The sequence below is a fragment of the Molothrus ater genome, chromosome 1 (assembly GCF_012460135.2).
Source record: "Molothrus ater isolate BHLD 08-10-18 breed brown headed cowbird chromosome 1, BPBGC_Mater_1.1, whole genome shotgun sequence".
Taxonomy (NCBI): domain Eukaryota; kingdom Metazoa; phylum Chordata; class Aves; order Passeriformes; family Icteridae; genus Molothrus; species Molothrus ater.
In genome coordinates this window covers 146,816,046-146,888,134 of record NC_050478.2, presented here as the reverse complement: position 1 = coordinate 146,888,134, position 72,089 = coordinate 146,816,046, and positions in this window count along the sequence as shown.

Here is a 72,089-nt window from a genome sequence, read left to right as displayed (position 1 = left end):
CAAGGTTGAAAGTGACCAGTGTAACAACGGAGTTTTAGTCCTCAAACAGCTCCATTGCTACTGAAAGTGTGTTCAAATTTCCCCTCTATGCATTCCAGATCCTGATTCACTTTAGCAATAACTACTTAATAATTTGTGTTGATTTTATATTTTTATACAAATGCCTTTTTTACTGTGAACATGAATTACTTGGGCGTATTAAATAAATCTCATCAAATTTCATTTCTGCTGTCAGTTCTCTTGTATCTGCCCAGTGGTACAAAACACCAGAGAGAGCTTGAGCTGGAAAGATGCTTCTTAGCCTGGAGTTGATACTGACATAAGTAGTTCTTTTATATCCCTTCATAAGTAGTTCCTTTATATTCCTTCATGTAAACCTAATCTAGCAACACAGTGTGCACAGTCATAAATTCTGCTGGATGTGTCATGGCACAGCTACCTCCCATCTAAGCCAATAACTTACCTCAGATGCAAAAAATTATTTGATGTTACTGCAAGATCTGCTCTGAGAAACAGTCACCAGTGACAAATATGAGACCACAGAGCTGACTAGGCCTACCTAGCATGGGGCTAAATTCAAGTGAAATAGCATCTGTTTCTTTCCATGGCCACAAAACATGTACCAAAAAAGTACCAAGCTCCTAGGAATGTCCCCCAGATTTGTCCCATGGTTGAGTTGTAGATGTATAATGTCCACAGGTAATTTGTAAAGCAGTGAGGCGGGAAAGCAGATTTCTGCAGCTGCTTGATTCCAGAACTCTTTTTCTATGGCTTGCTATCAAATTACTCTGGTTTTATAGCTTTGGAAGTATATCCCTTTGGTCCTTATCTCTGTGGGAAGTGATAGCTGTTCCAGCATCACAGCTAACACATCTCTGCTGATTGGAGGAGGCTGTGTGTGTAATGAGCATCTCCAACTCATCTTCAGAGCTCAAGTCTGCCAATGTGCATCAGGGATTTGCTGCAAATAAGGGAAACGGAAAGTGTAAATGATGAATCCACCATCATGCACATCATCAAGCTTTTTCTGCCAGGAATAGAGGAAACTAGAGGCACAGCTGCTCCAGCCTTTGATTTTTGTGGCATTTGTGGTGTCCCTACTTCTTTATTTCAGAAGGAACTCCCCAGTGACCAACAAGCTGCTGAGACTTCACTGGAGACAGGATTTGGTTTAATGAGGAGAGATTCAGCAAAGCATGAGCAACTAATGATGTAGATTGGAAGCCCCGTGTTGTTTAGTGCACTGCCAGGTGTCAACTGTGATTCCAGTTGTAAATTTATGTTATCTCAGAGTAAATGATCTGTTATATGAAAAAACTAAAACATCTGACTTCATTAGAAAAGGTTGATCTCATGGGAGTGCATTTTTTACCCAATGCAGGATTATTTTTTTAACTTGGCGTGCTGGAAGAGAAACAAATCCTGCCAGCTTGGAGTGAAAAAAACCAAAGAGAACAGATGTACAGTAGCATTAGAAGAGATCAACAGAGAGAGCAGGGCAAAATACTGGGAAAAAGACACTGATTGGGAAGTTACTACATCTGGACCTTTAAATGTTATAAAATTAAAGCCATTCTCATCTTCCTTGCCTCTTCAAAACCAAGCAACTGACCAATCAAAAAAAAAAAAAAGAGGAAAAAACAATAATTTAAAAAAGCTTTGCATTTTACAGTAGCTATTTAGAGTCTCTGAGTATAACAAAGTGAGGATCAAAGTTCTATCTGGTTTGACTCTTCTGTAATTCAGAGGTTACTAGCTGGGACTCAACATCTCTGCTCCGTCGATCATTCATGGATATGTTCCCTTCTGCATTCCTGACCCCACTGGACCTCAGCAACCTGCTCTGCAGACATTGCACTGAACTGGATGAAAGCATAAGATTAATTTCATTTTTTTGACAATAACTGGCTTTTTTTAAATTTTCTCACTGAAAGGAACAAGGAGTAGTAAAAAATCTTTAAACTATTCTTTGATTGCATGTATACATTTTCATGTGCACTCATAAAACCCATTATCAGTTTAGTCAACACCCCTTTCATTTCCATTAAAACCTAGTAACTGCTCAATAAAGCATCTTTCTTGACATTTTCAGTGTGTAAAGTCACTCTGGCAGAAACACTGGCTCTACAGTTGGTCTTTGTCCCATCTCTCCCCTGCACTGCAGGTGCAGTCAATTACTGAGCATGGAGCTGGCCCCAATGCTTGCCCAGAAGAACTCAGAATTTCTTCCTTTATGTAGAAGATAATTTAATTTTCCTCAGTTATTCCATAAAGAAGAATAATCAACACATTTCCAACCTTTCAAATGTACTTGGAGATTTGTGGATGAGAGCAGAGGTCATTCTCACCCTTAAAAGAATTAATTGCAAATGACTTGGAAAATGGCTACAGCAACAACAGTTAGGAACTTCTCAGGTTTTCTCTTTTTCTTAAATTTCTTTGTCTGTTGTGACAGATAGCAGAGGTGTGTTATAGAGTGTGTGTGTTACTGTGATAAACTAATTCAGTCATGTGTAAGGTTTTAGTCCGAGGCACATCAACTGAGACGGCGATGTATAATTGCTTTGCAAATCCCATTACAAGGGGGAAAGATAAAGCAGGTTCTCTGACTAATAGACTTGCAAAAATCATGAAGTCTGATTGAGGTTCATTACAAAGTAATGCTGCTCAGAGAGTGGGAAAATAACAAGGCAACTCCATTGCCCCGTGGTACACTGGGCATATGGAGCAGAGAAAGAAGGATTTGCTGTCCAGTGGGAGGTGAGAAGGATTCAGCTCCTCAGAGGGCACATTCTCAACCTCCCCTTGGACTTACTGCAGACAATTCCCATAGATCATTGCAGCAGCTGCTGCACAGATTCAGGCTGGATCATCAGCACTTCGTAGGATACCATGGAAAATACTTGAAATTGCATTCTTGGAGCTACAGTGAGCATTGCTGTTGGGTTCTTCCACTTTTCAAATGTAGGTCAGCCTCTGGCTACTCTTGCTTTGCTTCTGCTTAAGCTACATTTCCACTCTTTTTTATCTGTTTTGATTTTTTATTAAAACATCTGACAGGAAAGACACTTTTCTCTTTTTTGCTATGTCTTGCAGTAAAGATATTAGAAGCTTATTACTTCCTTAATGTGGCAAGAGCTGAATCATCTGAGTGTGTTATTTTCCTTGGTAATGTCTTGTTAGAGTTTGTGCTAATGTCAAACTTAATTGAGCCCTGTAGTTTTATGCTGTAAAGTGTGATTATCATTGAATTTTCATACCAAAAATTTTAAGTACATCATTTCATATTCAGTTTTAAGCACTTACTTTCAGTGGAAGATAGAATTTCAATCATTACAGCGTAATCCAGAAAGGCACATTTACAATAGCTAGAAGTCTTGTAGGAGCAACTGAAGGAAGAGCATATTTCATAAATCAAAATTTTAATCTCAGGCATCTGCAACAAATTACCCCGGCCTTACTACATGGCCCTTCTCATGCTGAGCTGTTAAATGGTCTGAATTGTGAGCAAAACTGCTGGTTACAAACCATTTATAAGTCTGTCCTTCAGGGTCTGGACTTCAAAGCTCAGTGTATCCCACACACTACCTTTAAGTCTTCAAATAAACTGTCATCTCCATAAAATAGGTTTTCTACAAACTACAGAAGTAGAAATTAAGTTTTGATATGTGCTTCATAAACAACTTATGTTAGACAGACAGCAATCCCCCTCAATACAGCTGCTGGTTTGGTGTAGAAAAGCAGAAAGAGGGAAAAATCAAAATGTGCTTAGTTCATATATGTGTGATGCAGTAACTGAAAATAAAAGAAAAAGAGGAATGAATAGGTTTGGGACATTTATGTCTTCTTAGAGTTTTAAGCCAACCATTAAGCAGTAAAATTTTTCCAGGTTTTCTATTTGGATTGAAAAATCTAAATTAAAAGTAGGGTCACCTTGGATATAAAGAGTCTTTGCAGAGTCATAATGGAACATGAAGGAAGTTTCAAATTAATCCAAAGGTGAATATCTATTCATGGATATTTTGTGTGGTTTCAGCTCAAAAACTAAGTGAAATCCCCATGGTGTCAACCAAGTCTTTCTTTAGGGCTTTAAACTTAAGTTATGCTTGCAGATTGAGGGTTTATGAAGTTCAGAACTCACTGCACAGGCTTCCACAAACACTTTGAAAAAGCTGTAGGGCAAAATCTGTTGCAGCTGAATAACTTTGTTCACTCCAGTTCAGTACAGACAATAACGGCAGAATGGATGCAGAAACTTAGAGTCATGGAATGGTTTGTGTGGGAAAGGATCTTAAAGGTCATCCAGTTCCAGCCCCTCTTCAACGGGCAAGGACAACCCTGCCTAGAACAGGTTGTTCAGAGGGACATAAAAGCTGGTATCTTGTCTGCACATTATGGCTTAAAAACTGTATTAGAGGAAAACCAACCAAATTTAACTCCACTATGTACAAATATGGACATACACACACACACACACACATTTATATAGATATGCATTGATTAGATGGAGCAATGCAACAACATTCAGTATCTCAGCTGAGTCAGATATTTAAAATTTTTGTAGTAAACTGTTTAATTAAAAATGAAGGGAACTCAGACTCTCAAATTTTATTCACTCTCCACCCCAACCCTCAGAACCAGACAGACAGATAGGAAGAATGAACAAATGAATGAAGGAATAATATGTATGCATGTGCAGTGCATATGCCTCTATGTTTACAATTTTCTTTTGATTGTAGATGTAATTATGTCAGACAGAGATTTTGAGATTCCATTCTTCAGGAACTAAACAGGTTCTGCTTGTGTATCTTTTTTTCACCCCGAAGGAAGCAGTCCCATTCCATGAAAGTGCCTTCAGTCAAAGAAAAAAACTTTCTATCAAAATAATTTCTGTGAAACAAATTTCAACTGTTTCTATTTATTAAAGGTAACACAATAATAAAACTCCTACACCAGCAGTGCTCATTAACAGTTATTGCTTAACTATTATTTTTGTCACTATAGCTGTCTAGGTGCCTTACAGTGAGTCATCCTTGCTGTGAGGTACTTCAATTTCTAACAGGCAAATCCCAGCAAGGGCAAGGAGATGGAAATAAGAGAAATTACTACAATGAAAGTAATGCCATCATCTTAGAAAGGATCAATTTTTATTATTTTCGATTGGCTCAAAGGCATATTCACCAGGTCCAGGATCAGTCAGGCAATGCCTGTCTCTGTGTGGGAGATATAATCCTTAAGCTTGTTTTGGAACAAGTGTATTTAAAAAAGGACTTGTTGGATTTGGAGAAGAAGAGAAATTGCATGTCAGACTGAATCAAGAAAGTGATTATCAGCGTAATTGTGCCCTTCCCTAGGGATAACAAACATGGTCAGGAGATGACTGGTCTGATAGCCTGGGAAGGAAAATAGACAAGAGTCATTGGCTCATTTTCACTGTAAATGAAGCTTGACAGAAGATCTAAGACCTCTCAATACATCAGTGTGAATCACTAGGCCATAACCAGGCTGTTATTAGCTGGTAGCAAAGCTTTCCACTAAGTATTCTGATGCTGCTTTTATCTGACAGGTTGAATAGGATTGCAGCAGGACTGGAAACAAATCCATGACTTCAGAGCTAGAAACAAACCTTTCACCAAGACTTAACCAGAGTTAGGTAAAACCCAAAGTTCTAGTTTATTTCAGAGAGGAATTTGTATTCTTATCTGTCAATATCAAGGTTTTTGTGGGAACAAGGTCCTTTTGTTGAGTTAAGGATATAGCTGAGATAAATGTGCTGGTCTTTGCCTGTAGAAATGTTGTATGTATACCTTTGTGACACACTGTAGGCAGAGACTTGGGGAACACAGGATTAATCATGTTTTATTCTCAAGAGTCTGCAGGTTGGTGAGAGATATTCAGCCTAGCAATACAAGAGCCAATCAGTTTTATATAAAGTCAGATCTCCACCTGCATAAACCCCCTTCACTGACCCTGTGCAGCATCTCGCCACACTTTGCCTGAAGTTCAGCCAAGCAAAGTGCTTAGCTCAGTTCCAAATATTGTGTAACTACTCTTCCTAGGCTTAAATCCTGCTTTCAGAATACATATCCTGGTCAATATATAAGGAAGAAATGAGGAGTAGTAAAGATTAATTACATGGAAATGCTTCATCTACGTTCCTTATTTTAGCAAGTAGTTAATCAGCACTGTAGCATTTCCTGGAAACATGATCAAGATTAATTTATTAATTTCTTAATAGCCTCCAACAAACACTGAAAGTAATTAACACCCTTGCTACTTCAGACTGATGATTTTTAGAGCCAAGTGAGTTTGATTGTCTTGAGAGTGAACAAATCTGGCTCCAGGAATGGAAGCATTCAGCTAGAAATCCAAGACTTGCTGGGTGGCTGGTTTATTTTCTGATTTGGAGTGAAAACAATTGCAAAGATGAAACAAGACTGGGAAGACTGGAGGCTGGACAAAAGAGTAGATGAGTGAAATATAGGGATAGAAAAGACTTTACGCAGAAAGAGTGGATGAGAAGAGAGGTCTCTTAAGCAGAGTTTCTAGGTCATATTGTTTTGGTAATGTGCATTTCCAAAACACACCTAAATAAAATGAGAGGTTAATTCCTATTTTTAAAAACTAAATGGATGGGGAGAAGTTTATTTCAAAAGATTTTGAGGTCCTTTGTTCCATAAAATTACTGAATGTTTAGAGGTCTCCACATGTTTAATTGTGATTTTTATAGCTTTTAATAAAGTTGTAACACAAGCTTGAAATTTTTTCCCCTGTCAACTGCAGAAACAAGTCTTTATTAACTTTAGACATACCAATTTATTCTTTAAGTCTACTTACAAAAAGTGGAAGAAATTATATCAAAAAGAAAATTGAAGTGAAATGAAACCTACAGAGTGAATCTTAAAAAACAAACAAACAAACAAAAAAACCCCACAAAAGCACCTTCAATTACATGCAAAAAAGGGGACCATTATTAAGCAAATCACCTTAAAAACAATCTTCAAGCCCACTGACATCTAACAAATCATAAATATTTGCTGAATCAGGGCCAGATATATCAGAAGATACAATGATACAGATTATTGATTCTCTGACTGAAATCCAAGTGGTGTTTGTGGTACATGGAGCCATGGTAAATGGTTCCCAGGTGGTTCATGGAATCTTTTAATTACAGAAAATTGTAGTGTTTTGAGAGCTGACAGTGTTCTCTAAGCCTTATGAGCTGCTGGTGACCATATTTAGGAGGTGGATGAATATGCATTCTTGGATTAGAGCAGAAAATTGAAAAAACCCACAGAATGCTAGAAAAAAAATGTGTTGGCAAGAGATAGCATTAGGGATTTAGACTGGGATACTCCACATTTACAGGTTAGCAGTACATGATGCCCACTTTCTGCAAAGATCTATCTTACTTCAGGAAATGCTAGCTTTCATTTTCTTTCTTTAATTTATTTCTGTGAGTTTTCTTTCTTCAGATCTTTAAACCTGTAGTCTCAGTTTTGAAAAATATCTCATAAATTATAAGTGATACTCTGCTAATATGGGTTTTCCTTCTTTCCTTCTTACCTGTCCCTCCCTCTTACCAGACACACAAAGTCCTTTGTGAATCATCAATTGAAAGTCAAAGTTCCTTGGTTGGAGGAAAAAGAGAAAATATCCTTTTTGTTTCCACATCAACTTAATCGCAGTGAAAGGTTCCTGTCTTGACAACACTGCAAACTAGTGGTCTCTCCTCATTCTTGCAATAGACCAAGCACAAAATGTGCCATTAGGAGCCTTCAGTTGCTGGCTCAACTTTGTACTCGAAGAATCAATTTTGACTGGAAATTACAGAGCAGTCTACAAGTATGATATTCATCTTCCTTGTCCTTAACCATCGAATATTTTGCCACCACTACTAAACTAAACCAAACCACCAGACTTTACAGTCTCTACTGCTCTCTGCAGTCCATGTAGAGAGAAGTCTTTAGCAGAGGTATCCAGTACAGGTGATCTGTTATTTGCCAGGTTACATCTTTCCCCAGTGAGCTAGAGGCCACCCAAACTTGAACTAGGCTAGGATCACCTTTTTGACTAACAAAGAACATGGAATCAGCCCACATTTTAGCCTGCATCTATAATGCTGTGTCTACTTTTGTCTTCCCTCAGACAGAAAAACATCCACAAACTGGGAGAAGTTCAATAGGGAGCACTGAGATGGTCAGGGTTAGAAGACTGGCCAGTGAGATGAGGCTGAGGGACTGGAGGTTGCTCATTCTGAAGAAGGCACAGCTGAAAAGGACCTGACAACCAGGAGGTTATGAGGAGGCCATCACGAGAATGGAGCTAGCCTTCTCACAGCCTTTCAGTGGAGTTAACTTAAAGGTAAGGATATGTATATATTTGTATCAGGGCCTCTCTCCTTTTCATTTTAAGAGACATTTAATAATTCCCAGCTACTTGTTCCCCATGACTTTCTGTTCTACCTTAGCAATCCAAGTCAGTTCTACTTAGGAACAAAAGTTGCTGTAGGAACCTGGTGCTTCATAAAAGAGAAAAATGAGGGTTTCTGTGACAGCAAGCTTGTGACAGGAATGGCCATACTGTGTCTCATAGTGAAATTGTGAATGAAAAAATGCTATTGATAGCAAATCAAATTTCTTTAGAGGGTTCAGGGCAATCACCCTGGATGACTCACCTAGGATGAGTTTCACTTAGGACATCTGAGATAAAATGGCAAAGGAATTTCCTCAAATCTCCATTAATTTGGACAAATTTTTGTGCTGAGATCCTGGCTCAAACCATGACCCAGAGTGTGTCATACCCTTAACTATCTAAAAAGCTGTAGGTTTCAAAGTTTGACATTTAGGTACATATGGAGTAGATGGAAATTAGATTAAGACAATTTCATCTTGACTGTGGCAGTCACAGGGAGAACACAGATGTTCAGCATTTACAGAAAAAATTTCTGTTTTAAGGCATTGGTTATTCCTTGCTAACTACCCCAAATCAACACATTTCCATTGCTTCCAGCATATCCATACCAGTTATCAAATTAGGATCTGCAACCATTCATTTCAAGTGCTGGCTTGGCATCAGTGCTTAGTGGGCAGCCTAATAGGAAGGCTGTTGGCTAACAGATGCAATTGGCTCTCTAATGTACACCATCCAGTTTTATTCAGCATTTACCTGCCTCAGTTATCTTTATGCAGCTAATTCACAGATGCAGCAAACCATGTATTATTTCATTTAACTGAAGGATCCATTTATCCCAGTTCCACTGCCAAATATGCACAGCATAGAAAATGCTGCCTTATTATTGTTAAAGGGGCATTTGTTTATTTCATTTTTACCGTTATGATTGCAATAATTTAGGTTTTTCTTTGAAGAATATAGTCTTTTACAAAAAATAGAGATAAAATTATTTAAAAAACTAAAGAGTTCAGTTACTGGTTATTTCTGAATAGTACTTTGGGTAGTTATCTGCACTTTGGTTCTGTTGTGGGCTAACCTTGGATGAACATCAGATATCCAAGAAGCTGCTCTATCATTCTCCTTCCATCAACAGAACAGGGGGAGAGAGCTCAATAAAGACCTCATGGGTTGAGACAAGGACAGGGAGATTATTAACAGTTACCATCACAGAAAAAAGGGACTTGCATTGGGGAAGATTAATTCAATTTACTGTAAATAGAAATCAGAGTAGGATAATGAGAAATAAGAACAAATTTAAGAACTCAGTCCTCAATCTCTCCTTTCTTCCCAGGTTCACCTTTATTCCCAATGCTCCTACCGCCTTTCCTTGAATGGCACAGTGCAAGTAGGAATGGGGTTGTGGTCAATCATAATTCTTCAGCTCTGCCTCCTTCTCCTTCACACTCCTGCCCAGCTTCAGCATGGAGTCTTTCCCATGGGATAGAGTCCCTCACAAACTGTTCCAACATGAGTCCTTCCATGGGCTGCTGCAGTTCTTTACTGCTCTGCTGTGGGTCCCTCCCGCAGGGTACAGTCCCTCAGGAGCACCCTGCCCTACTGTGGGTGTCCTGCCAGAAAATCTGGTCCTGTGTGGGATCCTCCCATGGGCCACAGGTCCTGCCAGGAGCCTGCTCCAGCACAGGCTTCCCACAGGGTCACAGCCTCCTTCAGGCATCCCCCTGCTCCTTCCCTGCTCCCCCATGGACTCCAGGGGCTGCAGGGGAACCTCAGCAGCTCCACACAGACCCCTGTTCCCTTTGTGGTGGTCATACCAATTATATTTATTATTATTTATATTATTTATTTTATATATTATTTATTTTATATATTTTATATTATTTATTATTATATGGTGGTCATACCAATTAAATTAGAAACATAACAAACATCAGCTTCTCAGACCAAACAGCCATCCTTGTGGAATCTTTCTCCCTAGAAGTCTCCCAGATTTGTCTAAGCAAGCCTTTGCAAACCCATGAAGAACAGCAGTCCCACATAAAGTAGGAAGTTGGATTAAAGGACGTCCAGAAATCCCACCAAACCATCTTTGCTTTTTCTTCACTATCATGATATTCTTCTCAGTGTTTTGTCCTTCCCTTCACTCTTTTTTTGTAGATCCAGGATGACTTAAGACAATTTTTATTTATTAGCCTGTGAATAGAGACTTTTTTTCCCTCAGTTTTTTAGATGAGATAAAATAAGAAAAAAAAAAAAAAAACCAAACCAAAACAAAAAACAAAAAAACAACCAAACAAAAAAAACCCAAACCAAAAAAAAAACCCCAAAAACCAAACCACAAAACCAAAATAAATGCTTTCCATGGCAAATTTAATACTAGATTATCTGATCTTTGAACTTTTAAAATGGTGGTGGAAGTAACAGAATTCTCCAGTTGCTCCTTCACTGTTTTTTCATGGTTTTCAAAATGCTTTTCTCAAATCATTGCTCTATACTGCTAGAACATTTCCCAACAGGAGGGTTGAGCAAGTGACAGTTTCCTTTGTACCCTCAGGGTGTGTGAGAGAGCTGCACGAGCAGACACAGGACATTTTCATGTGCCTGTTCTGATCCATTTTTTCACTTCCATTGCATCAGTAAGTCATGAACTGTCATTAACTGTCATGAAGATCAGCCCTTAGAGGGCATCTTGTCTCAAAAACTTATCACCTCACTAGGCAAAGCCACACCAGAACTTGTGGTCACCAGCCACAAGTTTTAAAGGTTTTTTTTGGTTTTTTTTTTTTGTTTTAAAGATCTGCTGTTATTTGTGTCTTAAGGTATAATTTCTCACTGTGGTCTGGAGGAGGGAGGAAATAATTAGCTGCTGGCAAGCATGTGGAAAGGGAATTCGTTGTCATCATTGACAAATGGAGGGAGACACTTTCAACCACAAATTGTTTTAAGTCCCACACGTTTTCTCCAAGTCTCAAAGGTCATTCTGGAGGACTGGGTGATGACCTGAGTGCTGGGGTGCCACTGACATTGCCCAGCCAGGGCTGAGCTGTACTGGCACTCCAAAAACAGCTGTACAAACACCAAAGCCCTAAAGTGCATTCACATCTATGAACCCTCAGGTGTTTTGGGATTTTTTTACACACAAGAAAGTCTGGATTTGCCATGGGTGGGAAATAACAAGGACCATGTGGTGATTATGCATCACTGAATGTAGTGTATTTTACCTCCTCAAGTTTCATGGTTGTGTCAGCTGCTGATTAAAAGGCTCCAATTTTCCATGTCCAGATGTCATTTTTATGACTGACAAATAAGAAATTCCAGGGAGTTATATTTGCAATGATCACATCCTTCATAAATAACACTGTCTTGTTATTGGGGGCAAGAAAAACAAAGGCCATGAAGTCAGGCAGTCCATGGATGATCAGCAGGATGGAAGGTGAACGCACAACCCTTCTTACTCTCACACCCAAAGGCTTTGCAAAATCATGAGATATGATAACATTCCAGAATTCCACCTGAAGTCTTCTTGTAATTCTTCCAGCCAATCTCCACCTCATTTCTTTTTTCTTTTCCTTTTCTGGTCTCTCTGAGGGTATCTATGAAACTCCTGGCAGCAGGTAGGCAGCTGTTGGGTCACGACTGCTGCTTATGACACGGGGAGGGATTGTCCTCTTGAAACCTTGTGTTCCCACCATCTCTCTGTCATATTTGCCTGCTGTGTTTTGTTTTATCTTTGCATTGCAAACTCTTCAGGGTTGGTTTTATTTTGACATGTATTTCTTAAGTGCAGAAAAAGGTAGGCTTTTACTTTAAGAGTCCTGGACATATAGAGAAAATAAATAATAATCAACTCTGGGTTTTTTTTAAATGGTAAGAAAACCACATCTGGGTTAGTCACACACTCAGAGACAGACAAGTCTGTTCCTAAACCTGATGGAATTTTTAGCTTGTAAGAAAAGTAATAACTGTGTAATTTTCCAAAGGAAAAACTCTTACAGCAGGAAATGAAACTTTAAGTGGAGTGGGCACAGAAGCTGAACTAGAGTGTTACTTATACCTGGTACCTAAGATTTTGCTTTTCTTTCACAACAATATGAAATGTAGGTAGGTGATATCTACTTCCCCTGTTACTCTTTAATAACTATTGCTATATAGCTTTTTCTCTGGACAGAAAGAATAATATTCCTGCCCATCACATAATATGTAACTTCATGCAAAGAAAATAAAAGTATTGGTATTACAGATGTATCTTTTGTTTCTTCACTGTCAATATCACTTTCAACATGTCTCTCAGCAGCAACTGCTAATATTAAAAAATCAATTAAATGTAAGATGGAAATTAAATATCTTTGATTTTGAAGTACTACAATGTGTATTTTGTGTGCCATAATTTGTCATTTCACTGGGGCATTCAAAGGAGAGTTTTTTAATGTGGGACTGCTCCACAAAGTAGCAGTTTCTCTTGTAGAAAATGAAATTGTTATCAAATCCAAAGCACTGCAATCCAACTGTCTTCTGGATCAGTGTGCTTATTACACTAAGAAGCTGTAGTGAAGAGCAAATCAGACAGGAACATGCACTACAAGAGCACAAAACAATGGTACCACCGTGCTGGAGTGCAAATCTAAGCAGTAATTGGATGGTTTCTAACCCAGAATATCTCTGGAATCTTACCCCTATTTACAAGTGCCAAAAAAAAGAAGAAAATCAAATGAAAATGAAATGGTTTTCTATTTGTGAAAAAAATAATTCACAACCGAAGCTAAATACAATACCTATGATGCCCCATACAGTTATTTACTCTAGAACTGCTCTCTGAAAATAAGTTCTTCAATATTTATAATCTATCCCACTGCTGACACCAATAAGTGGTAAATTATCTCCCTTGATAAAAGGACATCCTGCCAATACCCAGGTCTTGGTGGAGGTATCACATAGGGAGCATGGAGTAACTTCAGAGATCCAGTAAAGAATAAAAATATTCTTAGTTTAAAGAGATCTAAAAGTAAGGAAATATTTTTTTGGATAAAAAAATGCTTTGTTATTACCTGTATGTACATACAAGTTGTGTAACAGAATGAATTACATTTTGCTTGTTTGTTTGTTTTATTAATGGATGACTTGTGGGCAGCATATGCAAAAATCCATCAGCTCAGTGAAATGATCGAAGGATTTAAAACACCCATTAATCTCTGGGAAAAATCCAGAGAAAGAAATATTAAATTTCCATTTTACTGACAGTGCAGTAGAGAAATAGCCATGACTCATGGTGTTCTGGTTCCAGCATCAAAATACAACCTAAAATCTCAGGGTTTGCATTTTTCATCTCTTCCCTCTCTTTAGTGTGGTTTTGTTTGTTTGTTTGTTTGTTGCTTTTCTTTTGGTGATTGATTCTGGAAGTCACCTGACTTGGAGATTCTCCTCAGTGTCACAAGGTGGTGCTGGCACAGAGTAGAATTGTGATCAGTCAGAGTAAAGAGAGGCTTCTCTCCTCATGAGAGTGGTGTGTCAGTGATGGAGACTGTCACATTTCGTGCTAAATCCTGGATGGCACAGTAGCACCACTGTAAAGAAAATTCTGACATTTATGGTGAGATGATATTTATTTCAGCTTGAAGTTTGTAGAACTTTTTTTTGGTTCCAATTTCTGTGTTTTCCCCTCTGCAGGATTTCTCACCATCTCTCTCTACCGGTAAATACTGAGATCATTGCAAGCACATTTCCTATGCTACTATAAATAGCACCATTTAAATATTCATCTGCAAACATGTTGCAATAAATTATATAAAGAGTACTCATGATTCACTACAAATTATTGGATCCTAGAGTCCTATGAAAAGTATCTGATTTTGAAAAATCCATGAGTTTATTTTTTTCTAATGTGAGAAAAATAACCAAGTTTGAATGATTTTTTGGGATACATCTCTGCCAGCCAAGGTTTGGGCTAACGTTGTGGAAATCAATAAGAGCTCTCTTGTCAATTGCATTATGTACTGTATCAGACTTGCAGAATCTTATGCATCTATTTGCATTGATTACAGGCACTTTTTATTCCCACTCCTGGAACTGACTGCAGTATTATCACTGCTTTTTAGAAAGGGCAATGTAGCATGTCAGTTTGAAAGATTGCTACCTCTGGTCATATTAAAGTAGGAAAAAAAAAGATGTAATTTTCACATTTCTCGGGTTCAGCCTTATACTGAAACACCACTACAAAGCCCACTCCTTCTTCTTTAATGCCATTATTCCCACCACACAAGTGCCACGCTCCATGTCATTGACTTCCTTGTGTCTCTAAAACTGCTTTGTGCACACCTCGGTTTCTCACACAAGAAATCACACAGAATGTCCTGAACCTAAAAATTTTTACCTACTCTGGGACAGATTCATATTTTGATAACAATAATTACATTTCAGTACTGAGAAGCGTCAGTCTCTTCTCCCAGGTAAAAAATGAGAGGATGAGAGGAAACAGCCACAACCTGGACCGGGAGTTTAGACTGGATCTTCGGAAAAAAAATCTCCACTGAAAGAGTGGTGGCATTGAAACAGCCTGGACAGGGAAGTGGTGGAATCACCTTCCCTGGAAATGTTCAAAAAAACCTGTGGATTTGGCATCTGGGGACTTGGCTTAGTGGCGGTTGGTTGGACTCAATGGTCTCAGAGGTTCTATGATTCTGTGGTGTTTTAATCTTTGAGGTCTGAAAAGAACAGCTCACTAGGGGGTGTCAAAATACCATGACAATTAAGAGTTAGGAGGTTACTGTTACCTGGGGATCATGGAAAGGTGGGAATAACTGGAACAGGACAACGCTGGTTAGCAAAGAGAAATCTGGGCTGAGGCATGGAATCCACTTATTTCATTGGCTGTGTGATGAGATGTCCTAACAAACTGAGCTCCATGGCATACCTCATATAAGCACTGCTCCCACACAGTTACAAGAGCTTTCCAAGACAGCAGAACAAATTTTTTTGGTATTTAAGGATGAAAGCTAAATTGTTCTTAGTTGTGTCTAAAAGTCTTTCTCATATTTTAATCCATGAGTAATGACTTTTTAAAGCAACATGCCACAGAGCTAAAGTCGTTCTTCTCAACCAAGAAGAATGGGAAACCTTGTGTGTAATTAGAGTATAATAAAGAATAAAAACCAAATAAACATATAACAATAACAATAATAGCAGATACATACAAATATATTTTTTTAATTCCTCATCGTTAAATTATTAGAGTGTTATTTTACTGATAAGTGGTAAATAAAACCAAATTCACTGACATTTACTGTTGACATACCTACAGACCTGGGGATTCCCCAAAGGAACTCCACTGGAAAAGAGTGAAACAGGACTAAAACTGCAAAATCTCACTGGATTAGCACAAGAGTCAAAAACAATCATAAGACTTAGAGAAGAAGGAAGAAGAACTTACCCTCTTTTTAAAATTTATCAAAGGTCTTGTAACTAGCATCTCTTTGTGTGTTGCCAACCTCCTCTTTATTAACTTTTACTGACATATTTTGAAATATGACAGTTGTTCAGTGAAACTATAAATAAGCCTCCTCCCCCTACTCCCCTTGATACAGTCTATTAGATCCAAACCCTTCATTTCTGTTTTGCATAATTGACATCATTATCTGTCAGGTTGCTGGGCTCAGGTTTGCAGTCATTATGAGATCATTAGAAAAAGGGTTGTAATAAGTTCAGAAGGCCAATCAGCTCTGTTCTAATCACTGGAGAAGAGAGTGCTGATAGGGGCCTCAGGGAGAAAGTATTGAAGCAGCTAGAGGATTTTTAATGCCCAAATCACGTTAGGAAAATCACCACCTGTGCCTCAGTGAACAGGATAATTTCAGCTTGGGTGAGGGTGAGTGTAAAATGGATTTGTAATCACTTCTATTTTTCTCACATTCTTTTTTTATTTTTTCTTCCCTCTTTTTATATTTCCTTAGGAGTGGGGTTGGTGACTGGAAATCTACAGAGCAGAGCAGCAGAAAATAAGGAAAAAATCCAGAAAATAAGGTTATTGAAGGAGAATGAAAACAGTGTCCTGTATCAGCTGAAGGCAGTTTCAGGTCAGAACAGAGATTTAGCCAATTCAAGGTAAAATTAAGCATTTCAAAATCAAGGGGAAACAGTTCTTTAATGTAAAAATGAAAGTGCAGTCTTTTGATCAGTATTCAGGAGGGGAGAGGAAAGCCACACCCACAGCCGACTCAGTCCATTGTAATTTAAGTGTCTGAGGTGAGTGGACAGGTAACTTCTCTAGGAGTGTCTGCCTTTGTTCATTCTCTCCAGAGGGAATATAAATGAGTACCTGAGTTAATAAAGCTAATTATTAGACAGTTAAATGATCACTCCAAGAGTTAAATGACTCTCAGTCAAAACTAACTCTAGCAGACACAGGCACACTGATTCTGCCTTGGACTGGTTTTGTATTTGAATGTGAAGTTATTCAGTCCTTCCCCAAGAAACTGCCACTCCTGTCCTTTGTCTTACCCATCCAGATATCTCCAGAAATCATATTGCTCTCTTCCACATTGCCATTTTGTATTCTTCAGAGTTATCTATACAATAACGTTCAGAAGACCAGAGGTCCCTCTACCTATGCTCGAGAGAGCATGTCCTGGGAAACCCTAAACTCAAGTTAAGATATAACATCTTTCATCAGCACTCAGTAGCTGGGGCTCAACACCATGTTATTTGCATTCACAAGGCTTCCAGCTAATGTGGAGCATAGGCAGACAAAATTTCCATCTGCTTTGGATGCAAATAGAATGAGCTCATGTCTGCTTAGAGGGCAAGAGCCCATGTAGGTGTATCCTACGTCTGGCTTATCTCTTAGATAATGAATTAATCAGAGCAAGAGCAATCTCCATTTTGTATGTTTGTACAGCCCTCAGCACAGGAAATTATGGGTCCTGCTGAGGTCTGAAAAGGCCACTCCATTATGAAAACTGAAATTTAGAATGAATGCACTGTCATTCATATCTTCATTAAATAAATATATGAAGCACATTAAAGCCGAGGTGAAAAATATTCAGCAGATATACTTCTAATGGAAAGATAATTTAATTGAAAAATAATCTGTTCACAATATTCTCATATACACTATTTTATTAGATCATATTACCAAGAACCCATTTACTCTGCATCCTTTGGAAGGTATTATAGTGAAGGGAAAATTTAGGCTAGATGAATGGATAGTATGTGGGATGAATGAATCTTCCTGCATTATTATATCTCATGTTAACAGAGGTAGGTAATTAAAATAATCTTTTTAAAACCAGATATAAGTAAGGAGACTAAGAAAAGGATTGTGTCAGGTCTTTTTATTTTTTTTCTCTTCTTTGTGACTGGTCTTAGTCAAGGGAGGTTTCTTCCTTGAAAGCTTTTTTTTTCCCCTTTTTTTTTCCACACAGAAACCTTTGACTTTATTATGAAACACTACCATCCACATAAAGGGCTATTTAAAGAAAAGAAACATATGGTAGTTCCCTACCTCTATTTATACTATCAGATTTGTGGTTTGTTTTGCTCAAAAATAGGGGTTTAGGCCACCAAAGAGCACTTTATGCTGGGTAAAATTGCTATATAAGATTACTTAGTAAATGAATCAATAATGGTCCTGCCAGCTCTCAGGGATATCAGATTTTACTTGTTGACAAAATGAAAATATGAAACAGATCTCCCTTTTTTTCCCCCTAAAGCTGGAGGAATCAGACTCTCTGCCCCTTGTTTATTGCCTCACAATCACTCCTAGAGATGCTGAATTGTTGGGAAAAGCTTCAGTTATCGCAGTCATCAAAAAGTGTAGAGTTTTTTTGACTGTCACAGTTTTGAGATATGTTCTGCACACATTTTTTTAAAAGGTTTTACTATTTACTATTAATTATTTCTTCATTTGGAGGTCCTTGCCCGGAGAGTGGTGATGAATGGTGCTACATCCAATGGGTGGCTGGTCACCACTGGGGTTCCCAAGGGCTCAGTACTGGGTATTGTTGTTTAATGTCTTTATTCTTGTTTAATGTCTTCATGTTTAATGTCTTTGTGGATGAACTGTACCAAGGGATCGAATGCACTCTCAATCAGTTCATGGATGATGCTAAATTCAGCAGGAGTGTTGGTCTGCTGGAGGGTAGGAGGGCTCTGCAGAGGGGTCTAGACAGGCTGAATCAATGGTCCAAGGCCAGCTGCGTGAGGTTCAACAAGGCAAAATGCCAGGTCATGTCCTTGAGTCACAACAACCCCCTGCAGTGCTCCAGGCTGGGGGCAGAGGGGCTGGAAAGTGACCCAGTGAAAAAGGATTTGGTTCAGTTTTGGGCCTCTCACTACAGGGAAGATACTGAGTTGCTGGAGCATGTCCAGAGAAAGGAACAGAGCTGGGGAAGGGTCTGGAGCACAAGTCTGATGAGGAGCAGCTGAGAAGCTGGAGATGTTTAGTCTGGAGGAAGGGAGGCTCAGGGGAGACTTTGTTGCTCTCTACAACTCCCTGAAAGAAGATTATAGGCAGGTAGGGTTACAGGTAGGGGCTGGTTTCTTCTGGCAGGAAACTGGTACTGAGACAAGAGGACATAACCTCAAGGGGAGGTTCCAGGGGAGGTTCAGGCTGGGCATCAGGAAGAATTCCTTCACTGAAAGGGTGGTTGAGCATTGGAACAGGCTGCCTGGCACAGGGATGGAATCACCATCCCTGGAACTGTTCAAGAAATGATTGGAAGTGGTAGTCAGTGCTAGGGCTTAGCTGACAAGGTGTTTTTGATCAAAGGTGGGAGTCGATGATCTCAGACGGTCTTTCCCAACTTTAATGGTTCTAAGATTATTTTAGATCATATTAAGGATAATTATATCTTTGAATATGTTAGCACATCTCCTGCCTGTGAGCCCTGGATGATCAACAGCACCTTCAGCACCAATGTAAGATTCACCTCTCTGACTCAAACTGTTAAACCACTCCTCTGCTCTACCAATTCATTAAAGAGAAACAGACACTTCTAGAAAATTAATACCTCTACTACTGCTACTACTGCAACACTACTACTACTACTACTAAAAACAGCAACAATTTTTATGCACCTAAGATAATTTAATTTAATCATCTGAAGGAATTTATTTTTCTCTGGTAACTACAAAACATCAGTTGATATTTTACTGTCTGTAACTTTACATCACCTGAATATTTATGTAGCATAGCATGAATATTTTTTTCCCCAATCTGTCTTCCATGGTCTTATGCCATTTTTATGAAGAATGAAAGCTTGAACCCTCTATATGTGAAAGCAGTAGTATTTCTATACACTGCATTTACTCAGTATTAACCAAAGACAGTGGGAGAATTCCACTGAACATGTGGCAGGCAACTATGCTTAAAATGTGACTCCTTTCACAGCTGAATTCAATAAGTAAATTATTCTGTAATTGTAAAATCATCCATCTAAAATACTTAGCTATGTCTGCAGCAATATATATATATGTGTAATATAGACTAAAATGACCAAAGTTTGTCCTATTGGAGAAATCCTGCCTCACTATCTGTGACAGATATAGCTCTTGGCAACACAGATATGAGAACAGTTTGACTCACACACATGGTGAATTGTCCCTACAAAGCCCAAATTCGTATTTCAATTCCTTGTCTAATTTGTGAATCATCTTGGTTTGAAGATTCATGTCAACAATTCAGTATAAGACACTTTCTGCACTCATGCAGACTATGTGCATGCTGAGATTTGTTCATTGCCAGAAGCTCTTTAAGGACTTTAGATGAGAACAATTAATCAAGAGAAAATTTATTTCAGTGTGTGATTTGATTTAGTTACTGTCTCAGTCTCCAGGCTCAAGCCATAAAGCTGTTCTCCTTTTTACCTTCTACTGCCTAATTGCAAAACCCCTCCTGAGTTGTGATGTGTGTCATTGTATGAAGCTTCAGTTGATAGCTCTGCTTGAACTGAAGTTTTTGACCTCATTCCTTTATTAATCCAGCTGGTAAATTCTGCTTCCCTTTAAAAGAACTATGCTATTCTGGAAATCAATCCACTGGACAAAATACATCACCCTCATTCAGACAGAAGTGTCTTGTAATGTAGTCTCACTGAATTTAATGACTGAGCTGAATAAGAAAATATTAATAAAAGTCAAATGAGTAACAGAACACCGCCATAATTGGCATAAATAGAAATTAAGGATTTGAATTCTTCATTTTCCTTCCTTTGTTTTGAATGAGGAGTTTGTACAACTTAATTAAGAACACAGAAAAAAATCTTTTTTTGCCCTACAGAGATACATTTTTCCTTTAATGGGGGCTATGGTTTCCAGTGATGATTTTGAAAACCCGCAGTATCCTGTTATTGATGAGCACCTTTCCCTAGACTTTGACCTGATCAAAGACAGTATAAATCATAGTATCATAGAATTGTTTAGGTTGGGAAAACTTCTAGGATAACTGAGTTCAACCAATAACTTAACACTGCCAAGTCCACAACTACACCATGTCCCTAAGTGCCACATCTACCTATCTTTAAAATATATCCAGGGATGGTGACTGTACAACTCTCCTGGGCAGCCTGTTCTGGTCCTTGACAACACTTTCAGTGAAAATTTGTTTTGAATGTCCAATCTAAACCTTGCCTGGTGTAACATGAGACCATTTCTGTTTGAGCACTGCCTGTCAGGGAGTTGTAGGTAGTGAAAAGGTCTCCCCTGAGTATCCAGGCTAAAAACTCCCAGCTCCTTCATCTGCTCTTCATCAGACTTGTGCTATAAACCCTTGAGCAGCCTCATTGCTCTTCTTTGGATACACTCCAGCACCTCGACCTAGTAACTGCAGACTGAAAGTAATTTTTCTTTTAAAAATTCTCTTCCTATAGAACTGGATGAACATTCACCTCTCTGTTGCCAAGTGTGGGCTTGTTAGATGGCTTTTCCTGACACAGGAATATTCTACTGCTAATTGGATCTTCTTCAATAATTGTCAGTAAGAGTAAGAACATACCAAAGGAAACATGGAAAAGCTATCAGAGCCAGAAAGTTTACTTCTTTAGATATCTTCACTCTTTTTCAATATTTGTCAATAAGAGTAAGAACATACCAAAGGAACCATGGAAAAGATATCAAAGCTAGAACAATTACTTCTTCAGCTATCTTCACCCTTTTATACCCTCCTGTTATAAAAATGGAAGCTTATGTACATATTTTATAATTATTTTTTTATCTTAGAGTCAATTCTGTGATATTAAATATTTCTTTTTGACATAATTCTTCTGCACGAGAGCTGATGGGGTCTTAGTGATATTTATTGATGAAAAAGATGGAAGTAGTTTTGTCTTGATTTGAGAAGCCATTTTGGATCATTTTATGCCTAGTAAATTCATTCTGCAGTGATGAACAGATTGCCCTGTTTGCTTCCAAAAAGAAATCATAGTAGCAGCATTTTAAAATACACTGAATTCTGGAGCAAATACAAATATATGCTGTTGCTGTTATTTTTGCTATTACGTAGCTTGATCTCTGCTTCCAAGGTGCACAAACTTTCAGCTAACAGGCAGATATTTTCATCTGAGCACACTTATTAAAGAGTTGCACAAAACTTAGTGTTGGCAAAAATGTGCCAAGAACTTATTTCAGCTTTTTCTCTTAAAGGAAAAGTTTTTCACCCTATGCCTTCACAAGGAGCCTACCTGTCGCTATAGGACACAAAGGAACACACGCTCACACTGTTCTCAAGGTGAAAGAGAGAAAAAGGTTGTTTATTTTCTGACTTTAACATTTATAGTTTTCTAAAAGTGACAGTGGATTGGAGGGTGACAGTGGCACCTCTCCAATGCCACTGGTTAAACTAACAGTCTATTAACTCTCTCTTCTTCTATAAAGGAATGCAAAACAATAAGTTATTTACAGAAAGTGTGTGAGAAAATTCACTACAAGAATGTCAACATCAGAAGGCTTAGAGAATCTTAAAAACTCAGGGTGACACCTACCTGTGGCTCAGAAGAGGCCAGAGGCTTTCAAACAGGAGTCTTTCTGTTACAGCTTTCTGCACACAGCCCAGAAGCATCAAATAGAGAAGAAAAAAAAAAAAAAAAAAACCAAGAAAAAACACATACAAGACCACAAATGGTGCAGAAGCAGGAAACAAGGGAAATCCCTTGCTGGTTCACAGAAAGAAAAATGTTTAGGAAATTTTGCTGGATAAATGGCCAAGTGAAAGGAGCAATACCAACTTTACATTTCCTGCCAAAGGCTCTGAGATTGCTGCAAAGCAAATCTTGTACAGAAGTAGACTGAAAGGATATGGATAAATCCTTCATTTAGTGGTCTACATGACAGAGGAAACACATACAGCAGCATAAGGATTAGATCTGAGCCTCCTGGGATTCACCTAATTAGTATTTAGCCTCCAACACTGTGCTCCTATTTTTGATGTATGGTTCTGAGAGTGCTCCCTACAGAAAAAACAAGTGTAAAAAGAGTTTGTTGATCACAGCTGACCATTCTGTAATATCAAAGAATGGTCAAGCCATGCAATATTTATCTTAACTAGGTATGCCATTCAAGTACCTTAACAAGATATCTAACCCTTCCTTTGTGATACCTTATACCTGAAATACCTGATAATCAATGATTTTGTCAGATTTATACCTAAGTAATTTTCCCCTCCCATCATACAGAGCACATCTGCATTACATGTCTTATTTCTGAAAACTAACTTGAAGAAAGAACAGCCAATCAGCAGTGTTCCCCACCGTGAGATTTTACTGTTTTCTTTTAACTGAAACCAGGACAAGATCCTATTTCTTCCATAAGTGTTGAATCTTTCAAGTGTTTTTAATATTGTAGCAACTAAATGTATGGAACACAGCACAGTGCTCTGCTATCTGATATTTCAAATAATAAATTTCATTTTCCCGTTTTTCTAGGGAAAACTTTCTGGTGACAGATGGCAATTGCTAGAAGATAAAGAGATCCCTATATTACCCAAACAAGCTGGAGAGTGATACAAGTTTCCTAATGACTTTTGCATGGAAAGATATCTTAGTAAATGAATTAAACAAACATTTTCTATGAAGATTTGAATTATAATTTAAACTTTTATTACAAGTGCCAAGGCTAAAGCTTTTTTCATATTCTGCATTGCTTTGATGGACTCCAACATCAAGAAAATGGCAGGGGGCAGGGTTTTTATCATATTTATCATTTTTATCATCACAAATTTTATGTGAAATTGTTATTTTAGGAGTCATAAACTTTATTATACTAAATTCTGTAGTCATAATTAATACAGGGCAGTCTAGATGCACCTTTTGAGCAGACAAGATGATCAAAACACAGGAGGGGAAATAAGGACATAGAATTATTCAAGCATCAGTGACAGAACTGGAACTGCTTAAGGTCATAATAACTCATGGAATCTAACACTTGTTATTGAAGAAAATATAATTTCTGCTCCATCAGAAATCAAATGGTCTCTCAATTTGATCATAGTGTCTCAAATGTCAACTCTCACCATTTTCCCTGCTTCTGGGATAAAAAGCTCTCCTGCCAAAAGGGTTATATGCCTAGCAATGTTTAGTTGTCATGTATTTTGTAAAGGGACAGAAATATTTAGTGTGAAGAGAAAAAGCATCTGTTTCTCTGACTTCTTACCTATTATCACTTGAAGGAAATATTATTCACTTCTACCATCCTTGCTTTCCACTTCTCTCTTTGCATAAGTGACAGAAATGCATGTAGATAAGGATGATTCAAAACCAGACATGCAGATGTATATGAAGTACAGAAATATCTACTGCCCTTCATCGGAGATCTTCTTTGGGTCTGGAAGTACAATTGCAAAACTATTACTGACAGATGGACACTGCTAACAAAGGAGTACTTTAAGATTACACATTGTTAGGAAAAGATTTCCTGTGAAGCAGAATCTAAATAACTTTTAAGATTCTGCATGTGGGGATTTTAAACCAAGGCAGCCATCAGTATTGTGTCAGTATTCTGCTACCTAAACAAAGAGAGAAGGAAGGGGGAAAAAAGTGTTGACTTTGCATTACCAGCTAAACACTCAGCACACATGACTGAGCATGACCTTTCTGTTCAAACACATGCTCTCATCAACCAGGACAATAGAGGATGTCAGGCTCTAATGTTTGATATATATTCCACACGCTTAGTGAGCTGGATATGGCCCATTTTACTTTCCAATGAAGTAAGCGGTCCTGAACACACAATCATTCCTGGTAATGGCTTTTTTTTCTTTTTTTCTCCCCTCTGAATTGCAGTGTTGGATGAAATATTTTGGGGTTATTTTCTTGTTTTTATCCCAAAGTTTGTACAGCTTTCTAACAAAGTCATTTGCTTTTGTGCTTGAGGTTTCAGTGATATTCAGGCTGGGGGTATTATGCAGGGAAAATGGTTTCCTGACCAAATGTCATCAAGCAAACATCCTGGGAGCTGATGGATTTTTAAGGCAATGTCCAGTTACATATGAAATGAACAGATTTGTTTCTTATAGAGATGAATCACTAATGAGTTGTACTATATAAAATGTTTTTACATTCTAAATAGAAGGCAGACAAAAGAAATAAGAAAAGATAGACCAAAGTGCTTTTCCATAGAGCCAACAACAACAGTGATAAGAAAACTAGGCAACCAATTCTCTGTGCTCTCCCTGGAATCAAAATAACATCTGGTAATTAGAAGGGTGATAAATTACCTATTTTTGATCTTCCTACCCATTAAATCCTAAGGCTTTGATGGTGCCTTTGATGTGCCACTGATGGAAAAACCGGAGAGAGATGAGGGTGGGAGACAAATTCTTGCATTGCACCACAAGTTGCATCCTGATGCCATTTCTTATATTGCATCCAGAACTCTAGTTACTTCTAGGTTTTGTTTTGTTTTGTTTTTTTCCAGGAGGACAGTATTCTACCTCTTCATTTTCACCTTTATGCACTCTGAGAGGGAATCAGTGCAGTGGAAACTGGACTCCCTCCACTATTTGTTTTCCCCATTGCCTTATTTCTACATTCAATCAGTGCCACTCTGGCCTCCATGGACAAGATAGAATCAAATCTGAGCACAACTTATCAAAGACGTTATCAATACCATACTCACCAAATGAAAAAAAACTCTGAAGGAATAGATCAAAGAAGTTGATTTCTTTGGAACAACTTTGCTACGTTACAGGGGTTCTTTTGGTTTTCAGCAAATCTTAATGAGAAAAGCTCTATTTTTCTTCTTTAATTACTTTCTTTTTCCTTATCCTTATAACTTCAATAAGTTCATTTAATGATCAAAATAATATTTTGTACCCATTATTTATTATAATCCATTTGAGGGTACCAAAACATAAGAGTCATTTCACCTGCTTCCACCTAATAATCCTCCGTAATGCTGCATAAATATCATGTAAGCAATGGAACCCAAAGAATAATTTTCATTGCCACAATGTATTAACAAAACCTGGACTCTGGCCATAATGTTGTAGTCCTGGCTGTATTTTTTTTGCTGGGAGTGCAAAGTTCTGTAGTGATAATTACAGATGTGCATCTTGGTTTGGCTTTGCATTTCATGCAAAATATGACATTTCAGCAGATGTTTCCAGTCAAATAAAGCAGGATTTCTAGTCAAATTCTGACATGGTATGATCTGGGACCTCTGTGAACTGCTTACCTGAAGGCAAATAAATATCTTACAAATTTATTGACTGAGAAATACCTCTAAAAAAGAGGTTATCAGACACTTTTTATACACTGTTTTTGATTTTCATCACTTCATGTTTGTTTCATAGTAGGTACTCAAACCAGTGTTCACAGGGGTCAAAATTGTTTCTGCTACTGCACTGATCTGTAACACTTTCTAGGTGCTTCATTAGAGCACAAAGATCATATCCTGAAATGAGTTCAGTGATAAAGAGAATGGCAAGTCCAACCAAAGCAATAGAAAGGTCTCTTGGAGAAAACAAAAAAGCTGGAATAGATTCTGATGCCTCATTCATTGTTGGTCTTTGACTGAATGACTGAGATCTAACTCTACAGATGCAAGTTGGATTGCTGTGGAAGAAATATAGTTGAAGTCAACCACAAAGCGAACAAAATTGCTGCAAAAGTGGAGAAGGCATTGTTACACATCAGTCATTGACACAATGAATGGAGCAGTGAAAATGAAAGCTGCCACAAAGAAAGGTGGACATAATTGTTGGATATGAAAAGCAGTAAGGTTGACGGAGGACAAACTTGTTCTTAGCATGATCGGGTAGGAGTAGACTTGGGTTTTCATGTGGCCTGTATTTCTTCAGAAAACTTTTTGAGGCGTGCATATTACACAACCTGCCTGAGAAAGGCTGCTATCCCCATTTTACACAGGGAACACAAAGCAAAGGTTTCTGATACCTCACAGCCTATCTAAGCTGTGACTTCAAGAGAATTTAGATACAGATTCCCATTCTGATTGTATCACTCTGTTTTACAAGTGTGTCCCCCAATCAGCCTGGTGATGTCTTAGGTGTGCTCTTCAACACACTCCCTGGAGAGATGATGAAGTAGTTCTTCTTGGAACTCTTCCTGCTTTGGAACTTAGGAATATCCTTGATTCCAAGTTTTGAAATTAAGTTGAGCAGATAATCTCCCTGCTATTTCCTCCAGTCATCTTTTAAGGAGAAACACTTTTATCCATTCAACCATCTGTTTTTAGGAGATGATGTGTCTGAATCCTAAGCTTGCAGAAATCCCCATTTGTGCAAACCTAATTTGGAACCTAAGCTCAACAAAACTAAGTATACTCCTCTCTCTTAGCTTTTTTTGCACAGCTTTAGATGCATCACCTCTCTGAAATCACATTCTTTCTTTGGTTATTTGGAGAAACTATTCACCTCAATGCCTTCTTTTGAGTGCTTTATCTGTTTTTGCCAAGTACCTGCCTGCATTTTCTTCCATGCTGCACAGTAACTAATGTTCATGGTCAGAAAGAAAATCTACAGTGAAGCAAGAAGTAGAACTTGTGTATTTCAAACCTCAGTTTATAATCCTAACACCTACAGCACACTTTGTCTTTGTGAAAGTATGCCAAACAAAATGCAAACAATCCAGAAGTGCCTCCCTTCTAGAATCCAGGAGGGATTTATTCTACCATTGATTTTCTGGAATTCATGTCTTCTGAGTGCCAAATAAGGCTCTGTCCTGCAACATAAACTTCACAGTGACAATAAAGGTACATATTTAAATGTCTGTATGATTGAGGCTTAAGAATTTAGGCTGTACTATTTTCATATCCCTGTTCTTCACTGTCCCAAATCTTTCTTCTCCATCATCTCTTCCTACTCTAGTGTTCTTAGATTTCTGGACTGAAAGTTTCATGGGATATTAGTTTACTTTTCAACTGATTAATTTTTTCCTATGTAATGTCAGTTAGTAAAATTTTGTGCATTATATCAAAATGGATAAAAATTATAACAAAAACTCCATAGGCCTCTGGAGACACAATAGACAGAGACCAAAATAAATCTCTAAAGAGATGCAGTTATTAGTAAATTAAACATTTCCAGGATGATCTTCTGATACTGAAACCATCTGTCACAGAGTCAGATGCATCTATGTCATTAAACTCTGAAATTGTATGGCTAAATCCAAACATATTAGGAATCTTTTCAGATCCATGAAAGCTATTAAACCATGCTAAAAAATTAATTCAGATGGTCCCAGTTGTCCAAAGCTAAAATCATAGTAAGGACCACTCTAACAGTTGAGTGACTGAACAGAAACTTTTCCTGATACTGTTCAACTTATTCTTCACATAGCTTAGAGAAGCAAAGGCAGCCAAAAAGCAGTGATGAGAAGATTCTTAGAGGTAAGAAGCAACAGTCAGTGTCTGACACATGGGAAATACAAGCTGAGGTGTTCAGACCCTTCTCTTCACAACTCAAATTGGCAAAACAGTTCAATGTTTCTTTGCTCAGGACAGCATTAAACTGAATGCTTCTCTCTTTTTTTTCATAGCATTTTTTTTCCTTTTCTTGAGAATGGCACCCTAAGACTACCTTGTGGAGATAACAAAACATAAAATTGTTCCTAAGCCATGGCAGGAAAAAATTAAGCTCTTGAATAAAAAGACTTTCTAAAGGACCAGACTTTTGTGAAGAGAGTCACAAAACAAAACTACAAGAAAATACACTTATTAAAAAAAAAAAAAACAAAAAAACCAACAGTTATGAGCACTATGTCTCTCAGAAGAATGATGGAGTGATGTTCTGTCTCAAAAGACAAGCTGAGATCATAAGAATTTGATCATGGTTGCTAATAAGCCTGAGACTTTAATTGAAGTTTAATGACATGGAACTTGCACTGATGGTCATAGAAAAAGAGTGAACTTTCACTTCTCAGTCCTGCTCTCAGCTGCTGGCACTCGAGAGTGACCAGCCCGAACTATGTGTCTGGGCTATACTTGGAAGCAATGAGAGCTCTGAGACAAGAAACTCATGCTATTAATTTAGCCTCACTTATTAAAATGCTAATGAAACTTCAGCCACAGTGCAGAGCCATGACAAAAGGAGAAGGAATGAGAAAATAAACCCACTGAGTGAGAAAAATTGTTGGTAGGCTCAAATGAGGCTCTGCTATGCAGATACCAGGGGGTCTCTTGCTTTAGAGGAGGCAACATATATACATGTATGGGATAGCCTGGAGAGAGTTGATGGCTGAACTATTACATATTTCCTATTCCATGTTCTGTGAATTAAGGCTCCCAGAATATGTTTCTCATAAGTGTTCATAATTTTAGATTCTTACCTGAAAAATCAGGAGTAATATTTATTTCCCTTTGAAAAAAAATTGGAAGATTGGTTGGAAGATTTCTTACCTTAGAAATGTGAGTAACTATTTTAATCTTTATTTTCCCAGAGGCATTACCTTAGTGCTTGAGGACTTTACCCTACTTATATGCAGGATTGTAGTTTTCTGCCACATTACAGCCATGTCAGCATATTTTGCATTCGAATACGACTTAGAAAGCCTCGTCTGGAAAGAAAGACATGGCTATTTTAAACTTGTTGGATGAGAGGTGTTAGACAAAATGAGCTCCAGAGGTCCCTTCTAAGCTCAACTATTCTCTGTTATTTTGCTCCAATCTCACAAACACATCTGTAATGAAAAGAATGCCTCTCTGAGTCTTGGTTTTCAGGCATCACTTTCACTTCAGTCACCTTATCCTGGGAGAGCAGTTCTGTGGAGTGATTTGTAAGCACAGCAGATTCACAGCCTCACAGAGGAAGAGAGTGAGGGAAGACAGACAAACAAAGCCCTTGAGAGCAGGACAAAATGAAAGAGATTTGGTAGCAACAAATCCAGCTTTGCCTTAATTCAGTTTATTCTGCCATCCAAAGAAATCCCTGACCAACACGGGACAAAATTTCTGAACAGAGAATGAGCCTTTGGTGACACAGGACTGTAATGAAGCATCTGCTGTGTTGAATGCACACAGAAAGAGCAGGGGCTGAGAAAAAAGGTGTTTAAGGAGACAAAAAAACTACCCAGCAACGAGCACACTGCTGAAAATTAACTGCTGCCTCACAGACGAAGACAGGAACACCCAAGCTTTCCAGAGCCACTGAATAAGACTCCTGAGATTATTGATTTTTTTATATTTGGCAGTGATGTTTTGGAATATATTACAGATGTTATTTGCTTTATCAGAACATGTGCCAATTGACAAATTTCTTAATATGCTACAGGACCATGTAATGTCTTTACTAAGCCCCCCAGGGACCCATTACACTAATACTAAAGACATTAGTGATGTCTACAGTGGTATAAAGATACCTGCAGAAGACATTAAAGTGTCATAAGGGAATCCTTCAGCTATTTCTGGCCGGATTGGTGTGTCCCTGAAGCATGATGCTCTACCACCCACTGATTGTAATGAGGATCTCAAGGGCAAGAGGTAAAAATTGGAGCATAAAGAATTATCACATGGCTTCTGTCTCCACCAGTTCAGCACAGTGAGCTGTATATTCCTAATATGACTTGCCTCCTTTGTATTGACAAAGTCTCGTGCCTCATGTTAGCCTTCCCTTTGCCCAGTTGAAAAAAGATTAATACATTTCTAAGAACTGGAAACCTTAAAAATAGAGGCCAGTGAGTAGGCCCATGTTTGTACAGCACCTAATATAATGAACAATGGATGTATGCCCAGAAATCCTACATTTTGTCACAAGAGAAATCATAACTTTTATTACAGTTAATTTGTGCTTTGTTTTACAGTCATTATCTACTTTGCTCATAGCATCAGTCAAGTAGCCTTTTCCACAGTAGAGAAGCATCAACAGAGTAAAATAACAACAGCTGCCAATTTAAGGTTATTTCCACCCATGAACTTCTGTTCACACTATACATTTCACACATTCTTTTTCTAGGGTGGAAAGCAAAAACTAAAATAAATTATACCTCCTCTGTTTCCATATATTGAGATATATATTTGCCACCACTAAGATAGTGATTTAATCAGCCCAGAGGGTTTTCAAGAAGCTTGGGTAGCAAGAAAGGAAAGCAGCCCAGAACAAGTGAAACAACTGCTACCAAATTGACAACTCCCAATTGGAGCTAGGAAGAAAGTCTCAGACTTGGAATTCCACTCAGACTGGTGAGAAACTGTCAGAAAAACAGATACTTACTGTTCTTGACCACTATTCACTTTTTTGAAATATGTTGGTGTCCTGGTTTTGAGACAAATTTGGAAAGGAACTTCAAAGGGATGTATTCCTAAAGGGCAAAATTCAGCAGTCCTTTCCCCTACCTGTTTGGGAGATAAACTTCCTTTGAGAAAAGTGGAAAAAACTGTTTATTTAACAAGCAAAGTACTCACAAACAAGGAAAAATGAGTAATAGTAAACAATGGAACCTCTCACTGTTCTGAAGAGATGGCAAATTCAGAGAGAGTCCTTTTTGTGAGGTGCAGCTCATCTCACTAATTCTCTTATCTCTTATCTCTTATCAGTCTCTCCTTGTGCTGGAAAATGCCACAGCCCAGACCCTGGTGAGCCACGGGTGTGAGCTCCTGGTATTTTTCTAGGTTTTTGGTCCAAACCAAGGCTGATCAGTTCCAAAGAAAAAGAAAAGCCACAGTCTGGGGAACTTCTCTGCCTCAGCTAGCAAAAAAAAAACCAAACTAACTAAAAGCAAAGGAGACCTCTCTCCTGCTGTCCATGCTGCAAACAGCACAGTCCAGGAGCAGGATGTGGGGAGCGAGTGCAGCTTTTACAAACTGCGCCCTTCTCCTCCCCTTCGCTCTCAGAACCAGTCTTAAAGGTGCAGAACTTATTTCTGGGCTAAACAGAGAAATGGGGATGCATTCAGCATCATAAAGTCATTCCAGGACAGTTGGTAATATTGCAGAGAAAAACTTTTGAAAATCTGAAAATCCCTTTGCATACAGTAATTCCAATAATCCAAAAACATATTTCACATTTCTGGGGCTCCCTATTGTGGTAGATCATATAAAAGTAGTCTTTGCTCCACCACAACACAGAAAATATCCCCTTACCACATGTACCCAAAGGATTAGAGTAAACAAACAAAAAAAAATCCTGAAGAAGTAAAGTAACACAGGAGAATTATCCCATTTCTCAAAGACAGTCACTAGCTCCTTGCTGTTCCCAGTTTACCAAAGATGTATAACTGGTTCCAATCTTCACAGCATTTGGGAGCATAATAACTCCGTAATATCCACCTTAATCCCAAGTATGCAAGATGTAAAAAAGTGGGGTTTTTTCTAAAGCGTAATTTCTGTTTTAATATTAAAAATGGGTCTAGTTGATGATTTTACCATTGTTGAAGAATATTTGATATTCAAAGAAATGACTATTTTTCTCTTTTCTTTCCCTCTCTATTTTTAAAATTATTTAGTTAGTTATTGCTGTATTCCCTGAAACACATACATTTCACTAAAATTATTGGTGGGAAGGTATCTGAAATCCAGGGAGAAATCTCTGCATGCTGTAGCTACATCTACATCAATAACCTATGTGTACCCTGAAGCATTCCCAGACACTGAGGTAAGCTGTCAAGGAGTCCTGCATCCATGTTAATGACCTACCTGTCACCCAAAAGAGCTCAACATTTGAAACCTGCCTGCTGGGATCCCTGGGATAGTCTAGTTGCTAAATCTCATCCAGGAACCCTTTGGGATGGTGCTGCTGCATGGGTCGAAATCACAGCATGAAACACTTCTGAAATATTACTAGTACAGGTATATGACTCTGAATTAAACCTGAATTAAAACTCTTGACATTTTGGGAGTAATCCAATTTCACTTTCTCTCTCCCCACCACACACACAGAGAAGGGTCTGAAGGATTTCTCATGCTTCCCAATTAGCAGAGGAAGAAGGAGCAAGTAAGAAGGGACACAGAGTTGCCCTCAGTAATAGAGACTGACTTGTTACACCCCTAAGAGCAGAGAGATCTCAGAGCAGTGTGTAAGAAAGAACCAGCTTGCATGCAGACCCTCTTGTTACGGCAGTGGTGTGACCATAACCCCACACCATCATGGTAAAGCTCTGGATTTGAACTTGTTTACACAAAACCACCTTCAGTTTCCCCCATAATTTTGCTGTTTGCTGAATGTGTATAATTATAGACCAAAAGATTGCTTGCAATAATATCAAATGATCAACATGAATCACATCAAAATCCATGGATTTATCTTCTTATTTCCAGGTGGCAACCTGTTTGGCAGAAACAAGATGCTCCTGGTATGGTTTGTATTTTGAATTGAAACCCTCATTGCCAAAAGTTTCAGACTTGGAAGACTAAACCTTAAGTTTCTAAATATGAATATAAATACCTAAATTTATAAATGTAAGAACTTAAACATTTATAAATATAACTACAGGCAACTAGATCTTTCTCATTGTTAAAGATGAGAAGAAATTAAGTATAAATTCTAGCCTAAACCGAGATATTTTGAGTAACAATTCCAAGGCTGTCCTCTAGGAAGACAGATGTGTTCTCAACAGAAATAGATACTAGCACTGTATTGAGAATGGAATTTAATTAGACAATTACTCTAGCTTATTTATCATAATATACAGCATTAAAAAAAAGTTGGTTAAAAAAATCTATACCAATCACCTCATAGAAATAGAAATTACTCTCCCTTCTTCTTCTACAGTCTTCTAGATCATTATGGCACCAACCAAAAGTCATTCAGTTATTGCAAAACATCCTTTGTGTTCTCTTTCTTTGTTCGTTTGTTTGTTTGACAACAAGTTCTAGTATAGGATGAAAAAGTTTGGGTTTAAAAAAAAACAAACTTATAATTGGCAATGATTTTTATCAGAGATAACTTGAAACCTTTTAAAAATTATTACCTATTTAATTTACAATGTAATTAAAGACACATCATATTTACTGTAGTAGGTGCCTTAGACTCATTTTTTGTTTGTTTTTCAGTGTGAATTTGACTCATATAATGTCAATGTCTGTGCTCTGTAAAGGGAGATGTTGCATCCTGCATGTTTCACTCTCTGAGAGCATCCTAGGAACAGTCTTTGTGCCCTTGCAGGGAGTCACACCAGTACGAGAGAACTGAAGTAAAGCTGCTGCAAGATTCTGACACCAGCTTCTATGTCTGGGATTTGTATCAGAAAATTAAAATGTTCTGTACAAGACAATTTTTACTAAAAATCTGTTTAAAACTCTCTCAGAAAAGATTTGTTGCAGACTTTTTGATCTGATTTAACTGAAGGATTCCTATTATTGGAATATCAGATTTGACATTTCACATGATAATCCCTCAAACTGACTTTGCATTATGTTGCTTGATCTGATATTGGAGTTGTTTGGGTTTTTTTTTGCTAGCAATCCCACAAATATTTTCCCTTTTAATATCTATTCCTCCATTGCTGTCTTCCACCACACACCACACAAATCTGCAGATCAAAGTAAAACAATTGCTATATACAGTGTGACTCCTACCTTCTTTTATTGTTGTTGCTGTCAACAGCAGAATTTTTCTTCAAAAACGATAGAGAATATAAAATATATACAAAGCAGCTTAATCTACAGCTGTTTACCATAACATTTAACTGAGAAGCTAGGATTAGTTATGAAAAGAATCATTATAGCTCTAATAGATTAGTCCAAATGAAATAAACTCTATTATTTCTACTGATTGAGATGACATTAGTGTGGGATATTTAAAAACTATAAAAATGATGCAAAAAGGTTATTTTTTTTTTAATCTTGAACCCATGCTAAAATCTGTCTGTGCCTTCCTCTGAAGAAAGCCCATATATCTTCTTTCAAGGTAATGCCTGGCAAAAACCAATAGCAGTTCATCCCTGGAGGAAGGAAGCTGAAACAGAACAGCTGAGAAGTGTCCAAGAGAACTCAGGAACGATTTCAGATGCCCAGTAAATAATTGTTTTATGGAGGTTTAGGTCTCACATAGAAGCTACAGTCCTTCCTTGACTGTTCTAAAAGGTCCATAACCTGAAATTAGGCAATAACATAGGTAAAAATCTTTACAAATGTGCATTTTAGAATCCTTTTAAAGCACAATCCTGGAAGAAGTGAGAGCTCAGAGTGAGGTAATTTAGAGTGCATGTGATGGAAGAAGTGCAGAAGAACTGGCCAGAATTTTTTTTTTGACTGTATAGAAATACAAAGACATTAAAAAATTCATAAGCGCCAACACACTAATTTTAGAGTACAGAAAACTGGGAGCCATGATTGGTTTGATCATTGCTGTAAACAGTTGAAAGGGAGGAAGCTTTTACTGAATTTAAGCCCTCAAGGCAAGAAAGAGAAGGTTGAGATAATTGTCTGAACAAAAAATCAAAGAAAAAAGAGTATGAGATTCACAGTTCTTAGAGCTGAAGCAAGCTCATGGTCATTGAGGAAGAAGAAACAAGGACAGAGAAAGGGATTTTTGTGAACAAATCAAGATTTTTATGGTCAGACAGTCATAATTAAATGAAAGCCATGTCTGGAGCATAACAGATTCTTCTGAAGAGATGACACAATGTCTCAGGATAGATAAAACCATATAGAAACAGGCCAGCATAGATAGATAAAACAATATAGAAACAGGCCAGCATAGCTGCAGCCTCTGAGTATTGTTAGCTGACAAGTAAGCACAAAGAAAAGCAATCTGAACACATATTTTTTTCTCTGCACCAAGAATTCCTGTGTACCAGACCCGGGGATCATTCAGCCAGTCCTTGCATATGACCAACAATCCTGACATTAGGCACTTGACTGACAAAAATCCATTTCTTTGATGCATTTGTGTGCCATCATGTAATATAATAGACCAAAGTTCATGTTTACTGTAGATAAATGTATAATGCTGAAATGGAAGATAAGCATCTATTACTCACATACCATTTTAAAAAGAACATCAGGTTTCTCCTGCACAGAAAGACAAAACACATTTTTTTCACTGTGGACTGTAGGTTCTAGTTACACATACTACAGTAAAGTCTTCACGTTTTCAAAAAAATCTGTTTAATTAATACTAGAGCAAAGCCTAAAGGTCACATACACCTTTACAAGTACTTAAAAATCAACAAAGGATGAAGGATTTCCCCAGAAATACTGAAAATCCTTGTGATGTTTTAAGAGTTATAAGGAAACTATTATTTGGTAGAGGAAGGAATGAGAGATATCTTTGAATGTTGTTTACTATGGGGTAGAATGGGGCAGTTGCAATGACTTCCCATTTCAGTTCTAATACATAAACTACTACAGAGAATTTATTTGTATAACTTGGTTCAGAATTATTTAACTTAATTTCTACCCAAAACTTGACTGTTTTCTTTTTTTTCTGCTTTTTATAACAAGAAAGGAATTGTGTATCTCCTATGAAATGAAAAATGCAGTCCTTGCTCTCCTCTATTTCTAACATCATTTCTTTGAAGAGCTTGTGCAGGGAAATCTGTTAATTGAAAATACTGACAGGATCCCCAGAAGGCAAAAAATCCAACTGAAAATTAGTCCAAAGTTTTACTGAAATATCAGAAGTTCTCAAAACTAATTAACTTCTCTTTGTTGAATGCATGCTAATGGAATAAAACTGTTCCATTCACCACATCAACATAGCTGAATAGTTTTCTAATAGATTTTTTCCTCAGTAAGTGTTATCTTATGAATATCTTGCCAGCCTCACTCTGCCTGAATAGAGGTTCAGACCTGTAGCAGTAGTTAGGAATTTAATAATTGAAAAATATAAATAAATAAAAGATTCCCATCAAGATGTGCATGGTCTTCTGTCTACCTTCCCTTGGTTTCCTTTTTTCTCCCTGTTTTTTCTTTTTTTTCTTTTTTTTCTTTTTTTTTTTTTTCCCACTCTGAGCAGGAGACAGGTGTTTGTGCTTTTGAAGGACTGGAGGTCGTTGGCAGCAAACAGCTCAGTTTGAAAAGCAGCTGCTTAGGAGGTGCTGACAGCACGAGTCCTCTTGTACTCGGGCAGTGAGGAGCTTAGGGCTGCACAAAATCTGAGCTGCAGGGCTCTCGCTGGGCACAGTGCTGAGCTCAGGCCCAGAGCATCAATTAGCATCTGTAATATACTCAAGTCACCACAAATTAAACCAATTGTCAGATCAATTGGTAATTCTGAAGTCAACATAAGGAATTTTTTGCATTTATTCTCTTATGTCAGCAGTTTTGGTACTATTTCAGGATTTTTTTTTTTTTTAGGTTTTCTAGGAGTTTGTTTTTTTTAAACCTTACACCTTCTTGCTGTTCATACTGCTGAGTAGCTCAAGCATAGCTCTGAGATGATCCCAAACACCCTGCAGACCTGCTGCTGATGGTCCCAAATTCCCCAAACTCGGATCAGACTCAGCCAAAGCCCTACACAAAGCCTGGGCCATGTGCAGGCATACAATTACCTGGGCTGACCCTCTCTGGAAAGCTCTCAGATGTAGCTCCCAGGAGTGATTTTTGGCACAAGTTTCAGCATTCCTGATGTATCCTAAGCATCAGGCTCAGTGTGGGGAGCACAAAGACCCATTTTTTACCTGACAGAGCAGTGCTGAGTAACAGGTAGTGGCCATGTCAAATATTCTGAGCCACACTGCTTCATTCCCTGAAGAGAATTTGGAGGAATATTTTGTGTCTGGTTCCAATAGAGCCCTAGGCCATTTAATCATATCCATCATTGTCTGGAAAAGATTGTGTTACTGATACACAAAGTAAACATCCATCAGTTTAACCCAGGGATCCAGTGAATTCAAACCATTTATGAAAGGTATTGTATTTGCAGCTGAAATCAAATAATTGATCTCTGTCTAGGTTTACATCTGTTTCACCTTTCATGAAGTTCATCCCATAATAAAACCAGTTCATTCACCAAGTGAGGATTATTGAAATATTGCTTTGAGTATTACATAAAACATTTGCATTTCATAAGTACAATCCTTTTGTCCTTCCAGTGCAATTTTCCCTTTTATATGTTTATCATGTTGCAGAACAGTCCATGGCAAAAGTATTTCATTAGCCTGACTTCACTGAACTTCAATCTTTCTTCCCATCTAATATGAGCTAACATTACAAATGTGATTATTTTCAGCTGGGGGTGCAGGGGAAAGGAGTGCAAACCACACAAAAAAAAACAACAAAAAAAAAAACAAAAACAAACCAAACCAAACAAAGGAAAAACAAACAAACAAACAAAAACAAAACCACAAAACACAAACCCCACACCTAACAGTAAAAAATACAGCCCAAATTGCCCAAACTAAAATTCCTTAAACCTTTGAGCAATGTTTTGTTTGCAATCCTCCCACTGAAAATCATTTAGGATTAGTTGTTGGCTAACAATAATTCTTAAAATACGTTGAGATGACCTGCATGTTGTTTAGGTCTATAGTGTAATTTGAGTGTCTGCCTGTCTGCAGGTGCCTTCTGATGATGACTTGGAGCTGGAATGGACCCAGCCTGGGCAAGCTCCTGGTTTTAGCTGTAGTAAGTCCAGGTCCAGCCACAGCCTGTGTGCCAAGCATGCAGAGCAGCTCAGGAAATCCTCCATCAGACAAAAGACTGAACAATCCAAAGATGGGAGTGACTCATCTGAGGTTATATGGTAAAGATGAAAAGTAAAGGTCTTTTTAATCCCCTTTCTCAGGTCACCAAGCCCCACTGCCCTTCTCATTGGAGATGTATTCTGGTCTTTGGATTTTATAATGTCCTTTCAGAACAAAGGATGATGTCAGCTGATTAATGGTGCAGACAGAAGATTGCAAGATCACCCAAGGTTAATATGATAAACAATTAGGGAACTTAGGATGCAGCAGAAATCATATTGTCTGACAACTCTTTCATCGTTACAGTGGAGAAACCCTGAAACAAGCTTCCCACAAATGCATGGTCTGCCTTAGCATCAATAATAATACACATCTCAATGCTGTCAGAGATAAATTTTGCTGATCTCAAGGCCACTGAAATCATCCTGAACCAATAGTTACAGCCATCAGTAAGAGAGACAGAGTGATAGAGGAGGAAACACTGAGAGAGAAGCTCTTAGCTTGTGTTTGTCACCAAAGCCCTCTGCAACTTTTAGTTAAGTCAGTCATGAAAAAAAACTTCTGATCACAATGCCCACAAAAAATGGACACAGTGATTCCAATCACTGCATATTGGGCACCCTAAAAGAGTTTTGTGTGTTAGAGGCACTGGGAGTCCACCAATGTTAATTAATTTAATATGACTGAAAGTCAATCCAGCCAAAAAAAAAGGGATGTGAGCATTTAATCAATTCAAGCTGTTTCTTCCTCTGGAGGCAGATTTTGAAGGAGGCAAGAATAGCCCAAAGGACTGTCAATACACATATGAAAGGAAGACTGGAGAATGGGAACAGTCAGAAAAAGGCTTAAGGGGTGCAACATGGAGCAAATTGGCAAAGGGCAAAAGGAACTGAATGGACTTTACAGAAATGGGTACAAAGATATTCACAGAAAACAGCTGTAGATTGGGGCAGTGGCGCAGGGAATGCACAGCATCAGCACTCTGTGCTCCATCCACTTTAAATCCAGTAAGTCAGTGGCATTAATTGTCCACTTTTAGGGGAGTGCTGTCTTACAGAATCTCTGGTGACCTCTGAATTTAGGTTAACAGTGTTGGGCAAATCTTCATTAAAAATAAGATGATGTGAGTAAAAGAGAATGAGAAACAGCTTTCTCAGGAAACCGACAGAAGAAAATGCTGACCAGGTTTAGTTTGCTTAACTAAAATCTTTTCTTTTAGGTATTTAATATTAAACAATTTGTTAAGTTCAAGATCCAAAAAGTAAAAGTGTCTTCAAATGATGAAGTTAAAAGATTTATTTGGTATTTGTGGAAAATTATTTTTTTTAAAGCTGGAAAAAGGTTTTTATCAGGAGTGGTTTGATGGGCCCAGCCTCATTTATTAATAAATTATTCAATTATTCACAAGATTCACCATGTCAAAATCCATTGAAGACAACATCCAGGCAAAAGGAGGCAGTGGTATCATGGCAGACCTACAAAGAACAGAATACATTCAGAAAAAGTCCACATTTTAAAAGCCTGAATTTCTGTGAACGTCCTGACATGAATCTGAAGTAAATATGAACGACAAAGTCTGCTAATTTCAGAAAATATTATTTAAATCGACTTACTGGGGAAAAAAAAAAAACCTACTAAAATAAAATGAAATCTTACATATCTTAATAAATGAAAATTGATTTTATATTTATTTCTTTCTATCAGTTTCCTATTAGATCCAAACAGATGTTCAGCCAGCTGATAGGGCCTCAAAGCATCATTCTCATTGCTAGAATAGTGAATGTTGCAAAGGGCTGCCTGACAATAGCTCCAGGTTTATTTATTATTATTATTATTGATATTTAACCAGAAAGTGATGAGAAAAGTTTTTAGCAAGATGGCAAAATTTCATTCTAGAAAAGTGTTGATTATCTGTTAAATTTAGAATAAAAATGTGCACATTGGATTCACGCATATAAAGTGTCAGCAGGATTTTTTCCACAGGAAAATACTAAAGTCTAGAAAAATAATTTTTAAACATGCTACTACTAAATGGAAGTGTAAATCTAGCAGAAGTTAGTCAAAATTTTGGTGCCTGTTTCACAGAGTGAATAATATAATTGCAATCATCATCATCATCATTATGGTGCCATTTACTTTAAAGAAAATGGATGGGTTGCTGTCAGGCTCTACTCAAACTCCTCTATGATAATGGTAAAAAGTTATGACAGGAGAGATCCTTTGGTTTAAAAAATTAATTGTTTCAGACAAGCTGTCAAGTTGTTAACACTAACATGTCTTAAATGTAAAAATTTATATACCCAGAGACCAAGATTCACACTTGATTGTACCTGACTAAGAGGTTTTCAATTCTGTAATGATTTTTGGCACTAGAAATATGCCTGCAAGGTTCAAACACTTTACAGGAAAATTGCCTGGCAGATTCTCTGCAGCCTTGTTTGATTACAAGATCAGAGTGAATTGACTGGAGGTGTTAGCAGCAGTTTTAGGTCTTTGTTTTAGAAATTTCAAGAAAATACTGTGAAAGACCATGAAAACTAATGAGCAAGTGGTAAAATGTCACTGACATCTTTCTTTATCCTAGATGTTGTCTGGGTCCTAAAGGCCACTGTGTTTGAGACCTTATTGAGCTTTGGGAGTAGGAGTTTCACAAGAAAAAAAAAAAAGAAAAACAAAATCTGCACCCAAAAAACTGAAGCAGCTTTACTTTTTTTCAAATATGAAAAAACAGAAAGAGTTTATCAAGAGACGGTGTAATATTTAAAGTTGAGGATATAAATAGATGACGATCTGTTCTAGGCTTCTCTTCATCTATTCTAGAACTGAAACAAAACGATTTTAGCTACAGAAGTTTTGCTTTTGAAATCTGTCCTCCTTTCTCTGCTTTTTCTGATGCCAGCTGAGATTTGAAGAAGTAGCTCCAAATTACTCTGGGAAACACCGCTGTTGTAGCATACTGAGGCTACACAGAAATAATGGAAAGGAATCCTGATCATCACCTTGCTACACCCTCCTCTCATGGAGCTGTAGAGAGCGATAAGTTTTCCCCTGAGCATCCCTTTCCCCATGCTAAGCCCACTCAGTTCTCTCAGCAGCTCCTCCTCAGACTTGTGCTCCAGACCCTTCCCCAGCTCTGTTCCCTTCCCTGGACATGCTCCAGTCCCTCAATGTCTTCTTTGTAGTGAGGGTGTAGGGGCAGTGTAGGGACAGAATGAATGAACACTTGCTTTGAGTAGGAATTGTCTCCTTTGCCTCAGAGCCAGTGGTGTACCCACCCACCCAGGTGTGCTGGGGAGAGAGACAAGCAGCCCAAACCAACCCTGCAAAACTTGCTACCAAGGCTGAAGATAGAGAACCCCTTTAATGCAATCTCTCTCTCTCTTTAGCCCAATAAAATAGATTTCACCAAAAGATTGGATTTGATTTTCATATAACCTAAGTCTGAAGAACAAATCCTATTTCTTTTTAATATGAGGCTTAAAGAAAATGTTTATATGAAGGCTATTAAAACAAAAATAAAAACAACTTTACAGGAAAATTCCTCCAAACATCAGCAACATATGCTTTTTCTAATCCCCTTTATTTTAAAACACTTGTGGCCTCAAATTTTAACAAAGCACAATTACTTTTACAGAAGACTAAAGATAAATATTGTTAGAAGTATTTAATTAAAAAAGCAAAGTAATATCCTGACTTCTTATATAATGCAAGTTTCCAGTACTGTATCAGGGCTTAAAATAGTACACCATAATTTATATGGTGTAGTCTAGGACCATGATCCACTTGAGAAAAGGAGCATGCAGAAGAGCTACAAGTAATCACCTGAAGCTCTGCATCAGTACTAACAAAGGGAACTGGTAGCAAACCAAAACAAAGCATCTGGTATAAATTCTGCAGGTGGAAACTTTCAGTAGCATCCATCATACAATGTATTTTATATAGAAGTAGACAGAAAAATGTTGGGGTTTGACTGAGCTTGTAAGGAATCAAGGGCATGTTAGATGCGCTCTGCTTTGAACAAACCCCAGGCTACCTGGACAGAATCTGTCCCTGAGCCCACAGAGGTCACCCAAAGTGGCACAGGAGCTGGGAAAGGCCCTGGCTGTGAATATAAAATTACAGCTTTTCCTTTCTTCTCCTTTATGAGAATTCCCTGTGACCACAAGGAAGCTAAATTGATAAGGATAAAAGATTGCTGTCACCTCAGCAGTGCCTGCCATGCCAAGGTCAGCTCCCAGGCCACCTTCTCTGTGGAGCTGCCTGATCCCAGACAGGGAGGCAGAGCTGAACTCTGGGTCAGGGGGATGTTGAGCTACATTTAATGCATCACATTATTTAGGTATTTAGGAGCTGTGGAGAGCTGCACCACTTTAGCAGTGCTGCTGCAATGTGCCATTTGTTGGTAAATCAAGGTGAGATTGAAGGGTTTGGCACCCAAGAGATGGAAAAGGGAGCATTTTCAAATACAAGGGTGAACATTGTAGCAGATGACACAGACTATTTCAAATAACTAACTAAATAAATAAATAGTTGTGAGTGTCACTGAGGAATGTGTAACTGAAAACACTGGTAACTACAGACATGGTGATCCAGAGATCTGACCTATGAATTGGTAGATTTCATAAAGTATGTAGAAAACCTCTCCCAAATATTTAGAAGTGGTTTTTGTTGGTTGGGGTTTTATTTATTTATTTTTATTTTTGTTTGTTTTATTTTTTATTTTTTTAAATTTTAACACATGTGAGAAGAACTAACGGGAAGTAAAAAAATAAATGCATGTAAAAGGGAAAAAAACGTTAAGGCATGGAAGAAACTTTGCCTTAAAAAGCCTGCTCTTCTTTTATTGAGTATACGACAAGATGATAAGATGAAGACTGATTTTTAATTTTTTTTTTTTAATAACTGGAAATCTTTAAAAATCTCTAAAACAAAGAGGAGGCAATATGAGATTGATGGAATCATACCACAGAAGCCAGAGAGGAAAGCAGACAAATGGGATTAAAATTTGGGACGGGAAGTGCTTGGAACTCCCAATATATGCTGGCAGAAAGAGAAAGGAAGGTAAAAAAACAAAACAAACAAACAAAAAAAAAGCAATCTAGAAAAAATCTAGGATGAAATTAAATTTCCATGACTTCTGTAGTGGAACTACTCCTCCTGTGGGCTAATTGTTTTCCAGCTCTATGAGAATGTACAAATTCCTCAGGACCATAAGAAAGCCTTTAAAGGAGCCATGAAAAGCTCATGTGGGAAAAAAACACAATTCTTCTGTTGATTATACTCACTAAATAGGGGGTTGAACTTGTCTGGAAAATCAAAGAATATAGAAAATGACTGCTCCAGTTATCTTCAGCTATGTCTTAGCATTCTTACTAACCACCCTAAGAACCCAAATACTGATCTAATCCATTTAGGTAATTTTTATGCATCTCTTCAGCTTTGAATGATGCAAAGCAACGGCAGCCAGAGGAAAACATTCCCCTGAGTCAGGATCAAGAGCCATCCCAACCACTAAGCCACTATTCTTGCACCATTTCACTCTGTCCATTTTCTCCCCAGCTTTCTCTCTGCAGAAGCAAGAACATAGGGAGAAGTTCTGCCCTTTTGCCAAAGTCCATGCAAATCACAATTATAATAAGAATAAATGGACAATAAAAAAGACAGGTAATAATATTTTGTTTCCATATTTGTAGATCATAAATTAATCCTAACTCAAGGCCTTAAATGCAGGACATAAATATGAATTATAATCTCATTTCAAAGTATATTCAACTTAACAGCTGTAATGAGGGAACCACAGTGGTGCTGCTAGTCCTTCCTTTCTCTACTATTTAATAACCGTAACTTAGACGGAAGAAATCGTTCTTGTCCTGTCTTTACTCTGGTGATTCTGTACAAAAGAAGTCTCATGTTTGTCTCTGCAATTAGTGCTCTGCAAACCCAGTGCATTGCTTCAGTAAAAGAAAAATAAAAAATCCATTAATGAAACAAAAAAGCAGTCTCCCTACTTCAAGAAAATATGTTTACTGAATTATATTTCTAGTCAGGCTCAATTTTTGCTGGCATTATTGAGAGAGACATTGAAGAGTAAGGAAAAAGCATTAATAATCCAGGCAGTACTAGGAAATAGTGTTCAAATGTTTTGTGATCATTCAATTTACAAGCCATAACTAGTGAATATATGCCCATTTCTTTAATAAAAGGTGCACAGTTTTCTGATTATGATTTCTTCTTTTTATTGCAGTTCTTCTACCTAAATATGTTTGAATTTCAAGAGGTATTTTTGGAAAGTAAGGGTGGAATTGGCTTTTAGTCATACTAGATCCCATTTCACCTTTTTCACATTTTTGCCCTAAGCTGAAATAGCTGTGTTTATCAGTTAAAAAAGAAATTATTATAAATAAATAAATAATAATTTCATTTAACTTCACAGGAATACAGAGCTGAAAAAAGAGCCCTCAACTTTCCAAAGAAATTATGGACACCATTTTTTTCCAGACTATCAATTGGCATAACTGCTCATGCAAATTTTTTGTGGCTTTAAGCATGCCTTAGAAAATGTGGAATGGAGAATACTGGAGTGATTTGAATCAGCTCATCACAGTGCAAAATTCTAATGGTGTTCATGTAACAGGACCTTAACCTGAGACCTTCAAGACACTTAATTCAGGCAGGAAGATATAAGTAGTCCTGCTTGACTGCACGGAAATGAAAATGTGAAAAATGAAATAATTTCCTGATAGAAGAGGGTACTGTAATCAAGGATTTTAGTCACAGCTTTGAAAGTGAGGTTTTAGGAGTATAATTTCAATACTGGCTCACAGGAATGCAAAGAAATTACTTCCTAAGCTTCTTTTTGCCCTAACATGAATCTGTTTCCTTAGTTGGATCTATTCTCCTTTTTTTCCTACAAAATAAATAAATAGTTTATCATATTGTTATTATTGAGAAGGAGGCAAAGATTAGAAGAAAAAGTTGTTTATATAATCTCTTGAAAGAAGATAGGTTTGTTATCTGTATAAGTATACTAATTAAGGTGTGTTGGTTTTGGTTTTGTTTTGTTTTGTTTTGTTTTAAATCAGCCTACAGAAAAATGGAGGTAAAAAATACTAATATAACTTTCATCCTGAGTTTGTTTTGCTGTATTTATAACTATGAAGGGAAATGGTTTGTCTTTGTCCTTCTGGAAAGAAAAAATCATTTATTAGTTGAGGTGTAAATAGATAATTAGATCAAAGTCATACAGTTTTCTCTTTTTCCTCTAGTTAATTAGCCTGAAGTTTGACTTATTCAGTGTATGTGGTGTTAGAACAAGAATAAAATGTTAACATCAGTTAACATCCTAGAAAATTTGAAACTTTCCATTTAGCTGAAAGATGACTTTTTCAGAAGTCACACATTTCTACATAATCTCACCAATCTATGTGCAGTAATTTTACAGTAATTAAAGGACAGATGCTCCCAAATGAAATCAGAATCATACTCTCAAAGGCATCCTCAGTGGTTGCTGCCAATGAAGATATTATATTTCAAGATTTGTAAACACTTTGGTGCCTTATTCCAGCTGAATTTTGCAGTGTACAGAAAAGATCAAGCACTTCAAAGCAGGTACCAACTCCTTCCATTAATTCAAAAGTCTGCAACCTTTTCAAGTACAAATACAGTTCCACTCAATTAAAAAAAACCCAATATAACAAACCTGTGACTGTCTTGTTTTTAAAATGATTGTAGAGTTTAAATAATTATTTTGAATTACAGTATTATGCAATTCATTGAACTTTTCAGATATTCGTGTCACTAGCCATAGGACAGAGGGAGAAACTACTTGCCCTTACTGCAGCAGGTTATGATCACATTTCACAAGAGAGAAGCTAATTTTCCATTTATATTCTTCAATTTGTGAGGAATATATTTAAGATCCAAAATTACCATGAGCTTCTCCTGGAACACTTCCCTACTTCTTTAGTCATTCTGAATTTTCAGGGTTTATTGCCTTAACACTTGAATAATGTGACATAACATTTTCCCACTTACTCCTGCACTTGGTGCTTGCTATACTGGTCTTGCTTTATTTAGACAATAGGAACCTCTCTTGTTTAAGGTCTTATTTTCTATCCTATTTTTATTTCTCCAAGAGTTCAAGACTTTTGACACTGTTCACCCTTCCTGGTTTCTTTATTAAACCAGTTGCATTATAAGACCTAGCAATGGATATAGTTTACTGCTTTCAGCTGAAAAAACAGCTGTTATACACATTTCTATCTCCAGTCAAAATATTTATAACCAGTTTTGGATTTTTTTTTAATATTAAAAAAAAAGCAGCATTGCAAAACCACAGAGAAAAGACAAGAAACCTCTTGAAAACTTGGAAGATCTTAATTCATTCTGAAGGCAGTTCCCACAACCAGGAATGGAGAAATGGCATAGCTTATAGTGATGCCATTTGGGTTCTGACTTTTTTTCTTCTCTGTATTCTTCACACATATATTTATAATTCTGTCTCCTGTTGTATTAGTAGCTAGTTTTTCCCAGTACTTTTCCATGATCTTTCCCTAAGCAGAAATACAAATTCCAGAGCTCCAAGCCCCAGGAAGTACAAGACCCTCCACTATCTTGGTTCTTCCTGAGAACCAAAACCAGGAACAACTCTGTGGATTTCAAGATCCATTCTCATGGACAAAGTACAGCTAGTGCTGAAGGGGGGACTCCAGAGAAGGGGCTTGACCTGGGGGGAATTGCATCACCACTTGTCCTCCTAACTGGTGCTTTTATCATGCTAATTTATGCTAATTTCCTAAAACCTGTAAAAATGTACCCACCCCTGGGGGTATGGGTTTTTGTTGGCATCTTTCCATAACTGATCCTGAAGGCTTTCATTAAAGACCCCCTTTTATATTAGCTCCTTACTAAAATTATCTTGAGTTTCATTTCCAGGTTGGGCAAAAGGCAACAGTTATTCTGGCACCCCAGATGTGGCAAGAGAATCTGGTACCCTTCCTCCAGATCGAAAACATCCTCCAAGGAATTCTTTGCTACTGGCAATCAAAAGAATTCCCTGCTTTAGGGAATGAGGTTGAGACAACATGGTTCCAAGATCCCGCTGGAGCTAATATAAAGGTACCTCTTTTTGTTGAGTAGCATGTAGTTCGTATCTGTGTATGTATTGCGTATCTGTTTAAGGTCAGTAATTGCTGCTCTTGGAGTGGCTTCTCAAAGTTTTTTTTATTGTTTTTTTTTTTTTTCTGTGGCTTTTCCAACCTGCCCCAGATGGGGGGAGAAGCAGGGCATGTGTCTGTGTGTGTTTGCCATCAGCTGAGATTGTTCACTGGTGGAGAAAAAGCAAATTACAATGTGAAAGTTTATTTTGTGTTTATTGCACAAGGGTTTTTAATAGAAAGTTAGCCTGAGGACGCCTGGGCATAGAGCAGCTGGAGTAGGCCTGGCCTGGGGAGGCCTGGCCTGGGGAGGCCTGGCCTGCTCCTTGGTGAGAGGTGGGAAAAGGCCCCCACTTCCCACAGGCTGGCAGGGTAAAGGGCAGAGATCCCCACTTCCCACAGGTTGGCAGGAGGAGAGGGAGAGATCCCCACTTCCCACAGGTTGGCAGGAGGAGAGGGAGAGATCCCCACTTCCCACAGGTTGGCAGGAGGAGAGGGAGAGATCCCCACTTCCCACAGGTTGGCAGGAGGAGAGGGAGAGATCTCTACTTTCCACAGGCTGGCGGAAGGCGGGGAAGGAGCCCCCACTTCCCAGAGGTTTCACAGAGCAGCCAAGAAAAGCTGGACTTGCACCATTGCAGGGGAGGGAGTAAGCGCCCCCACTTCCTATCTTCCATCTGTGTGTGAGAAACAACTGCTCACTTTGAAAATTTAAAAAGGTTTATTAAACCTTAATAAAACTACAACAAAGGACCACATAAGGAAAAATTCGCAGCGCTGGGATCTGCCCCTCGTGGATACCACACGGCCGGTTCCTCTTCAAGATGGATGCTCAGTCTTTTACAGTCCTGGGGCTTGCATCAGCCAACACTGGCCCCTCCCAAAGTCTGTCAGTCAGCTCTTCTTTGCCATTTATCGGTGGAAACTCCCTTCCTGTAACTTGATTGGAGGTCAGGTGTTGCCATGCCTCACCCCCAAGCACCAAGCTTTTCCATTCCCATCTGCCCCATGCAAGGGACACCTGTGCAGCCTCGTTTGTACCTGTCCTAGACAACCCCGGCTGTCTGATGGCAACAATACAGGGGGGAAAGGAACCATGGGGAGAATAGAGGACATCAAAACTACAATAACATAACTATACATCACTAAAGCTTTTATTAATATTCCCACAATAGTTATCTTTTAACTGAGAGAGCAAGTCATCTCATTATCCATCTATAACATATGGCAGAATTTTTCCAAGATTTCAGGGCAGGAACGGTTCCCGGACTCCTGGGACTGCTCCGCGAGCGAGGAGATCACGTCCCCCCGTGACAGAAGATGGGACCGGCCGCTCTGACAGGAGCCGAGGCCACTCCTGTCATTCCCGGTAATGGCCGGGGCATGGGGCGGGGAGCGGTCCCGGCCCCGGAGCCGCCGCTGCGCCGCTTGCCCCGCTCCGGTGTGGGGCGGCCCCACTGCGCAGCCACGGCCCTGGCCCGGCCGCCGCCCCTGGGCTCCGGGAGTGTGAAATCTGCGGGCAGGAGCCTCAGAGCCTCACCCACCTTGGGTCGCAGCGATTTTGCTGCTGCGGGGGACGGGAGGACAGGCAGAGTTGAACCACTCTGAGGAAGCTGATGTCGCCTTTGTGTGCGGAGGCGACTCTACGGCAGTTTCCACAGTAACGAGTTTTGTTTTAGCGAGACCCCAGAGCCGCTGAGAGCAGCGGCACGGCCCGAGCGCGGGGGTGCCCGCATCGCGCCTCTGCCCCCGGGCCGTGCGGCGGGCAGGGAACGCTCTTGGTCTGCGCTGTTAGATAAACGAAAGGGAAACACCGGGTCCAAGGAACAGCGAGCCTTTTCCAAGCTTCCTTAAAACAGGCTTTAAGTAAGCAGAGTCCTGCGTTAACAAATACCTTAGAATGGAAACTGAGTCAAGATGCTGAAGAGGCTGTTCGTGCCGGCGGGGTAAGAGACATAAAAGCTTTCTTCCGGCCTTTAAAATATGAATTTAAAATTTTATCCGTGATTTATCAGTTTCTCTATTTGCCAAACTCTCCTAAGAAGGATCCAGCAAAAGGAAGAGAATAACACATAGTTTAGGATGGTTTACTGAATGAATATATACAATATGTACAAATATGTACAATAGTGTGTACACCTATATTACTTACAACTCCTAGCCATTATAATTTATTGAGATTAGAGGTGACTGATGGTATCCTTTGCCTTTATATCATATATTTCTGTACATTATGTATAGCAAAATTGCCATCAACCTGGCTAAACAAGAAAATGCTTGGTCAACAATGCATTAAAGTACCTTAAATGTAATTTTAAACTGAATCAGCTACTTTATAAGAATCTTCCAGGAGGTCAATGAAGTATCAAATCCACAAATAATTTATGTAACATCCTAAATAACCAGATAATTATTCCCAAATGTGGATGTTTGACCTCATCATGATTGTGCTTATTCTGAGTCCTCCCCTCCTTCCCCTCACCCCAGCATTCAATCGGAACACAAATGAAGAATGTACAGCTGGCCATGAGTCACCCTAATGGAGACAACTCAGTGAGCCACAGCTCTGAATAGGGGCTGATCATGATACTTCTTGGTAGTAGGAATCTTGTGAATGGTCATTCTGGTATTTTTGTACCAAGCATGAGAGAGGTCCATGTGGGTCACACCTCCAGGTTGTTTGACTGACTTGGGAGCAGTGCTCCTTGCTAATCTTCTAAAAAATAGTTGCTTATGAATTCATAGATCTGTGTCAGTAGGAGAGGCAAAAACCCTCCTAACAAAATAATTATACGTATGCAAATGGAATTCATAATGATCAAATAATCCTCTCTATGGTAGGGTAAGGAAAAAAAGAATACCAAACCAAACAATCAAAAAAACTTCTACCATTTTCAGTTTGTCCGGGTGAGGATGAGGTTAACCTGCTGGTGATTTCCAAATCTCCAAATAAACTTTCAAAAAGCAAAGACTACCTCAGTGAAAATCCTTCTTTCATCTTGAAAGATATCATTTCACTAAAGTCCCTGTACCTATGGGGTTTGGAGGAAGAAACTAGGCTGCTTTCCATTGATGTGTGATGTAACTCCTGCAGATATCTCTGGCAAGCAACATAAAGTACCCCAGCTAATTAAATTCAGTACTGTCAGTTTCCTCAGCAAAGATAGAAAGCAACAGATCAGTTGTAACTTTACCACCTAAGAGAACTCTGAAGGGCTTTCACTGTGTTTTTTATGTCTGAATTATAGTGTCTTATTCATTTGTCTACTGAAGAAATTCAAAGAAAACAAGCTCAGCTGGAGGTATGGAAGTCAGCCCTGCAGACAGAAGATCATGGAACAGATCCCACTGGAAGAAATTTTGAAACATATGGAAGACAGGGAGGTGATTAGAGACAGCAAGCCTGATTTCACCATGGAGAAATTGTGCCTTACTAATCTAGTGGCCTTCTATGATGGAGTGGCTGCATTGGTAGACAAGGGAAGAGTTATGGATGTCATCTGCCTGGAATTTTGTAAGGCTTTTGGTACAGTTCCCCAAATCGTTCTTTCTGCTAAATTGGAGAAATAGAGATTTCAGGATTGGACTGTTCAGTAAATAAGGAATTGTCAGAGTGGCTGCATTCAAAGAGTTGTGGTAATTAGCTCAATGTCCAAGTGGAAACCAGTGAGAAGTGATGTTACCGCTCAAGGGACGGAATTGGGACCAATACAATCTAATACTTATAACATTTCAATTAAACAACACTAACAGTGGGACTGAGTACAGCCTCAGAAACTTTGCTAATAACATCACACCTAGGGGTGCAGCTGATTGGTTTGAGGGAAGGGATGGCACCCAGAAGTACTTTAAAAGATTGGGCTCATGCGACCCCCATGAAAAAAAAAAAAACCTAAAAAAGTTTTTAAAAACCTATAAAAGGTTTTTTAGGTTAAAAAAACCTAAAAAAACCCCCAAAACCTTAAAGGCAAGGTCCTGCACCTGGGTGAAGGCAGTTATCAGCACCAGTTCAGGCTGGGTGATGAATGGATAGAGAGGTTGCAAGGGGACTTGGGATATTGATAGATAAAGCTTGGACATAAACTGACAATGTGCACTTGTAGGCAGAAAACCAATAATACCTTGAGTTGCATAAAAACAAGTGTGACAACAGGTTGAGGGAGGTGATTCTGCTCCTCTGCTCTCATGATACCTCACCTGGAGCACTGCATCCAGCTCAAGAAAATCATGGACCTATTGGAGCATGTGCAGAGGACACAGCATTAGAGGGCTAAAGCTCCTCTCCTGTGAGGCCAGGCTGAAAGATTTGGGGTTATTCAGCTTGGAGAAAAGAAGGCTACAGGGAGACTTTATTGCAGCCTTTCAAGACTTAAACTGAGCCTGTAAGAAAGACCAAGAGAGACTTTTTACAAAGTCCTGTAGTGTCAGGAGGAGGGGGAGGGATTTTAAACTGAAAGAGGGTAGATCCAGACTGGACATAAGAAAGGGCAAAAAGGGGTAGTGAGACACTGGAAGAGGTTTCCCAGATAAGTTGTGAACATCCCGAAGTTGTGAACATCCAAACATGCTGGAAGCCTTCAAGGTTAGATGTAATGGGGCTTTAGGCAACCTGATCTAGTGAAGAGTGTCCCTACCCATGTCAAGGTGGTTGGACTGGATGAAATTTAAAGGTCTTTATCATCCAAATTATTCTATGATGTGTTGCTTCAACACATGGGGAGTGTATGCACAACGGAATGGACAGTTTGAACTGTATTTCTATGTTTTCATTTTTATTTGATGTAGGTAATCCCTCAGAAAGCTGAAAGAAATGATAGAATTCAAAGAGGGTGAGGAGGAGGAAAGAGAAAATTGTAACATAGAAAATAGTATTTTGAGTCTTGTAATATTCTAGTCCAAAAAGTATGTCACTTCTGGTCTTCTGTGCACAGCTCTGATTACTTTGGGTCAGCTTGTCAGAGATATTTGGCACCCAATTAAATTTACAAATTAGGCGAGTACTGAAGTATTATTAAGATCAATTGCAAGTCTCCTCAGCATTTAAGATGTCTCTGAAAAGCCTGGCAAGTACCTATTTGCATAATCAGGAGCCTAAACAGCTTTGAAAAATATGCCCTTAACCCCTAAAACAGATTTTGAGAGAGCCAAGAGCAGGCAGAAATGGTCAAAGAGAACAACTAATAACAAGGACAAGGATGTGGATCTTAAGGAAGCAGGGATAGATGTGATGACAAAAACCAATTTCTGACTTATTAAAAGAAAAAATGAGGTTTTATTTAGTCTATCAGAATAAATAAGTAAAGAAATAAAGCATAAAAACTGGCATATACAGAGGTTGCTATCCACATAAGCTCTCCCTTTTAAAAATTTGCATCTTCTCTTGGAGTGTGTTTGCTACAAGATGTGTAAGATAGTACTTTTCAAAGTAAAACAAACTTCGCAGTCTTTATATACAGGATGATCATCACAAATTACAGTTACATGGGGTTCAAAAAACCAGACCTTCAAAACCAACTAAATAAACCTCTCACCTTTTGATGTGTATAATAAACATTACTCTTACTGCCTGCAAAAGCAATCACAGACTAATGGAGTTAAGGGAGAGGTTCCTCTATGGTTCAGTTGCTTCATCTTTGTCAACATTTCTTATGCTTTGTGAATACTGATATTGGTGTTCGACACTGACAGAGGTTAGATATGATCTTAATGGACCCTGCCCAGGCTCCTCCAGCACAGAAAACCTCATGTTTAGATGATATTTTTTTGATCTTCCCCTGCTCAGTAACATGGCTGGTAAAGATACAGTGGAAGGATGGCAACAGCTCTGGCTAAGGGGTGTCCATTGGACTGAAGGTGAGGGGGAGAAGCAGAATGTCACAGACATCTCATTACAGGAGAATGGATGCAAAGACAACAGGAACATTAAGAGTGGCCAAGATTTATCATCGTTGACTTGAATGATTCCCAAATTGCTGAGATTGAGACAATCTTCCTGAATGCTGATGTTGATCAGGGTTTGCACAAGTGATTTAATGCCTTTATACTCAGTCACTCTAAGGATACACCATCCACAACGCATACATTCTTCTTCTAGCCCCAGTTCAGCCATGTGGTGAGATTGGATGCGCTCTTGCTCCCTGCATTTCCTCTGTTTCTTTTTGCTCACCTATCTACTAAAAATTGTTAAAAAAAAAAAAAAAAAGAAAAGAGAATTAAAAAAAATAGGGAGGGTGTCTAATTTTTTTGTTCTTTTTTGTCCTATTCTCCTGCACTGCATGAAACCACTTTTGTCCCTTCCCAGGGCAGCACAGAAAAGGGTAGACCTTTCCAAGGTACTCATACCACCAGGTCAGGACCATAAAGCCCACATTGCCTCATTTTGGGCCATTGGGTCATCTAACACAGGCATAGTCTACAGGATGGACATGTTGGTTTTTTTTGATAAATATAGTGCTGAATTAGCATTGAACATGACTTAATAAATCAAGCAATTTCCTGTCTTCTAGAGGAGAAAGGCATTCACTTTTCTTACAATAGATTTAATCATTCAGGAAAAGTAATTTTGATAACAGTTCCAAGATTTCTTACAATGACACTGGCCTAGTGTAGCATTTCATGTTAAAATTAGTTCCCCTACATTCTAGGTATTTTCACTTAGCATCCCAGCTCTCAAGGGCATCTTACCTTTGTACTTTAATTGACCAGTCATTTCTAACCCACTTTCACCTAAGAAACAACAAAACTTTGCTCTGCTTAGGCTTCCTGGTCTCCTGTTATTTTTTTGGGTCCACCAATTAAGGTTTTTTTCTACTTTTGCCCTGGCTGCAGTGGGGAGTTGAACACCTATTCCATTTCCCCCAGACATTTGCATTTCAGGGACTGGCAAAGCAATCTCCAGTTGGATAGAGCTCCTTAATGCAGAAGCACTTGCACTTTAGCTCTGAGGACAGCAGCTGAAATAGATGGAGATTATTCTCAAGTTCTTCTACAAAGCATTCCCAGAAATATCTGTGTTTACTCCACCAGACTAACTAGAGAAAGCTTAAAAGGAAACCCACTGGCAACAACCAGGCAGAGGCTGGATCTCTCCATTTAGAAATCTCCTTGTTCTCATTATTGTAGCTTTATTTTAGGCTGCCTGAGAATGTGAAAGCCACTCACACCTGCAATTGCACAAAAAATCCCTACTACCCCTTCTTTGAAATTAGAGGTCAGGGCAGATGTTTTGAAGAGAGCTGTCAGACAGTGTATAAATTCTGGTTTGATTTACAGATCTTGCTGGCACAGTTCTGTCAGTGGCATTACCTTCAGTTATTCCTGCACAATACTTAAGTGCAATAAAATCTAATCCAAAGGCAAAAAAAAAGGACATCAAAGCTTTGTCACTGCCATGATAAAATGTAATATCCAGCTTTAACTCACTCTAGATCATTACAATCCAACAAATAACACAGGGAAAAAGCCAGAGAGACAAATATTTGGAGAGAAATAATGCCTTATTACAGAAGTGGAAAGATTTTCACTGCCTGTTCCTTTGTCCTTTATAAAAATATATCTCCTGATCCTGATGTTCTACATTTATATTGAGAGTCATCTGAACACTGAGGGCCTGGCTATAATGTATAAATACAGATACAAGTACTATGGGAATGTGAAGACCTCCTACACAGGTCTTTAGATTTTTGTTTTAAGTATTTTTATGAAACATTACCCAAACATGTCTCTTTTCAAGATTTTTTGTAGGGAAGAGGGTGTAGAAATGATGTGAGGCATTAACAAACAGAAGTCTGTGCCTAACTCTTTCTCCCAGCCCCATCTCTAACACGTTTAAAAAGGAACCCTCAAATGTAAAACCACTGTAGGAACAATTGGCTGAAGAAAAGGCAGGGAAAAATAACCTGAAGTCAAGGAAATAGTAGGCCAGATTTTTATCTGTTGTGTGTGTAGTAAAATGTCTTCATTAATGGAAATTAATTATGCCTTTTTTTTTTTACCCAGTAGTCACATCCAATGTGAGTCTCAAGAGCAGATGTTTCTTCCTCTATCTCACTAGAGAAAAATAAGTCCCTTTCCTGTTCCTGGATAGATAAAGATCTTCAATGGAAAAAAAGGTAAATGGATGGGAACATTTAAACAAATATGTGATAAAGACAAGGTACTTAATTTTATTTTTGGTGATAGCACCACTGTCTGCAAACCATCCCATAGCTGCTTAGTGAACAGCTGGATCAGAATTCTCAAAGTAACAGAGAAAGATTTACCTAAACTTTTCTGAACAAACTTACATAAAACTAAGAATATATTTTTTATTTTGTCAAAATTAATGCTTGGTGGAAAGTGAAAATATTCCAGTTCCTGCAGATCTGGAGGTAAGCTTCCTGGGGTCAAGATTATCAAATCACCTTCACAAAGACAAATGTCAGTGCTGGACAGGAGGTCCAGTCCTCCCAGTTCTCTTTCCACAGACAATTCCAGCCACGGTCATGTTCACAGTGACCATTTAGCAAGTGAGCAGAGCAGAGTGAATAAAACTGAGTTAAACTGGTGGGTGGTATAACTCCATGGCAGGTTGCCCCTAGTTTGGCTCTGAATTCCTTCCCCTGAAATTAATGCTGTAGTAAAAGTGAGCTGTCTCTCCTCATCCATAAGAGGATGGCACAAGTCCCAGGTGGTTTCAGGAGCTTTTGAGTTTCTTTTACCTGTCTCCCTAAAAACAACACTTGATATCCGATTTTTTAAAAAATTATTTACTTGTGCCTCGGGAGAGCCCATCTATTTGCAATTCCTTTCTGGCCCACTCAGGCGCGCTGGCAAATGGGGAGTCCGAGTGCTCGGAGCAAAGGTCAGTGAAACATCTGCTTCCCCAGGCTTGCTATTACCAGGGTGCTCTTGCCCAGCTTCTGTTGTTCCGGAAATCTTTCAAGCATATAATGGCTAAAGTTCCCTCATATCTAAACCTTCAGCTCCAGCTGACACCTCAGTAATTTGTTTCCCATGGCAACTCATTTGGGATTCCTGACCTTGATGGAATGGCTAATGCGGCCACGTGGCCAACCTGGCTTCAGTGCTGTGGAGAGATTGCGAGCAAACCGTGTGTTTGTTTTTGTGTTTGGTGCTTTCATTTTATTAACCCTGGTTTGCTGTGGTTTCAGCAACAGTGCCCCATAGCAAAAGCTTTCTCTCAGATGTCTTAGTTTTAAAAAGAGACACATTTCATGTTTTAACAGGTTGATATAAAATCAGACTCTGAGGGCACCTGCATTTTCTGAAGGTTAGATGGAATCAGGGTGTTTCTGGTTTAATTCCAAAATCTCTGATAAGTTCCTTATGAGCAGCATTGCTTACTTTGCAGAGGCAAGGCAAGAGCCAAGCAATTCCAGAACACAGGTAAATGTAAGAATTTCTGAAGATGGTTGTAGTGTAAATCAAGAGGATGAAGTTCACATTCTCTGTTATTCCTTTATGTGAAGATCTATCAGCTATATAATTAAGGAAGTAGTTTCTTATTGTCGTTGATGCCTTAGGTGTGAATGCAAATTTCCCATTGTCTTAAACAAGCCATAATTTTAAAAACACATTTCTTAAATTAACATTTTTCCCTTTTTCTTAAAGTAGATGATGTTTTTAGGGCTTGTAAAAAAAAGTATATTTATGAGTGAAACTTTCTTTTTTTTTTATTCTTGAAAAACATGAGCAACAGAAAATTGAAAAAAAAGAAATATTTTGCCAGAAGATCAGAAAATTTCCATTTAGAAATGCTTTAAGTGAACTCATAAGCCAGTCAGTCCACTAGACTCCAGCTCATGATGTCATGGAATGAATTTCCTGTTTGATTAAAATGCCCAGAATATAGAGATGATAATTTAATAGATGATGACAGCCTGGATGTCAGAATATCATGAACAAAAGGATTTGTCATGGAGTTTGACTCACAGATAAGAAGAGGACTATATCAGGTATCAGATGTTTAACTTACATAAAGCAGAGAGAGTGCCTTACTAGATTTATTAATAAAAAAATCCAAACCTAGACAACAACCACAGATTTTATTTCTTGATGAGACACTGTTGAAAAAGAGGGAAAAATATAACTGAAAATATTTCCAACATTATGTGTTTGGTGACTCCTTTTGAAACAAAACATGCATATTAAGCTGATTATAAAGAAAAATGTATTTGTGATTTAAAAGTAAGGAGAATTCACGTTTGCCTGTATGTGTGTGACAGGGAACATATTCCTCTTCAGAGCTACACCAGGATTTACTGACAGAAAGGGGACTTGGATACTGTAAGGGAAATGAATCCCAGATCCTGTGTTAATGGATGATGGTTAAACTCTGCTTCGTGCAACTGTTTCACTGTGCAATCTTTAAAATTTCTTTTGATTCAAAAGTAGTTGAGAAAAAAAAAGCCACACAAAAATAGAAAGAAAAAAAATGAACAGACCTGAAGCCATCATGCAACATCCATCATACCCACAGGATAAAAACAGTGAGCAGCCTGTGAACAGTAATTGTAACATAGACTACAGTCAGCAGAACAGCTGGAATGAGAAATCAATTATTCAGCTAGAAAAGACAATGTGCAATTATTAAATTATGAGTAATTAGTAGATGCTGGCTTACATCTTACACGCCTGCACTTTGAGAAATGCTGTGACTCGGCAAAGAAAGCAGCAGAAAGGTTTCCTGGGTCTGCCCTGTGCCATTGTTTAGCACACAAAAGACCCTCAGAGAGAACAGTGCTTTCTGCTTACACAGCTAAGATGCCTATCCAGACACGTTTTTGAAGCTGGCTTGCAAGTGGAATAACAAAATTTCATCAATTATATGTATAATATGTACTTAATACCTTTCAAGCCAGAAGAAGTAACATTCTTTATACAAAATCATTCACATATATACTGATATAAAATCAGTAGCTGCAAAAAGACCCCATCCTGTATCCCTGTGTCCGAACTCTTGTCTTGGCTACCTGACTGTAGTGCTCCTTCAGCATTCTCTTTCTTCCAAAATAGTGCATGTGATGTACTGATTCATCAAGGGTGTTATCTTGATCTGACCTGAGCCAATGCTTGAGTTTCTTAACTTTTCCTCTGGCAAATGAGGTCACCTTTACTTTGTCCTTTATTCTGTAGTACACCTCTCTTTTTACTATCAGCTACCCATTACTATTGATTTTAAAAGAAAAAAACCTGAACAACAGCAACAACAATAAAATAAAAAGCCAAATGACTTTTCCTTATTCTTTTCTGGAGCCACAAGGCTACCCAGAGTGAGAGAAGGGCAATGTCTTTTATACTCACAGCAAATCTTGCACTGCTAGATTAGCTGGGCACAGTTTCACAAACCAGTGCCACATGGAAACGTGCATATGTTCTGGAAAGCACCATGTCATTTACACAGTTCAAGTGGGTGCAGGTGGAAATTAAGCAAACATCAGCTCTAAGCAGCTTCTCAGCTTCCCTTGCATTTAACAGATTGGCCTATGGTGTACAGAAAAGACTATTGTTACTTTTAATCTCCTTTCAGTGTAGGGAGCTACTGTTCTCTCTCCTGCACTGATAACACACAAATTGCTTATCCACCAAAGCAGCCTTCACCTGACCACCAACTGCACTCTCCTCTTGCCAGGCTTCTGATAATCTCTTCCCACTCATTTTTCAGTCTGTTGTGTTCAGCTTAAGGCATTTCTGTGGCCCCATACAGATGGAGAATTAAAAAGGATCCTTTTTTTTCCTTTTTCTTCCCCTGCTCCCCTTCTCGCTTTCCTGTCTATCTGTGAGGTGAAAATCCACTGGGAAAAGGAAAGAAAAAACAGTGATGGTACTAGCATGACAACTAAAGCTCCAATTTCAAATCATATTGTGAAGCTTCACATGTGCTGTGAAATAATTAGAGGGCACAAAGGAGTCCAGATTCTCAGTAGTGGAACCTGGTGATATCTCAAAATCTGCCCCCATCGCTCCTGGCTTGTTCAGCTGAAGCCATTTGGCAACAGCTAATATATAACTTTCTGAAAATACAAGTGTCCTCTCTTTCTATAACTCTGGTCGCTACATAAGTCAATGAGAAATCCTTATCCTGAATGCTCTGTAGACATCTTCTGATAAAAACAACAAAAAAAAAAATATTTGAAAAGATATGTAACAAAAGGTATTAAAAAATTAAAATTAAAAATAGCAAGATTATTTCTGAACAACAAAGACTATAAAAACATGATATGGAAAATTGCAGGAAAACAAGCAAAATATAAGGGTGTTTTTTTCTTTACTATGTAAAAAGAAAGTGGAAACCAAAAAAAATTAGCGGTATCAATTTATTAAAAGAAAATATATGGAATTTAGTTTTTTCCCCATGTAATTAAAGAGAATGAAGTAATTGGAGTGGGAAGAAGTTATATGCTTTTTACTTAAGGGAACTAAATCACAGTAAAATCTTGCTAGGCAAATTTGATTTACTAGTTCTTTTGAAACTCATGTGGCTTCCTTAATATTGAATTTTGCTTAATATTAGGTATTCCATCTCTGCCTTGTGATGAGCACACAGTGAAAGTCATCAAGACCTCTGCTGAATTAAATGAACTCTTCAGTAACTCTGATCCTGAAGAGAAGGCACCCAACTTCAGATCCTCAGGAGTCACTCCCTGCTCTCCTGTGGAAGCTTTTTAGCTGAAAGTCAGGATCGGTGAGGCACAGGCAGGAGCTTCTCTGCCTCTCTGCCACAGCAGTGCAAAGGATCTGGATAACTCAAAGGAATTAACAATGGCTTAGCTGTGTCCCCAAGATGAGAAGCAGAGATGCAGTGGGACCTCAGAGGGGAGGCTGCCAGGCCCAGGCCCAGCTGATCAGAATTCCCAGAGCTCTGACTGTGCTGCTTTCTGCCCCTGCAGTTACCATCAGCATGTGCCAAGGCGCTGACTTGGAGTGAATGGGGAGCGTGGCTCATCACCCGAGCAGCATGTGGGCTGTGGGAAGCCTTCTGTGGGAGGTGATTCATCCTGACAGCTATGTTAGCGTGATTATATGTTTTTCCAGAGATGTCCCAAGCACTTTACCATGTGCCAATCCCATTCCTTGGGAAGACTTCAAATAAACTGAGTCAGACAAAAGACAGTCTGGTTTCTAGGAAAATATGACAAGGTCAGGGCAGTGATATCCTGTCACTGAGAAGTGGAGAGGGCATGACTGGAGCAAGTTTGCATTTGTATTCCTGTGTCTGGGCACACACATGGAACGAAGGAGGAAATTCTGTTGTCTTTGTTCTTTACGGGTCAGACTGCACCATCCCAGAGCAATCTGCCCCTTTCCTGACAGGATCTTTGGCATCTGCTAAATTCTTTGTTACCTTGGGGTCCTTTGCCTGCAAAGTGCCATCAGGCACTGTCAGGCTGGGGAGTGGGAAGGGGCAGTCCAGGGGTGAGAAGGACAGAACAAGAGTGAGGTCGTCATACCCTACATTAAATAAACAGAATTATTCTGCATTCCTATTATCTGTGTGTAGTAGTTTGCAACAACACCTGCTCCAAAATGATGTGGCTACTCTTTGGAGGGAGAAAAATGTGCACTTGTCACCAGCAATGCTCATGGGCACCAGTTTCAAGGACTTATTATACTGCTGATTTCCAGGGAATCATATCAGTGCTACCCCTCTTGAGACAGCTTGGCTGATCTCCTGGCACACTTAAACCATTCAGCAACTCAGTTCTATCTCCTTGACCTGCAGTGTCAGAGCTGGTGCCACCTGGTTTCTGGAAGCCAAAGCAAGGTGGGTGTAAGAGTTCTGTTGTGACTGGAGGAGGATTGGCTGTAGCCTCATGTCTCACAAAAACTAGAATTATGCCTAGGATTGCTGGAAATTTGAAACAACATGAATATCCTGATGATGACCAGAAGGGATAAGCAGCTTGTTCCTGAGTTTTCAAAAGTCATGGCTGAAGGATGGAGGAAAAGAAGTTGGTTGTATTCTGACATTAGATCATCTGGCCAGAGCATGATGCTAAGGTCACAGGTTTGATCTCCTTATGAACCATTCACTCAGGCATAAGAGTTGGACTTGATGAGTCCCTTCCAACTGAGACTGTTCTGTAATTCTGACACAGTCAGCTTGAGCAGTTCTCGTCTTCCAGCCGCCTTCAGAAAGGAGCTGAAGAGCATGGAGAGGGCCAGGGCTAGAGTGCCCTCATTTATTTTTGACCATGCTCCAAAAGCTGCAGCAGCGTTGCTAACCAAAGGGTACTGCTGTCAAAAGAGTGAAAATTTAGCCTCGCGTCCAAAAATTGTTGCAATTCCCTACTTTAAAAAAAATCTGTTTGTTTTCAGCTACCAGGCACCTTGTAGTCACCCAAAACCTGGCCGTGCAAACCCAGTAAAGCCAGCTCTGTTACTCCCTTAAATATTGCATTTGGCAGCATCCTGTCATGCAACTTCATGTTGATATGACAATTTACTGAGTGCAGAAGTGAATCACAAGCATTAGAATGAGGCATTTAAATAGAGGTGCTTTTAGACAAAATGCCTGTACTGCATTTCCTAATGAGGAGGTAGTTTGGATTAAAATAGACTCTCTAGTTTTGGGCTCAAGTACTTTAAAACCAGAGTTTAAAACCAGAGACTATGTAAATATGTAAAACCATGTTCTATGTAAATATGGAGGTCAAAGACTAATCCTACTTATGTAATCCTGAGAAGGGAAATAGGTAATTATGGAAAGTCATTAGGCAGCTTTAAGAGTCACAGTAGTTTCAATTAATTCTTTTAGACAAATAAAAAAAATCTCAAAAAAGAAATCTAAAAAAAGGAATTTGGCATTTTTACCTGCTTTTGAATAAAGTAGTTTGAAGTGATTTTAACTTCATTTTTAAATATCCAAAAGTTGTAGAAAGCTAAAACAGCATCTAGTCTTTTACACTGGGATTAAACAAAAATTTTATGTCTTCTGAAAAAAAAAATTGTTTCCCAGATTTTGGGTCACAAAATGTTTATCCAGAACAATTTTATGCTCAATATTCATTTTCTGGGGGGTGAGGAAGGGGCAGGGGGGGTCTGTGAGTCTACTCAACATGAACAATTATTTGTGTAATAATACATTTTGGTGAATTTATTATTCTATATAGCTGGCAGAACAGCTGCTTTTCCCCCTGGTATCCCAGGGCAGGATGCATGGGAACAGCTCAAAGCTGCATCAGGGCAGAGTCAGTCTTGACATTAGGAAGCTTTTATTCACAGAGAAGGTGAAAACACTGAAGCAAGTTTCCTAGAGATGTGGTCAATGCCCAAGGCCTGGCAGTGTTTAGAGGCATTTGGACAATTCCCTTATCAACCTGCTTTATCTTTTGATCAGACCTGAATAGGTCAGGCAGCTGAACTCATCAGAAAGATGATTGTTGAAAGCTCTTCCAACTGTTCTATTCTATTCTATTCTATTCTATTCTATTCTATTCTATTCTATTCTATTCTATTCTATTCTATTCTATTCTATTCTATTCTATTCTATTCTATTCTATTCTTTCATTTTCCACTGTGACTGTTTCCAATTTCTAAGGATGTCCATTTCTATAAACCATTTAATCCACAAAATTCTACCAAGTTCCTCAACATCATTTAGTTCAGAACAGTGGTCTTTATGGAGTAGTATCCTAAGGATTCAACAGTGTCAGAATATTACAGACCATGTGTTCTTTCTAAAAGAAAGAGCCTATGTGTGTATATTGTTCTAGTGTATTTTTGAGATATATCTACTGCTCGTGGCAAAATGCATTGGGCCATCTATTTAGTTTTAATTTTGTGATTATATGAAGGATATGGAAAAAAGATGGAGTGCTAATTTATTCTAAGCACTTTTGTTGATGGCATACAAGTTGCTAAAAAAGCTGGAAAGTCAGATCAGTATAATAAGCAATTAAATGGGGTCTGTTGAAAGATAATTAATTTACCTCTACCACAATTAATTTTATGGTAGAGGTAAAGCAAGGTGGTGCTATAATATTCTTAAATCTCTGATGATAGGAGTAAAAGACAGTTCACTGACTATTAAATGTCTCCAAGTGTTCAGGTTCCATAGCATTATTTATATTTCAGGTCTGTTCACTGTTTTGCTGTTAAATGTGCATGGTTAAATGTGCAATTTATTCACGCTCTAATGAATATTTTATATACCAAGGTCTTGATGAAAATTACCTATTCACTTAATAGACAGTGGCTATCTTCTGCTCATTAGCAATATGACCAGCAGATGTGTATCAGGGAAAGCAAAGGTCCCTCTGATTTCCAGAGAAGATGAGGGAAGAAAAGATTGATAATGAGCCAAAGCTGGTTTTCTTAAAGACTGAATGCAGAAAATTTGAGAATGCAGGTAATTACTTTCACAAAACATAACTGGGATATTCTGCAAGATGTGTAATTAGATTATATTCTCAGAGCAGTGAAAGTCAGAAACAAATATGAGAGAAAAATCTATTGTGAGCAAGACCAGGAAAAAGAGATCTAGGAGTGTTTTGTTGCAACCTTACATCCTGCTTTAAGGTTTATATATTGAAAAGATTTACATTTTGAAAACTTGCAGTAGACAATTATGAATAAATGCATTCTTTCAAACAGTCATTATCACACATACTCTCTCTTCAAAAACTAAGATATTGTAGGTGTTGATACATGTGTAGTCTGAGCAGCCACATTTCTTTGAGAATATTGTTAAATTGGGTATCTTAAACAGATTTTGTGTGGAAAAAATTCACAAATTTAATTAACTGTTACATGAAAAAAGTATGACTGATCATATAAATCACTAAATCACTTTATTTTTGCTAGGTCTGTCAAAAGATCTAAAGGAGCATTGTAGGCTGAAGTAATACCCTTTACTTGTAACATCAGTCAGGGAAAACAGAAAAATTATGTTCCTAATCAATATTAATTCTATTTTTTTTCCTTTTAAGGAGTTGATTCTTCTTTGTTTCCTTCATGGTCTTATAAGATTTTTCTTGTTTTTCACAGAGGGGACTTTCTATGTCCTTTATTAATCCTGCTGATTCCTTTAATTCCTTCTTGTTTTGAATTGTCCTTCTGGAGAAATGTTTCACCAATGTTCCTCAGATGAGATCACACAGGACAGGCCACTATGCAGAGCACAGACAGGGACTAAAACATGATCTGAAATACTACAACCTTATTCTTTGTGCATTCCAATATAAAGATTTTCACTGCAGCTGAACATTGAGGAGAGATTTTTAGAAAAGACTTTGCTTGTTTCTTCATCCACTGCTGCTACTCTTGAATGCTGGTTTGAAAAGTGATTTAAGAGGTCCTTATGCTTTATTATTTTAATTATTTTTTTTTTTCTGCACAGAACTTCATTTGCCATTTAATAACCCATTTATGTCAGATGAAATCCCTCTGAAGCTCATCAACAGGATCTTTGTCCTTGAGTAAGGTTGTAGGAATAATTAATATTTTGGTCTGGCTGCTAAACAAAAACAGATTAGCATTTAAACAAGCATATAAATGTTTCATTGTTTCTTTCCAAAATGAAAGCCTGGATTGAGTAGGTTACTGTAGTTAACAATGCTCTCATGGAATCTCAAATGAAATACTCCAGTGCCCACATATTTTGAGGAGTCAAATCAATAAAGTATTAGCTACCCAAAACTTCTGGGAGAGGTTCACCAACAGAGCTTCCAACAGCTCACATTTTGTCAGAGGGTTAGAGTATTCACATAATTGAACTTTCTATGAAGGAAATAGATAATTAAATTATTTAATCTCTCTATGACATGTTCTAACTAGCAGTTTATTGGAAAGAAGAGTAGAAACTGTTTGACGGTCTAGTTCTTCAGACATTTTTTCTAGAGTGATCTGATCTACATTGGACATTGCAGTTGTGAAGAAAATCAGAAATTATTTTGGCAAAATAACTCTTATTGTCATGTACTCCCCTATGCTTCTTTTACCTTCCTATCACTTTCACCTTTCTTTAACTTGCCATCTGTGCTGGTTATTACTAAATAAACTAAGCAAAAATCAGGTAAGGTAATTTTTAAGTCCTTGCTGTATTAAAGAATTTCTCTTTTATCCTGTTTTTCCCACTCTTTAATCCAGTTCATTGTTTTATCATAGAGTCACACCTTAAAATGTTTTGTTACAAATATTTTCAAAAGTCTTCTCTAAATCTTATTTCTCTTTACTTATTAATTAAAATTAATCTTATGCAAAGTGAAATGAAGTACATAAAAAACCCAAACCCTTGGGTCATCTCTAATTTAAGGGCTATTTCAAGAAAATAGGAGAAATTCAGTGATCACTGGGCCTTGTGATTGCTAGATACTGGTGGAGAAAGGGTTATTTATTTTCATGCATGAATTTCCATGGTCCATCTGTTTCACTGCATGAAGATTATTACATTTTGAAAAATGCAAATAAACATTTAAGACCTTTAATAGTTATTTTCCTGTTTATTTCAAAGGCAAATGGTGGTAGTTTAGTCAGGAAGGTTCACATTTGCTGTATACACGATGCTTTACGTGCAGTTCTCTTCTGCCAATGACTTTAAGGATGTCAGAGGGGTTGTATGCAGACAGAAGTTTATGGGACCAGAACCAAAAGTTATGAATCTTGATTCTTTCAGGACCAGTGTCCTGTAAAAGCTCAGAGTTTTTCTAAACTAGGGTATTTCTGGAGTGTATGAAATATACACTGAAAAATCAGAGATATTCATAAGGTGCTAGCTGTCACTTTTGATTTAGAAGAGCAGCTTGAGTGCTCCGTGAAGTGCTTCTCTCTTGTAATGCAGGAGTTAGAGCACTGACCTGGGGTGGGAGACATCCACCTTCCACTTTCTACTTTGTTAAATGGAACTAATTCCAACCTCCCTAAGCTCCAAGGAAATACCCAGTGGTGGTGCCTGAGGGAGGGTGAACCCTCCATCTCTTATCATCCCACTTCTTGGCAGAGCTTGAGAAAGTTCAAGATCAATGGTTTTAAACACATTGAGGAAGAACTGACTGTGTTTCCTGGTAGCTGGCATTCACATGAAAGCAACAATTTGTCTATGTCCAAAATAAAAAGGAAAAAAAAAAAGGAAATAAGAATTAAAAATGCAAGGAAAACATTTAGAGGACAATTGGCTCAGTTGTGAATGGAAGGAATTTCTCAGTACCATCGATGTGTACCTGGCACCCCTTTGGGAGCACAAGACCAGCCTTACCTAGCAGCAGCTTCATCCCATAATCAGGGAGATTGTTAAAAGATACCTATCCAAATCTTGCTGTCAGCTATGATTCATGACCTTTGATACAGTAGGTAAATGAACAGAAAGTGAGATTTATTTAATGCTATATAACAAACCTTGGGGTTAGAAGTCCAAGCTCTCTGACACAGTCAGCCTTCGTCATTAGAAGGAAGCTATTTCAGTAATGAATTATTACAACCCTGGGAGTACTTTGGTCATGGTTCATCACCATGGTACACTGAGGACCTTAATAGTGTCTTACAATGTCAATATGTGCTTTATTTAAGGTTGGAATCATTTTAGCCAGTCAGAAAGGATGAAACTCACCCCTGCTCAGCAGGTCAGAACATGGCCTATTCATCTTGCTAGTCCCACAAGAGTCCTCAAAATGCTTTTTTAACTGAGATGGAAGTGACACATAAAGCTTCTCTGAGGTCTTTTGCACACAGATGGATTTCAGCTGTGAATAGGAAGCCACCAATTTGCAAATAAGTTGTTTGATGGAAAATTTTTCCATCAATCAGATTTGCTAAATTGCATGAATAATTCCTCTAGCCTTACCTACAATATCTGAAGCTTGTCTTCCAGTATAGTTTTGGGCAAGCAAGTTTCATGGATAATAATGGCAGAAAAAGAATAGTAAGAATGGAGCAAGGGATCATTTAGATTAAATACTTTGGTTTATCTCACTTTAGGCCAAAGTATTCAACATCAGACATCCACTTTCTGGAGGATGACCAAAACATTAAATTTCTATTAACTGCTTAAAGACATTATAACTCCTTCATTCTTTCTAAGATTTATGCCAAATTTTGCCTTTAAACACTTCTAACCTCTCATATTGGTGCTCATACCAGTTCCTAATATCATCAACACAGTTTCTGTTAAGAGCCAATCTAGGCTGTGGTGCTGCAGCATCCTGAAATGACACAGGGGGATTGCAAAGTCACGTCTGTCAGGGGACTGAGCAACTTTGTGGTCAGAAATGAATCCTGCTGGAGGAGCTGGTTAAGTGTCCGTTGGAAAATAACTGAGAAATGTGAGAGTGAAAAATACTGAATGCCTTTTTCTCTTTCTACATGGTCATCATAGATTATGTCTGTAAGATTATCTCTGGAAGATATGGTAAAAGAAAAAAAAAAAAAGAAAAAAAAAAGAAGCCTTTTTTTTTGTCATTCAGAAGAGTTTATTGACTCAACACAGAACTGGAAGGCCAAAAAAAATTATTTATTTATTTATTTATTTATTTATTTATTTATTTACCTATAGCATAGAAGAGAGGTGTCAATAAAAGCTTCTGGCTCCAAATTGAGAAGAACTCAGGATGGATAGTATTTTTTTTATTTGGTGCAAGCACCCACATGAGTGCATTCAAATTTCATCCTTCTCTTGTCATCCAGCACAGAGGAGATGTGAACTGACTCCAATCAGCTGCTTTTGAACTTTGAAATTTTCCCTTAGCCCTATCTGAGACATCAGTATTATCATAAATAGGCCCTTGCTTCCCAATTAGGCCTGTGAGCAACAGGCAGAAGCATGAACAAAAGGCTCTGCTGGCAGAAGCAAGAGGAGAAATTCCACCAAGGAATTTCATCCTTGACATGCCATATTGGATGAAAGCCTTACCAAGGTCTGCAGAAAATGGATTAAACACCAGTCACTCCTCTAAATGGTCTCCTGTGGCTCCCTTCGTCCACACATGGCACATGGTAATGAAAACAGGCACTGTTACTTACCCTCTCAGGGTCCTACTTAGCCCAAATTGCAAAACCTGCAGGCTGCTTGTTATCCAAGTTTTGATTAAAAATCAGGATTTGGATCCCAGTGAGACCTCAGCTTGTTATTCTGTAATAATAATAATAATAATAATAATAATAGATAATCTGCTGCATTAAAAAAAAATTAGCCTTGATTGTATAAAGAAGAGATCTCCCCAAAACCCCAGGGAGGTATTTTCTTATTCAGATTTTAGAAGCAGTAGTAATTTCAACACATCCCTTTTAATCCTCCATTACAAAGTGATGCATGAAAAAAAGAACAATCAGATCATGGAATAGAATGTGCTGAGTTGAAAGGGATCCATTAGGGTCATTGAGCCCAACTCCTGCTCCTGCGTAGGACACCCTAAGAATCCACCATGTGTCCAAACACTTCTTGAGTTCTTTCAGGCTTGATGCTGTGATCACTTCCCTGAGGAGCCTCTTCCAGGGCCCAACCACCCTCTGGGGAAAAGTTTCCCTGATTTCTAACTCTTCCCCTGACTCCATGTTGTTTTCTCAAGACTCTTTTCACTAGAGTGAACAGATCAGTGTGTTCCTCTGCTTCCCCTCATGAGGATGTTGCAGACCACAATGAAGTCTCTTCTCAGTCTCTTCTTCTCCAGGCTGAACCGATGATGATTTCAGCCACAGAAAGTTATTTCAGCCGCATCTCATATGGCTTCTCCTACAGACCCTTCACCATCTTTGTGGTGTTCCTTTTAGACACTCTCTAATGGCTTAAGGTCTTTATGTCATGGCACCCAAAACTGCTCCCAGCACTCGAGGTGAGGCTGCCCCAGTGCAGAGCAGAGCGGGACAATCTCCTCCCTTGCCAGGCTGATGTTGTTGTGCTGATGCCCCAAGGACAGGGTTGGCCCTCTTGGCTGCCAGGGCCCTGCTGGCTCAGGTTCAATTTGTCATCAGACAGAGACCCCCAGGTCCTGTCTCACAGCTGCTTTCCAGCCTCATTCCCCAGTCTGTCTGTATATCCAGTGCTCCCCATCCCACATGCAGGATCCAACACTTGCCCTTGTTAATCTCCATACTCTTGGTGATTCCCCATTTCTCTGATTTGTCAAGGTCTCTCTGCAGGGCCTCCCTGCCCTCAAGGGACTCAACAGCTCCTCCAAATTTAGTGTTGTCAGCAAACTTACTCAGTATTCCTTTGAGACACATGTCCAATGTTAATGTAGATGCTGAAGAGAACTGGGCTGAGGATCTGAAATATGCCTTTTACCTCCTTAATTTTCTTAGTCAAAATTTCACATATTGACTTTAATTTAAGGGGAATTATCTCTTGGAATGCCCCCAAATCTCGTTGCACAGCTTTTGTCATCTCTCTCTGAAATACTTCCTGTTTATTACAGCTGTTCCCTCGTGCTGAAATACTGCAGCATTTGATTCCTTTACTTAATATTGTTAGGATTCAAGTCCCCCAAGATTTAGATGTTTAAATACAAAATGTTTTAGTTCAAGCCCATCTCACATCAACTGTTATTGATAAGACCACAGTCACACACATTTGACTGTCACTCAGGTGTTTATGAAGGCAGAAATAAAAATCCCATTCCACCTCAGTGTTAATCAATCTTTGTCACTCCACCAAGTTCTTTTATCTGATAAGCTCCCCTGTGGCTAGGAGAAAAAAGAGCCCTGTGAATGGAAGCCCTGCAGCCCAAAGCAGCAGACCGAAGGAAATGGAATAAAGCTACGTCTGGCAGCTGCTGCTTTTCAGGCCACCACAAATCATCCAAACACTGGCCACTGCTGGAGGTGTGCTGGCCCTTTCACCAGACACCAGTTCTTGGAGCCCAAGGTGTCATTTTGTCTGTTCAAACCATGGTACATTCCACAATCCAGATTTATGTTTTTCCGTGTCCTTCTCACCACCCCCCTGTCCCTGGGACAGCGTAAGCGTTGTCACAGGGACAATCCCTGCTGGCTCTCTCTGCCTACAGGAGCGAGCCAGGAAGGTGATAATCCATCACAGGTGGCCCAGGCACTATTCCCATTAAGGGCTCATCTGGTTTTTGGCAAATCTAAATTACAACCCAGAGGCTGCCCTCACCATTGTGGTGCCCAAGACTGAGCCTGCCCTCCAGCTCAGGCTCCCTGTGGTCACTGCCAGTGTTTGCTTATGTCCTGTGCTTAGCTGAGATCAGGTCATCTCTGTCTTCCTGACAGGAAAACACGGGCATGCACTGGGTACAGGGACATGGACTGGCTGTGGGCAGCACCCTGGGCAGCACCCTGGGCAGATGCAGTCAGCAAAGCATCTTGCCATGCAGTGTTCAGGTGCATTGTTGGCTCTTTTCCCTCTCTCCACATGATGGTGAGGTCGAGTCAAACACCAATGTGTCCCCACAGGCAGGAATAGACCTTGGATGGTGCTGGGAGTATTGCTAGCACTCAAACAAACCGTATTCTGGTACTGATGTGAGGGCTCACCTTGCAGCAGAAGAGAGGAGTGGAGGAAAATGAGGCTCCTTTGGAGACTGGCAGAGACAAGAACTACCCACAATATCTCTAATGGCTTCAAACACAAATAAGATAAATTGTACCAAATGCAAACATGCTCATTTCTTCTGGGATGCTGCCGCAAAGATAAACTGAGTGCAACAAAAAGGTAATTATATGAGTAAAAAGAAGCAAGAGTATAGGAATAACATTTAAAAATAAAGAGATGTCCTCATGGCCAGCAAGTGCAGGGAAGGGGAGAACATTAATAGAGAAACCTCATTCTTCAAAAGAATGTCTTTGAGCTTTGTAGGGAAGACTTTCTGAGTGATTCTGATACAAAATATCCTGTGGTCACACACTGAGTTTATAATAAGGGAACTGCAAAGGTGAGGAGAAAATGTAAGAGGATTGTTTTGGGATGTACCATGAGGGAAAATACAGTGTACGCCCAGTCCATGTGAGTCATACTCAGAGTTTAAATTGTCTCTTTGTGATGCAGGAGTGAGTGTGTCACAGCCTGCACTTCTCCACACTTTACCATGGGAACTGGAGTAGCCCTGGATTGGACAAGGTTGGCCCAAAGTGCCCTGTTCAGCAATTTTGTCAGAGTGGCTCCTCCCGATAGTGGAGCCCTGGAAAATGTTAAAGATAGACTTTGAAAATGTTAGGCTTTGTGTTTTCTCAGATCACCGCACCTGCGTAAGCAGTATGATAAATTATAAAATTGTTAGATGTGATGATTGTTTAGTAATTAAATATAATTATTATATAATCAGAAGAAGAATCATGAGAAACTATGTTGGAAATTTAAGGGGAGCTATGCTTAGCTGAAATCTATGTATATAATAGAAGAATACAAGTTTAATAATTAGCATGAAAGTTATATAACGATAGAATATAAAAACACGATCATCTCAAATGTATGGTCAGAGTCAGATTTGAGTTGAATACTCCTGACACCCAGAGCTCTTAATAAAAGCACCTGCATATAATCACTTATGTGATTATGTGTTTCTGAACTCTAACACTCCTGGGCTAGCAAATGTTGTTTTAACATGCAGGAGACTGTGACAATGCACAATGG